Source organism: Benincasa hispida, chromosome 11 (genome assembly GCF_009727055.1).
Source record: "Benincasa hispida cultivar B227 chromosome 11, ASM972705v1, whole genome shotgun sequence".
NCBI classification, from domain to species: domain Eukaryota; kingdom Viridiplantae; phylum Streptophyta; class Magnoliopsida; order Cucurbitales; family Cucurbitaceae; genus Benincasa; species Benincasa hispida.
This window is the reverse complement of record NC_052359.1, coordinates 43,306,118-43,378,206: the sequence shown is the minus strand read 5'-3', so window position 1 is coordinate 43,378,206 and position 72,089 is coordinate 43,306,118. Positions and strand designations below refer to the sequence as shown.

Here is a 72,089-nt window from a genome sequence, read left to right as displayed (position 1 = left end):
ATTCACTTGGTTGTAAATCAAGCATTGTTGGGATTGTTTTTTTTTTTAATCATATATTTTATTAATTAAATCGATGTAATATGATTATATTAATTTAATAAATTTTTAGGGGTGTCAAATTCGGTCTATTTTGATGTTTAATTTAATTTATGCATGTGATATGTTATTAAATTTATATATATATATATATATATATATAAATATAAATATATAACATAATCTATGTCATATAGATTTAAGATCCCATCTTAGGTTAAACATGTTCATGCATCATATCAAAATATAATTGTTATATAATATGATAGCATGAAAATAAATTTCATTAGTTTAATATAAGAATTATATTATTTAATGAAATAGCATGATCATGCATTATTTTGAATATATGTGTTATATTTAATTTTACATGCATGATGTATATTATATTGTATGCATGTGTATAATATAAATGTTATATTATAGTTTGATTGATTAAAACACGTATATTATGTAGTTTTACTTTTCATTATTTTTAATATAAGTGTTATATTATGCTTGATAATGAAAATGAATTATGCATGTTATAGTTTTTTATTTTCTTAATATAATTGTTATTGTAACATCCCGAATTTCAGGAAAACTTAAGTTAATTATCTAAAATTATTGAGTTTAAATTTTCCTTTCATTTGGAAAATTGGGGTTAAATTGAAATAATTGAAAAACTTTTATTGGTTAAATTGAATTGAATTGATTACATATTCGAACTAATTATCTTGAAAATATTGAATTTTACTTCCCTTTGATTTTGGATTTTGGAGCTAACTTAAAAAAAATAATTAAGGAGATAATTAATTTCATGTAGTTTTGAATTAATTTAAATATTTGGAAGGATTTAATTTGTATCAAATTGATGGATCTTATGCCATTTAATTTTGGTTTTTTAAGCATAAATTAAGATAATTTGAAAAGTTAATTGATTTTGTAATTTTGAATTAATTTAAATTTTTGGAAGGATTTAATTTGTATCAAATTGATGGATCTTATGCCATTTAATTTTGGTTTTTGAAGCATAAATTAAGATAATTTGAAAAGTTGATTGATTTTGTAGTTTTGAATTAATTTAAATTTTTGGAAGGATTTAATTTGTATCAAATTGATGGATCTTATGCTATTTAATTTTGGTTTTTGAAGCATAAATTAAGATAATTTGAAAAGTTAATTGATTTATTAATTTAATAAAATCTTTAAAGATTTTGGAGATATTGTGATAAAATAATATTTATATTTTCAAAATTTGAAAAAATAAAAGAATTGATATTTTTCGAAATTAAATGAGAATGAAAAGAGGCAAAAAAATCGGAGAGAAAGCAATTCGGTTTTTCAACAATAACCTCCACAAAATTGTTGACCGGAGTTTAAACCGTTGGATCATGCTCAAATTTGGCCAGTCTGTTTGAGACATATAGAGTTTCATTTTGAACGGTTGGATCATTGTTTGAAGCTCTAGGTTTTTTCGTAATTGCTGCTAAATAAAATCTGTAAAACTAGAAATCCCTCTTTTCTCTCACTCTCGCAAACCCTCCTCATGCAAGACCCTCACTACCAGCTGCTAGCCTAAACAATTTATGCATTCCGACAACAACACCCGCTGCTTATCTATAGTTACCACCGCCGCTGATGCCATTGTCACCAAAATTGATATTTTGGATCAGTTTTAGAATTCTTGGAGGTTCTTGACCACCCATTAGCTTTTGGCCCAAATTGGTTGATATCTTTACGTTTCACTTTTAAATTGAAGTTTGGGAGCGTTTCTGGTCACTGTCCAATAAGGGAAACGAGTTTTTGAAAATTTACTATTCGAAGTTTGGAGATTAGTGATGTAACGACCCGACCTCCTAGGACTTAAATTAGGCCGTTACTAAAATACATGGATGTATGGAACTTAAAACGACATTCCTTTATGATGAAATGAATGCTAAATAGATAAGGGGAGTTCAAAAGTCATTTATTAAATGCAAATGTTAAAAACAATAATAGGGTACCTATAAATCATAAAGGTTAAAAAATACATATGAAAAACAATTCTTAATAATAAGTTTCAAACATCAAAACTAAACATTAAAAGAAACATGAAAAGAACTCTAAATCTCATGATGCGGAAGCATAAAAACTAGTCCCAGTGGCTCGATCACGAATTCCGCTTGTCCATCGCCGGTGCATCTCTAACCTTACTTGAAACAACAACAAGAGAAAGAATAAGTAACCTCACTACTGGGGTCAGGCTGGGCATCTATGTCCTCTAGATACCCACCTCTGGTGAAACATATAAACCGCTCTAGTCCTCATGGGGCACATATGCACATGAAACAAGAAGAAGACTGAGTCATATCCTACTGTAGTTAAGTATGCCCATTACCTCTGGTGAATCTCGAAGGAGACACAAACTGGTGAATCCCGAATGAGACACAAACTGGTGAATCCCGAAGGAGACACAAACCGATGAATCCCAAAGGAGACACAAACCGGTGAATCCCGAGGAGACACAAACGATAAATCCCAAAGGAGACACAAACCGATGAATCTCGAAGGAGACACAAACTAACCCAAAGGAGACACAAACTGGTGAATCCCGAAGGAAACACAAAATATTATGGGCATCTAACTAATCGTAAAAGACATTGCACAGTCTCAACATCATAATCATCACTGTACGAATCTATGACATACATATAAACCTCAACATCATGGCTCTTACAACAATACATATATACCTCAAACATCATGGTTCTACAACATACATGTTTACCTAACATCATCAGATCAAATACAACCATGGAAGCAACATACCATCTCATACTAGCATTCAAGTGTCTATGTGCATAAAAAATAATTCGGAATCTCGTAGCAGAACATACTTTAATCATGTTATACTATCGATCTTTCATGTTGTCATTCTGCATAAACCTTCATTAACATGCTAGCATACATTAATGTCTGGCCCGTGGGTAAGTTCCAGTAGTAAGATTACTTACCTTGATATTAGGTCGAACCAAAAAAGCAATTGAATCTTTATGAAATTCTTGAATCCTTAATCAAGCCTAAACATAAACCAAGCTTTAAAAATTAATAGTTAAGACCAAATTCCAAACACCCAAATATTACAAAATATTTCCAGATAACCTTACTAAGGTGTGGTCCAATTCGAATTCACCTTCCAAACCTCCAATTTTAAGTCCAAATAATTAGCAAACCAAACTCTTCTTCATTTGAATGAAATTTCTTGAATCAACCCCCTAATCATAATTTGAATTAGGCTTACATGATTAAAGCTTGAATCAAATACATACTTCACTACCAATGTCTCAAATAAATTATCCATATGTAGCTTCGTCAAAAATCACTTCCAAATGACTTTACCAAATTTCTCAACAACCAAAATTAATCTACAAGAGGGTCATCAAAAGCATAAAAAATTACCAACACTCACTAAAAAAACTCCAACTTCACTGAAAACACTCAATACCTTCACAAACTTGAATCCAAAGTTGGAACACAATGGGTATCAACCAATTGATGCCAAAAGTAAATGAGTATTTAAGAATCAACCGAAATTAAACCCAAACGGCAGAAATCTTACCCAAATCAATAGATCCAGTGACGGCAAAAGCAAACGACGCTTGAGCAGTGGTGGACGGAGGTCATGAAGAAGAAACTGATGCGGCGCTTTGGGTGGCGTCGGACGGGCTCAGAACGTGAGGAAGAAAAGGGGGGTGGGGTTGGACTTTTTATAAAAAAAAAAAACAATAATAATAATAAAACAAAAAGTAATAAATATAATTACATTTAATTCCTTTCCATTTCAAAAGAAAATTAATTCCTGCCATTAATTTCCAATTTGAATAATTTCACGGCAACAATTAAATTCCCGCACTTACACTTGAAGTCCAAAATTCCAAAAATTCCCTCCAACTAATAACAATTACTGAAATTCCAAATAATAAAGTTACTGAAATTACATTATTACTAAAAAAATGTGCAGGGTGTTACAAGTGGCGTGCTTTCTAGCAGGATTTACAATCGTTCGTTCCTTTCGTTGGTTTTAGTTTAAGTAAATTGTTGGAGTTGGTTATCGAGATAACTGTCCTTAACTTAATTTGAGGTAATTGAATCTATTACCGGAGTTTCCGTGTCAGGCACCCTAATTTAGGTTTATCAAGTTACTTATTGGGATCTAGAAGCTAGACTTGGAAGTTGTAATATTTTATTGTGTATGTATGTATTTTTTATTTTTTTTGGGAGTTTGAGCATGTCTGAGACTGTGTGTTATGTCATGATATGAGTTGTGGAACTACCCATGAAATATTTGTATATGATGCATGATTAGACTAGTAGGGGCGATATACCATCTCATCTTGGTGCATGTATATTTACAAGGGACCGATGAGTCCAATTTCATGGTTGATGGTGAGCCTTCGGGCCATTAGATATGCATGAATCGACAGGTTCATGTTCATTTTACTTTTTCCATGTTTGACGATGTGATTTCAGGCCACTAGACATGCGTGAACCGATAGGTACACGTTTATGTTTCTTTTTCCATGATTGACGGTGTATCTTCAAGCCACTAGACATGCGTGAATCGACAGGTACACGATTATGTTTCTTTTCCCATGATTGACGGTGTGCCTTCAGGCCACTAGACATGCGTGAACCGACAGGTACACAATTATGTTTCTTTTTCCATGATTGACGGTATACCACTAGGCCACTAGACATGCAAGTTAAGGCAAGTCAGGTTATCCCCTTAGTTAGCCATTCAGGAACAACTTCACCATGAAAGTTCCACTAACCACAAGCATTCACTGCATGTGAATGCACAGCTAGATCCCGGTAATGGGATCACTTACTCGATATTATTATACTCATACTCCATTTCTGTATGTTTTTCAGGGAATGATAGGAACAGGTTGGCGAGTGATAGACAGGACCCGTGATAGAGCCATATGGGGACAAGAGAAATTGCTTCCGCCCAGTCTATGTTTTTGTCATTTGAATGTTTTGAAACTAGAATTTAATGTGAGACAACAAATTTTAACGTTTTGAATGTTTTCTTTATGAATATTATTTTTAGGGAACCCCGAATAAAAGTTTTATTTATTTATTATTTTTTTTATTTTGGAAAAACTATCCTTATTGTTTTAATGAATTTTTTTGAACAAAATATCTGGGTTTTAAATGTGTATTTAGTCGTAAGGCCTTTGTCAGAGTACTCGAAAGGTCGGGTCGTTACAGTTATAAAACTTAGAAACTAAAATCTATAATAAAGAGTTGCATGCAAACATAGGGTTATGATTAATTATTTTTTGAAAAAGAGTTTTAATAAATAATTAAAATGGTATGTTAAATGTATTTCTAATAAGATTAAAAATAGGTTAATTTTCTTTTTTTTTTAATAGGATTAATTTGAGAAAATAAAAGATTAAATTTATAAAATATTGACTAAAAGATTTTTGACTAGGAAGATTCTGTCTAGGATTGGGATATTTAACTTGACGAAAACGGGACACTCCTACCTGGGAACTGACTTGGAAAGTCAATTAATCAACATTTTATAAGCATGTAACAAATAATTAATGTTTATTAAAGTGTTTAATGAATATTAATTATTTTTTTGTTAAAGTAACTAATATAAATGTTATATTGAGGCAAATAATCATCACTTAGATAAACAACCTAGCCTAAGTTTAACTAAGTAATGAACCATGACTTGTAAAATACTTAGTGGGAGCAAAAGTATATTTGATGAATTGCCCACACGAACATCCCTTTTTGTTTTCCTTTTATCGCTTCTTTCTAACAAGCTTTTCTCCACTCTTTTAGTTGCCTCTACTAGTTCTGAAAAATCTCTCCACTTCGCACTTACTATGACAGAGATTCAAATTTCATCCCATAGTCCATTCTCAGACCTTTTACACTGATCAGTTTCATTTTCAAACTGAAAAATTGCACACTTAAATTATTTCTTAAACTTTTCTCCATCCGGTTTTGAAACATCGTACCAACCTCAAAATCTACATCCATTTTTCACTACAGAGACTTTGAATAAAGCTCTTCATGGAAAGTTTCCTTAAGCTTTTCCCAACTTATCTATCCCTTTTGTTCATAATTGATTCCAAACATGCGTCATAAGTTCTCAGCTTCACCTTGAAACAAGGATGTGGTAAGTTTTACTTTTCTATCGATAGGACAGTTCGTCTTTCGAAGCATTCTCTTAACTTGGCTAACCAGATTCTTACATCCATAGAATCAATTGCTCTAGTGAAAACTGTTGCTATAAACGCTTTGAAGCATTCAATCTCAAAGCTTTTCTCTAGACTAACTTGTCCATCACTATTTCCTGTAGCGCCTTTTGATTTGAATGACCCTCCATTGATTTCCTTTAGGTCAATCTCAGTCTGGAATTACATAGTTTTGCCACCAAACTCTTCTTTTCACCCCAGGTTTACAAGTAGCACTTACAGTTCCTTCTGATGCTTGCCTTTGCTGTTCGCCACAATGATACATGTTTCACACAATGCAATGATGTATCACACACCTTAGTGAAAAGACCAATGCAACTATAACTCATGCTGGCTTTCTGATTTACTTATCTTAGAAATTTGTTTGGTGGAGAATGATGATTCTGCCTGGATAATTGATTCAGGTGCCATTGACCATGTTTTTTCTTCCTATATTAGTTCATGGAGGCAGCTAGACGAGGGCGAGATAACCATGAAGGTCAGAAATGGTGAAGTCGTCTCAACTGTTGTTGTTGGGAGCATTAGATTACTTTTTAAGGAATCTTTTTTAAAAAAAGGATAATGTTTATATAGTTCCTAATATTAAAAAGAATTTTATTTCAATTTCTTGCTTATTAGAACAATGTTATTCGATTACTTTCTCAGTGAATAAATCGTTTATTTTTAAGAATGGAATTGAAATTTGTTCAGCAACTTTAGAAAGTAATCTATATGTGTTGAGACCTTTAGTGTCTAAAATGCTCCTTAATACTGAATTGTTCAAAACAACAATGACTAAAAACAAAAGACAAAAGATTTCTCTAAAAGAAAATGCTTATCTTTGGCATCTAAGATTATGTTACATAAATCTCAATAGAATTGAGAAATTGGTTAAGAATAGACTTCTAAGTGAGTTAGAAAAAAATCTTCACCAGTATGTGAGTCATACCTTGAAGGCAAAATGACTAAAAGAGCTTTAACTGAAAAAGGTCACAGAGCCAAAAAGCCCTTGAAACTTATATATTTAGACATTCGTGGTCCTATGAATATTAAGGCAAGAGAAGACTATGAATATTTCATCTCTTTTATAAATGATTATTCAAGATTTGAGTATCTTTACCTAATGCAATATAAGTCTACAGCTCTTGAAAAGTTCAAAGAGTATAAGACTGAAGTTGAAAACTTGTTAGGTAAAACTATTAAAACACTTCGATCTGATCGTGGTGGAGAGTATATGAACTTGAGCTTCCAAGACTATATGATAGAACATAGAATTGTTGGAATTGGTGTCCTAATTCTCCTGAAGGTCTCGTAGTTTGTAAACACCTCTGTGAACATATTGTTAATTTATAAAACAAATGTTATTTTATAAGCTTTTAATCAAATCCAATAAACTAAGATTTGTGGTTATTTCATGTAACTTAAGCATATATGTGGAGACATATAAGTGGATCATGCCTTAAGTAATAACTGACATGGTCTGTAGTAGATGGATAAAGGAGGGATACCTTATCCTGTTGACAATATGGATACGACCCGCTTTGTAGATGTTACAAGTGTTGTAAAGTGTTACAAATGGTTTGATCCTGACCATTCACGTGGAGACAAGCGAGTGGAGGTATCTTATACAAAGAGTTTGTATAAGACCGAACCACGAGATGATTAGTCTCTTTATATAACGTCGTTGATAATTGAGACTTACATTTCACTAAAATGACCACAGGTGACATGACCTTAATCCTGAGTGAGTTGGGAACTCCTGCACATGAGGGTGGTTATTTGATTTTTATGGGTGAGAGTGGCTAGATTTCCAACTCAACAAACCTACCATATTGGGGATTCGTCTGATTGGGAAGTTGGGAACTCAGCTACATAAGACAAAATTCACTCATTTCCCAAAGTAGGGGTAAGTAAATAAATTGCTCCCTTAAGGGTTGATTTTGGATCTTAAACATTACGGTCACACTCTCTCCTGGCCCAAGAGGACTTGGTCATAGTAGGACTATGGCTTATTGTTCATTAGAGGAATCAGTGGTACTTAAGAAGTTAGATGTAACTACACGGGGAAAAACGGTGAATTGACCTAGTTGTACTTACGAGTGATTTGTGAAGGGTCATCGCACTGTTGATTGGTCATATGGACACAGAAATATATCTGTAGTGTTAAGAGTGTAGTTGTCGGTCTTTAGTGAAGTGACCAATAGTTAACGGATGGTGAATCTCATGATTAAAGAGGTTAATCAGTTATTCACGTACCATTGGAGCTTCAAGCTGCAAGTCTATGAGGTCCCCTTGGTAGCTCAATGGGTTCAAGTTGAGAATCAGATTTTGGGTTAATTTGAAATGTTCGAATTAACAAGAGGAAATTAAATTATATGTGATATAATTGATATGATATATGTGATACATTATTATTGGAGGAATTAATATAAATATGATTTATATTAAATACCATAACACAGAAAAAGAACTATGGTTTATATGTTTCATATGATGAAATATTAAAACTATAGGTTATAAATATAAATATGATAAGTTGGTTATTATATTTATTTATAAAATATTAATTATATGATAATTAATTATTATTTTTCTCTAATAACCGAATTGAGTGGGAGGTTATTGGAAGTTTTATGGTAACTGTGAGATAAAAGGAAAATGATTTTCCAAAATTTAGTTGATGATTCATTCGGAATAATCTCACAAAAGGCTATAAAGTAAAAGTGTTTTATTAAACGATAGCATAGAGAGCATATACGATCGAGTATTGAGTTTACTATATGATAGTTACTCATTTACTTGTTGCTCAACGATCGATCAGTAAAGTTTATACGATAGGCTACTTCTTTCTAAATGATCGAGTAGTAAAGTCTATACGATAGACTTCATACATCTCCCACTTACTCGATCGTTTATCTCCTGCTTTCCTCAATCTGAAATCACACAAAGCCCACAACTCCTGGATTCTCACATCAAAAATATCAAGGTAACTATTGTGGTGGTATTCTAGTTCCATTTGAGATCGAGTTGGACTCGATTGGGATCGAGGTTCATTCAGACATTCATTGAGATCAAGTTCTAATCGTTGCATTCGAGTTCGTGCTGTTGAATGATTTGCTGAACGATCAAGGGATACTTGAAGAAAAGTTCTTCAGAGGTTTGCATACTCTATCCTTTGTTCAGTATTTTAAAGAAGCACGCTGTAATTTTCTGTTTATGCATAATTGTTTCTGTTTAGACTGTAATTGTTTATGTTCTTTCTTAATGGGATTTGGAACGATCCACTTCCGATCTCTGGATATCTATGTTTTAGATTTCCTTAAAGAATCACATCCTAACTCTCAGCACCTGGTACACCTCAACAGAATGGTATATTAAAATTGAGAAATGGAACCTTGTTGGACATGGTTTGGTGTATGATGAGCTGCTAATTTACATGACTCTTTTTAGGTTATGCAGTAGAGACTGCAATATACATCTTAAACAACGTTTCATCAAAAAGTATTTCTGAAACACCTTTTGAGTTGTGGAAAGGTCGTAAAGGTAGTTTACGACATTTCAGGATTTGGGGATGCCCAGCACATGTGCTATTGACAAACCCAAAAAAACTGGAACCTTGCTCAAGGATATGCCTATTTGTAGGCTATCTCAAAGAGACCAGAGGTGGTCTCTTTTATGATCCTATGGATAACAAGGTTTTTATATCGAAAAATGCCACATTTTTAGAAGATCATATGAGAGATCACAAACCGCACATTAAATTGGTTTTGAGTGAAATTTCCAACGAAAAAGACAGTACGTCGATAAGAGTTGTTGATAATGTTAGTACATCAACAAGAGTTGTTGACATCCCAAGCACATTTAGTCAATATCCTTCTAAAGAGTTGAGAGAGACTCGTCGTAGTGGGAGGGTTATATCCTACCCTACACAATATATAAGTTTAACAGAAGCCCAAGTCATCATATCTGATGATGACATTCAGGATCCATTGTTCTTTAAATAAACAATGAATGATATTGACAAAGATGAATAGGTCAAACCATGGATCTTAAAATGAAGCTATGTACTCTAATTCAGTTTGTGATCTTATAGACCAACCGGATGGGGTAAAACCTATAGGTTGCAAGTGACTCTGCAAGAGGAAAAGAGGTGTAGATGGAAAGGTACAAATCTTAAAGACTAGGCTGGTGGCTAAGGGTTACACTCAAGTTGAGGGAGTTGACTATGAAGAAACCTTCTTTCCTATTGTCATGTTAAAGTCTATCAGGATCCTCTTGTCTACTGCCACATATTATGACTACGAAATATGACAAATGAACTTCAAGACTACTTTTCTGAATGACAATCTTGATGAGAGTATCTACATGAATCAACTAGAGAGATTCATAAAACAAGATCAGAACTAAAAGATTTGCAAGCTGAAACGGTCCATCCATGGATTGAAGCAAAAATCCAGATCTTGAAATATAAGAGTTGAAACTGTAGCCAAATCTTATGACTTTGATCAAAATGTTGATAAGCCTTGGGTTTATAAGAAAATCATCAAATATATTGTTGTTTTTCTTGTGTTATATGTAGATGACATCCTACTCATTGGGAAGGATGTAGGATTTCTCTCTGACATTAAAAACTAGTTATCTGCACAATTCCAAATGAAAGATTTAGGAGAAACACAATATGTTCTTGGAATTAGAATTGTTCGAAATCACAAGAATAGGATGTTAGTCTTGTCTCAAGCATCTTATATTGTCAGTACTCGATGCAAAATTCCCAAAAAGGTGACTTACTTTTCAGGTATGAAATTATATTGTCTAAGGAATAGTGTCCTAAGACTCATCAAGAGATTGAGGAAATAAGACGTATTCCCTATGCATCAGTTGTGGGTAGCCTTGTGTACGTCGTGTTGTGTACAAGGCCTGATATTTGCTATGTAGTTGGGATTGTCAGTAGGTATCAATCTAATTTAGGATTTGATTATTTGATGGTGGTTAAAACAATCCTCTTGTATCTTAGGAGACTGAGGGAATATATTGAAGGGGATCGAATCCCGCAGTGGAAACGTTGTGTTAGAACGCCTTGTATCCCATAATTCGATTTTTATAAACAAAATTGTTATACTAAATAGAATGTATAAACATGTAAATTAGCATGCATTAAGGAAAAGATTGAATGATTCTTACCTTTATAGATTCCATAATGTCACGAACAAGCCTCTCCAAGATTCCAACGAACAGATGTCCAAACGGTCTTGATCATGAACAACTCCTTGAGCAATTTTGAACACTATCATGAGAGTAGCCTCGTTATTCTTTGGGATTCTAATAGAGGGATGGGTGGTATCCAACTATTAGGAGAGGGAGAGGATAATAAGGTTTTGGAGAGTAGAGAGGCTAAGAGAAAATTCTGCACAATAACACTTAGGAGTTGTGTATTGCCAAAATTTCTTTGTAATGAGAATTGTGTATTCATTGCATTTCCAAAGAGCTATGGGAAGGTCTTTATATAGAGTAGGGTCAAGCTCCTTTCCCAATATATTTTCCTTTTCTATAATTAATTAAATAACATTTATTTAATCAATTAACCCATTTAATTAAATAACGCTTATTTAATCAATTAGTCCAATTAAATGACACTTATTTAATTTGCACAATTAAATAACACTTAATTAATTTTAATTTGCACAATAACTAAATAACTACTTATACATTAAACCTAATTTAATGTATAAATTTAATTATCATATACATGTATATGTGCAAAACCTTTCTATTACTTAATTTTCTGTGAATCTAATTTACTTGAATTAATTAGTTTTAAACTTATTCAAATATTGCTCTCCAATTTAATTATAGATCATATCCATAATTAATTATATAATAATCACATTAATATATAGTTTCCTCCAATTAATTTGAACAATTCAAATTATCCCTCTTAAGTATCCTCTAGTGAGCTAATAAGAGACCTGGTGGACCTGTAGATCAAAAACTCCAACGATATTTGATTAATTGGCTAAACTCATTGACTAAATTAATCAATATTTGTTAACTGTGGGTACACTCTACTAAAGACCCACAACTGCACTCCTCTCACTACAGATATATTTCTGTGTCCCTGGATATAGACCAATACCAGTAAGTTAGTCCTTCACGAGCGTTCGTAAATCCAATTGGGTCAAATTACTGTTTTACTCTTAGGTTACCTCCGACTCCTTAAGTACCAGTGCTCCTTTAATGAACAACCTATTTATGGTCCAACCAATAAATAGAAACCCCTATTGAGTCAATGAAAGGGTAAGGCTCTTTATTTAAGTCTTGAAGACACTACTTAAGGGAACACTCATTTACTTACCTTTAAGGCGGGAAGAAGTCAATTCCATCTATATTATTATGTTCCCAACTCTCTACTCGATCTTGTCCCCAAAATAGTAGGCATATTAGGTCGGTGATCTGGCCACCCTCACCCATACAAATTAAAGGACAATTCCTCGTGAGAGTTCATAATATACTTAGGATTAAGACTAAGTCACCTAGGTCATAATTTGACAGTTCTCGAAAGCCTACGTCGTTAATAAACTTCGAGTCTGGTCAAAAGAAAATTTGTAAATACCGAACTACTTCTATCACTACTAAAACGTAGAAATAGTGGTAAATCCGAGTCGATCTACAGAGAAACGCGATTGGTTTCGTTAAGTTAATTTTCTAACTAGAGCGATAAATTGGGGGTTTGGTGTGGAAGAGATAACATGTATGAAGTTAAAATAAAAGGGGTAAATGCAATATAGGAAAGGAGTCTATCTAATTTATAGAGTAAGAGATAGTTCCTATGCAATTTCTTTCATTAGGCACCAATTAATTACGCTGAATATATCAATCCCTCAACCTATTAGAAATTCTAATAGCCCAATTAGCCAATTTTGATTAAAAATCCAAACCAGCACTAATTCAGTTTAAAACTTTTCCTTCTTAGCGACATACAAGTTAAAACTGAACAACATTAAGAAAGGGTTCAATTGTTGAGACATACTACAAGCCGGAAAGCCATATCTTGCATGATTTATTTGAAAAGATTATACTAGGGCATACATGAGTTTGGCTAGAAAAAGTGTAGACCCTAAACATGCGATCCTAATACTTGCAACTAAATCAATCAATGATGCATAAGTTGGAATGATTTTGCAAACAAGAATTTCAACAAATTAATTTGTCAGAAGAATTTATCAAAACTCCATTAAGATTAAAACGAATCCAACCAAAGAATTCACAAGATTGCAGTTAAATTAATTAAAAAAAACTTCAAGAAATTAAACATAGGGCTCTTGCTCAAAGAAACTAGATAGGTGATTACCTCTCAATTTATAGACGAATCTGAGATACACATCCGTTCCATTGATTACAACCCAAAATAAAAAGCTAAACTAACCTAAAGATACCGAAAATTGAAGGGAATGGACAAAGGAACGAGTTTTACTTCGGCCTCCATCAATTAGTCCTCCCAAATTCGGCATATTTTGACCTAAATACGAAGAGACTATTTATAGAAATTGAGTCAGCGTCACAACGCTGAAAACAGTGTTGCAACGCTCACTTGCGCACATGTTAACCATGTCTGTCTGTTAAAGTTCGCAGCGTCCCGATGCTATAAAGCAGCATTGCAACGTTGCGCTTCTGTCTTCAAGCATCAGGGTCGATGCTGATCTTCTGGAGCATTGTGTCGTTCAATGTAGCATTGCGACGCTGCTCTGTTCCTCGAGCTACTACCTTTAAGCATTGCACGAGCAAAAGGTTAGGTAAATCAAGAGCGTTGTGACGCTTAATAGGGGCATTTTTGTCTTTTTAACTCCTTTGAAGACTGAATACTCAAATCTACTCCAAATTGCTTCAAATTAATTCTGATTAGCTTCAAATCTCCAATTCTACTTCATGGGTGTTTGATACCTACAAAATAGGAAAATAAATACGTAAAACCTAATAATAAGCCGAATTAAGCTAGGAATAATAACTCTTTTTGAAAGCTATCATCTTATTGAAATAGAAACCTAATTAGTCAACGGTGTTACATCTAGTGGTTACAAAGTGCTTACTATTTGCATGGTGTTTGGTGGAGGAATGTAGGTGGAGGGTTTGTGCAAAAAAATTTGAAGGAAGTGATTCATTCAAAGTGATGAAGTATCCAAGAGTCCTTATATGCGCTCTTGAAATGATAATGGGTAATCATTGATAAGCAAAAAATTGGGTTATTGAACACTTATTCAAGTCCAATTACAATCAAGTTGGTCAAATATACCCCCAAGGGATATAATTGAAGATGTTAAGCGAGATTATAGGGTGAATATAAGCTACGGGCAAGCTTATTGCACAAGAGAGTGGTATATTGGTCTTCGCACGAGGGTTGTCGGAAGGATCATATTCTCTTGTCAACGCATATAGCAAGGCACTGAAGCTTGCAAATTCGAGCACGATTTTTGAGGTTGAAGTAGAAGACGAACAATATTTTAAGTACGTCTTCATGGCATTCGGTCCATGTATTAAGGGATTCTTGAACTGCATCCACTCTATAATCATTGTTGACGAGACCTATTTACACAAGAAATACAAAGGTATGTTGTTAATAACAACGTGAATTGATGGCAATAACAACATATATTTTATCACATTCAGAATTGTAGATGGTGAGAATGATGCATCATAGACTTGGTTCATGACTCATTTGAAGGCTTTGATTGGAGACATTTTGAATTTAGTTATTATATTAGATCTGTTACATCTCTATTGGAAAGGTTGTCTCAAGTATATTCCCTGAGGCATTTCATGCCTTATATATATATCACATTTGGAATAATTTGATGGACAAATTTAAGAATAGGGCATAATTCCACACTTCGATATTGCGGTCAAAGTTTATAGGATGTTTGAGTTTTAGATATCTTAAGCTAAACTCTACCAATATCCCAAGGTGACAGTCTATCTTGAGGAAGTTGGATTACAACGGTGGAAAAGGATTTATCAAGTCTATTGTAGGTATGACACGATGATGACGAATATAGTAGAATGCCTCGATGGAGTGTTAAAATATGCATGAAAACTTTCAATCATGAAGCTATTGGAGTATATCCGTGAGTGGTTGCAGGGCTGGTTCTATATCCGACGTACACATGCAATGACATGCACAAACATTGTAACTGATTACGGAATGACTGTTCTTAAGGAGGCAGAATTGATGTCTAGAATACATTGTGTTTCTCCGGTGGTTATGCATGTTATTAACGTGGTCAATGAATATTTGGAGGGGGGTTGGTCGATCTTTGTTCATAAACATGTACTTGTATAGAGTTTAATTACATGGAGATCCCATGATCCCATGCTCCCATCCAATTGAGATTGTGCATAATTAAGTATGAGATCATCCATCATTAAGTATGAGATCCCTTAGTACAAGTGGGTGATCGCTTAGCAAATAGTAAATAAGCCCAGTGTTGGATATGCGATCTCATACTTAATTGTATATGATCTTATATTTAATGATGGGCGATCTCGTTCAGTGCTTGTGTTTAGTATAATTGTATTGTTTTATTATCATTTCAGTTCTTGTATTATTTGTATGAACTTAATTACAATGTAATTGTTTTTTATTGACAATTTTCATTCAATCTTAACTATAAAATTACCATAAATATTTATTTCACCACAATTGGGCAACATACTATTTTCTAAAAAATGACATATGTTCTAGTTTTAAGCTACTCCTATCCTTATTTGTTACAAGATATTCTATAAATTTAGCATAAAATATGCCACAGTAAAGAGATTTGCTCGCTTGAAGGGTCACCTTCATTGCTTCACTTCTCATGACTTGTATTTGAATGTTTGACGTTGTTTATCAAACCTAACAAAAATCAAGATGGACAGTATTAATTTGGCCACCAGTTGCAGACTATCATCCAAGATGTCGCTACCGACGTGGTTTGGCATGGAGTCGAATACATATATTGTGCATGAATACATATTAATGGCAGCCATGAGCCAATGTTGTTTGATAATAATTAGTCCAAAAATGAACTTCACCTCTGTCCATGGAGGTCTGTACTCTTCATGTTCTGCAAGCATCGAGGAAATACTGATGGTCTGCCTACAACCTAATATGTGCTCCTTGATTCATCCAGACTGCCACATTTTCGTCCTCCATTACCACTCCATCCAGTTGGCCTTTAATGAAATTGCTTCTGCCTCCACGATAGCATCCTGTGCAATAATAATAATAATAATGATGATGATGATGATGATGATGATGATGATGATGATAATAATAATAATAATAATAATTATATATTATATAAACCATGATACTAATGTCGAAAGCATAAAGAGTAAATCCATAATTGCCAAATTCATACTATGAAGCTCGAATCCACCAGTATAAACAAATCTTTGTAGAGATTAGGTTTCAAATGCAACTTACAGTGCACGTGCATCAGTAGAAGGTCCATGTCTAAGACATTTAATTAACGGACAATATCATTAGAAATATTAACTTAGGCAATTGTATATATAAATAAACGATAATTGATAAAAAAATAGGTGATTGTTTAGATTAACCTAAACGATAACAAATAAAAGGTAGGTGATCGTTTAGATTAACCTAAACGATAATAGATAAAAAGTATATGATCGCGTAGAACAATCTAAACACTAGCAGATAAAGAAGTAGGCGATTGTTTAGATTAATTTAAATGATGGCTAATAAAAATGTAAGCGATCATTGAGATGAACCTAAACGATCACTTATATTAAAGGGCATGGATATGAAATATATATAGATAATAAGAACACCCACATCTCCAATTACCCCACATATTCTTCTCAAGTGTTTTGAAGAACTCCTTAGTCTGGAAGGTGTACACGATCATTCGCTTTTCATCTTTTGTCTTTGAATTAGCTCTCCATTGCCTGTATGCATTCCATAGAGCATCGTGCACTAGGAACCAATGGATTAAGGTTTACAACCCTTGTGGGCGGTTTTAACTCGCGCATAACTGGTTGAAGTCCTCTAGGTAGGTCTGTTTTCTTTGAGGATAGTTTAATCTTAGTAAGTTCCTCCTTAGTTATTTTTGTACCCCGATTTGTGGTTTCTTGTTACTCGAAGAGGTTTTGGGACTTTTGACCTTGTCAGGAGAGAACTTCTTTAGCTTTTTCTGCTTGCGTCGTTTAGGGTGATGGTTTTTATTCTGTACGAAAACTCTGAATAAGTGACCATAATGACTTGATAAGAATGATTAAGTTTATGTAACAACTGCATCTATATTATTAATCATACCTAATTTTCATTATCACCCCCCGACTGGTGCATCCCCAACTGGTACGCTTACTTCAGTCTCAACAATAACCATCTTATCTACATGAACTTCTAATAATTGATTTACTACTGCACTACCGTCGAAGTGGCTTCTCAAAGTGAACGGTGGTTATTCTATAACCACTGCACTTATCTCCTCGATTGTTGGTGGTTGGATTTGAATCGCTTCACTCATCTTATGGGTTGATTTGGATCCACAAGTTGGTGCGATTAGGCTACTTCATCAATTATTGGATGTGCAATTTGGTTTGATTTATCGTTCGACTTCATCATCGTTTGGTTACCAACAGCTAGGAGAGCCTCCATCAACGATTCTTCAACAGTTGAGGGCTTCTTAATTGTCTATTTCTTAGTAGTTGGTGGCTTATTCATCGGTGGTTGAGAGTCCTCATGGTGTCATTCCTTGACGACTGGGTCAAGTACACCAATCTCATCATTATCGCCATCCACCAACCCATCTTGATGTTCATCGTGAGGTGTCTCTTCATCTTTATCACCCCTATAATGACGAGGGGTGCCTCCATGATTATTACCTTAATTGCAGGGAGTCCATACATTATTTTCCTGTGAATGATAAGGCAAGTAACAACATAATCAGAATGACCTAATAGATCCTTTAGTAAATTACTAAAAGATTGTTTACAACTACTAGACAATCGTTTAGGACATTACTAAACGATCATGTATAATAGACTAAGTGATTACTAAACGATCACATAGTATTTTATAGACGATCACTTACTAACTTATATATAATTGGTTACTAATTCCTAAACGATAATCTAATTAATATCATTTCGACGAAGACAAAGTACATACCTCACTTCGAAGTTGAACGGACAACTTTATCTCATTCAGTTATTGGTTGATGTGTTCATACTATTGACGGACCATCACCGTTAAGTTCACAAAATCATTGCGAACTTCTAATAATTCCTCTCTCAAACATCTATAAGACTTCACTCTCTTGTGTCTACATGAGGATTTGGCTGCTTATCTTCAAGCTTCCTCTTACTACCCTTATGACGGTTGGTTGGTTCCGTATTACGTATATCGGGCTCTATAACAAGTTTATCTATTTTGTGCTGATTTAACCGAATTGGTTCATGCTCGAGAAGATGTTGATCGATTAGATTTCCATGTCCCCTAGATGTCTAGTATTGCACAGATTCAACAGTCTCATCCAGGGCATGTTGATCAGTAAGGACAGTGTCATCACTGCCCTGTGTGGCATCATCATTAGTTCTTCCTAGGTGAACCAGCTGCATCAGATCAAGCCCTCTTAGTTGATCCTCCTTATACCCCATCTTATCTATTGTTGGTACAAGTCTCGACACAATAATAATTTGTATATAGATGATAGTGACAAGTCAATACATGTGATGTAGACAATCGTTTAATAAAACATAAACGACTGTTTAGTAAAATATAAATGATCCTCTAGTAAATTGATTGTATATTGTTTCTTAGTCATATAGTAAACGATGCTTACTTTTTTGGGTTGGAATACAGTTCTCTCCAACATCCTGAAGGATGGAGCTTGAGAAAAAGTCCACCTAAGGATTCGTGGTATTGCATTCTTGTTGGCTTTTGTCGTTATGAATTTACCTGATGTGGACAGTACTCGTAAGCCCATACCTATAATATGTTGAAACATTGTTATACATACATAACTTACAAATCCGTACAGATTGAAGTAGATTGTAAAAGTATGTACCTAGAATGCACGTGCAAATCCCTTTATATAATAATATGTGACATGATTTAGATTTGCTGCTTTCTTTAATTTGTGGGCCTTCTTCTTCTCTTGCAATACGTTCTTCAAACTTTCCAATGTACGCTTAAAGATGACAAACGACTAATCATAATGTCTAAATACTTCAATGTCATAATGTCAACTGGATTTTCTTATCTTTCCCCATTAACACCACCTCGAAGTACAGTGTAAATGCCATCGTAACGTCATCTTTGTCACTTGTAAATCCGAAATTTTCAAATGCGGACTAAAAGTCCTTGTAAAGTTTTTCAATGCCCTGTTTTGCCCTTCGGTCCAAACAGGAGGTTTCGTAGCCTCTCATCGCTGGTATCTATTTCTATTCTTTCCTCGATCGTAACCCATATATCAAATTAAAATCATCTTGGGTGAATGTTACTTTTTTCTCCATAATGTTGAAGCTTATGACGTATGGGTTCTCATCTCCGTCCTTTTTTAACAAAAAATGATGGAAACGTTTCCCATTGAATACAAGATCCACGTCCAGTAGTGGACCAAAACATGTCTTCCTAAACATGTCCATCTGTTCATTCGATAGCTTCTTCTTAATCAGGACATTCCTTTTGCCAATATGGACTAGGCAAGAGATGGTAGTAAGGAAATATTTATCACCAAGGATTGAATGATCCATCTTAGCAAAATCTATCAAATAGACACATTCAATAATAATCAGTAACAAACATATAGATAGTTAAGCGATCGTCCAATAAAAATTAAAGGATAGTTTAGTTTTAGGTATGCGGTCATTGAGATTTAGGTAAAAGATTATTTATAAACAAGTAAACGATCGCATAGAATATGTTAAACAGTCGTGTAGCATATGCTCAATGATTGTTTGGTACAAATTAAATGACTGTTTAGTACAAATATGACAATTACGAAACCCTAAATCCATGAATTGTTGATCATTTACTAAATGAACACTGCCCATAGACTTAGTGATAATTAAGCTTATTCTAAAACATCCTTCAACGTGTACTAAACGATCCCTAAACATGTACTAAACAATTCGTTCCCTTATGGCTCTAATCATTAAGAAAATAACATAAATCATAGTGCATTGAAGCATAAGAGAGCAACATACATTTCTAATTAAAAGAAAACGGTGGAAAATGTGTCGAAACGCTAAAAAAAAAAAAAACAGTCGGAGAAATTCTAGAATAGTTAAGGCACAACGACAGTGAGCAAGTAAAGAAGAATATGAACAATCTATAAAGAGAAGAAAGTAAATGAAACGTGCATTCTCGTTCTCGCTCGCCTAGGTGCTTCATTTAAATTCGGGAGCAAAAATGGTATTTCACGTGTGGAAAAGGTAAATTAGAAGGAAGTTTTTAGAAAAAGGTCAATCATAGAAAAGTTTTTGGTTTTTGGATCATTTTATGAAATTTTCCTACTTTCTAAATGGAAAAGGGGGAAATTGTAAAAATCACCTTTGAAATATAGTAGTAGTTGCAATTATACTCTCAAACTTTTAGTTGTAAAAATCAAGCCCTCAAACTTTCACAAGTGTTAAAAAATTGGACCCCTCAAACTTATAATAGTTCTTGTAAAAATTGGACTCCAAAATGGGAAAAAAATGATCTCCCAAACTTATACAGGTGTTACAAGTTCTACAATGATATAAATTTGAGGGTCCAATTTTAAAACTGACATAAATCTGAGCTCAAATTCTACAATTGAAATTTTGAGTGTATAATTGCAACTATTAGCATACTTTTTTTCCTATAGAAAATCATAAGCCACTTAGAAATGTCCATTTATCTTGTAGGCTCTTACGCCTGAATGCGGTGGAAAATCTTCGATGAGATAAAAATAAAGAAGTTATGGAGAGTGATTTTTCCCTATGTGATGTTATATGTATGTAAACACTTTCCATTTTCTTGTTTGGTCTTATTTTGTATATAAAAAAAAATGAAGGTGGTGACTAAGTGGGGTTCTAAATCATTTATCAGAAGAGAACTTTGTATTCAAAGAATCTGGTCTAAGATTGAAGTATTTAGGTTGACTTTTTAGTAAACACCCCTATTTAGGGACTCACCTAAGAGTTGCATGGATCAATATTTTGCATCAAAATTATTGAACTTTTTTTCTTCATTTCTCTCTTTCAAATTATTTTTTCCCATTAATTTCAAAACTTTTTATGCTCTACTTTTGAGTCTCAAACTTAGGTGAAAAATTCATGAATAAAAATGGAGTTAGAATTTAATTTGCTAGAAATCATTTCATTTAAAATTCATGACAGAAAGGACAATTGTGAAACCTGTATAAAGGGGCTTTCTTCTTCATACAACTCACAATAGCCTCACCCCAAATTTTGACAAACTTAAGCTTCTAACTTCAAAGTTGATAATATAAATACTATATCAGTTGAGCTATATTCATTTTGGCATAAACATTTCTCATTTATTAATAAAAATAATTTGTCACTATATTTTATGTATAACATTATCAAATATCGTGTAAAATCTAGGTTATTACTGTAATCTTTGATAATATGTAGCTGACCAATGAAAAAATAATGTTTAAGTAATAACCTACATGATCAATAGTATATGGATAAGGTTGAGTACCTTGTATTGGTATTGCTATTGAGACGACTTGCTTTGTAATTGATAAATATTTTATCCAAATTGTTCATGTGAAGATATGTGAGAGAGGATATTCTATACAATGAGTTTGTATAAGACTAAATTGCTAGATACTTAATCTCTCTTTATGAATCTGTTAATTGAGAAGATCAATATTTTATTAGATGATCATAGGCGACTTGATCTCAATTTTGGTTAAGTTATGAACCCTGTGAGGATCGTCATTTGATTTGCATAAGTGAGAACGACCTCAGTGTCTAATTCAATAAACCTATCATTTTGGAGACTAAATCTATAATTGCACGAAGTTCACTTATTTCCATAAAAGGAAAGCAAATTGAATAATTGATAGTTCTTCTTCTGATGAGTTATTTAGCCTTTCAAACTTAAGTTATCGAGTGAAACATATATGTTATGTTACATTCATAGCATTATAAGTGATTTTAGATAAAAATAACAAAAAAAAAAACCTAAATTGTGCTTTAGTTGTAAGATAGACTTCTTTTATAGTGTTTAGAGCCCATCTCATTGCTTTACCTTTGGTTCCACCCAAAAAGTCTCATAGAGTGGAGATAGTTATTCCACTTATATACTCACGATCATCTCTTTATCTAGCCTATATAGAACTTTGGTCATATTCTCAAGTGGGTTTTTTTCTATTCTTTTAAGCTTATGAGTTTTAGATTACTTATTCCGCTTTATTTCCAACTTGAACAGTTGGATAATATATATTGTTTGAATTTGGTCGATTGTTACGTCATAATAGAGAACCTTTGCTTAAGATAAGAAGCTGCTTTTTACAAAAGATTTTTCCGTAGTTTATGTTGATTTGGGTTAATAATGCATTGGTTGTGGGGCAGCCCCAACTTAAAAATCTTATCTGGCTAGAACTTCGGTCGCATTCTCAGTTGGTTTTTCTATTCTCATAAGCTTATGAAGGTCAAATTTGAACACGAGCGATATCTGATATTGTTGGATAATATATAGCGACTGAATTCGGTCGATTGTTTTGTCATAATGGAGAAGAAACTACATTTTAAGAAAGACTTTTCCGTAATATATGCCGATTTCGAGTAAATGCATTAGTGGTGGGGCAGCTCCAACTTAAAATCCAACTGTGAGCATTGAATTGCTCGATCAAAATATCAGCGACGACTGATAATTACATCCACCTACCGGCATTCAAGAGAGATGCAACCAGAAATGACAAAGGGACATGGGCACTGCCCGTTTTGTTCCGATAATTGGTTTAGTGAAAAAGGAACTGACCAAGTTGTGCGCGTGGTGGGAGAGAAAATATGGGGGCGATTTTGGCGGTTTCAGTCGTTCAAACACTGCTATTTTTGGCTTTCTTCTACTTGGCCGCTTCCTATACTGATTCCCGCGATTGTAAGTATCTACTTGACCTTTTGAAACGACTTCCTTATCCTGTTTGTGCTGTTTGTTTCTTTGCTTGCTTAATCTCTCGTCTTTTAAGCATGATGCCTTCCATTGAAGAGAAGACAAAGACAAGATTTCATTTACTTGAGTTCACTTGAGTTCTCGAATCAAATCATTTATTCTTGGTGGATAAAAAAAAAGGTTTAAAACGTATTTTATTTGCCCACGCTATCAAATTTTCTTCCGGGATTGCGTTAGTTTTGTAGGTTGACCGACTCTATTTTGTGTTATATGGTATTGAATCATCATTTAGTTCAATTACCTTACAATCTGATGTCAATTAAGCATAACCCAATGGATGAGTTCCAACTACTATCCCAAACCTCGGGTAGATGGCTCAATCTTCCCCTCCACATTTGTTGACCTTGTGAAAAAGGAAAAAACCATTGGATGGTGTTTGCCTTTTAAAGGGGGTTTGGGGCAATGAATTAGTTATCATAGTCCTAGGTTACTATAGTTTGCTTATAATAGTTTGTATTTGGAGCGTAAACTATTTTAGTTTGAGTTATAATAATATGTGTTTGAGGTGTAAACTATTTTAGTTTGAGAAAGAAATAGTAAACACTGTAGCAAATAATAAAAAAATGATGATGATAAAATAGTAAAAACTGTAATAAATAGTAAATATAGTAGCAAATAGAATTTTAAAATAGTGTTGACTGTAGCTAATTGGAAGTTTTGAAATAGTTTTTAGCAAGAGGTGGTTATTATATTTTGATGATAACTCTTGCCCCAAACACCCTCTTAATGACTATAGTCTTTCCTATTCCTAATTGGGGTGCATTATTGTAATACATTTTAGCCCCTTTTATTTCATTCATTACTAGAATCATTTATCTTCCTAGAAAAAAGTTTACATGGATTTGTTGGAAAAGAAATTAGAAGTTTAGAGATGAAATTTAAACTTTTCAAAGTTTAGGGACTAACATACATCTAGATTAACAATATTGATATAATTAAATTTACTGTAACCCATTAACATAAGATTTTAGATTGATTTAGTGATTTTACATGGTATTAGATTAGGAGAGTGTGTGTCTTAAACTTTTGTAATTCCATTCTATATCAATTAATATTGAACTCGTCGAGCGTTCTATAAATTATCTAGTCTATAGATAAAGGGAAGATTTAAAGTATTGATATAACTAGACTTACTGTAACCCATCAATTTAAGATGTTTTTGGTTTAACTTTTCAAGTATTTAATTTCGGAATAAGTCATGTTAGAAAAAATTTAAGTGTTTGGTGATAGGGGATAATAATATATCAATCTAAATCAATCAACCAAATTCAGACACTATAAATTATCCAACAATCCCCCATCAAATTCGAGTTCCAAATTATGCCGAATAAACGATTTGTTACTTGTTAACTTAAAAGAATAGATAAACCAACCAAAGCTTCAAGCAACAAAAACGATAATAAATCAATTTTAAGGGAAGAGAGTTGACACCCACTTTATTCTGGTTCACCTAGTATGGACTATGTCTAGTTCTCTGCTACTGATACAAGTTCCACTAAAATAGTCAGTACAAGAGTTTACAAAACTCAAGAATAATTTCTCAAATTCTCTCAAGAAAATTACTCATGAATCACTCTTACAAAGCCCACAAAACTCTCAAATGAAAGAAAAAAACTCACAGTGAATGACCCAAAAAATAACTCAAATTGACGATATTTTTTTTCTTCGGCTTTGAACACACAGGCCCACGGATGAAGCTCTTGGCAATAACAGAGAACTCATGGCTTACTTGTGTTTTTCCTTCATATTTCCTTTTGTATTTATAAAAATTTTCACCACCCAAATTCTCTTTCATGATAACCCACCTCCATGTTAGCCAATAAGAAACTTGCTTAAGGGTTAAGCATGAAAACAAATGGGCCTGGACTCTAATTTTCTTAACAATCTGCTATTTTGAGAGCAAATGAGCATCATGTCTCAATTGCAACTGTAGCAACTCCTCTATCTACTCATGGAGAAGTCCAATTAAAGTTGCACACAACTTCAGTTTATCAACGAAAATAAATTTGGTAAACATGTCTGTTGAATTCTTACTTCCTAGAATCTTTTCAAACATCAGGTGCACTGTCTTCCAAAACTGATCAAATAAAATGATACTTCACCTGTATGTGTTTCTTTCTCAAATGAAATACTAAATTCTTTGTTAAATGGATAACACTCTGACCATCACAATGCAATATCCCTTTCCTAATTTCAAGCCAAGGTCTTCGAAAAAGGATTGAAGCCATATCATCTCCTTACTTGCCTCAATGATTGCAACATACTCCGCTTTTGTAATAGAAAGAGCTACTATCTTCTGCATTCTAGAAATTTATCTAACAGCAGTATTACCTAAAGTAAAAACATATCCGATAGTACTTTTTCTACCATCTATATCACCTGCCATATTTGCACCAACATAGCCCTACAATTTAAAATCTGACTTCTTAAAGTGCAAAGCATAATCAGTTGTCCCTCTCAGATATCTGAAAATCTACTTTACAGCTTCCCAGTGCTGCTTCCCTAGATTACTCATGTACCTACCAACAACTCCCACTGCATGTGCAATGTTTGATCTTGTGCAAACCATGGCATAGATTAGGCTACCTATAGCTGAAGCATATGACACTCTAGCCATGTGATCTCTTTCCTGCGCAGTAGTGGGTGAGTGCTCCTTAGATAATTTAAAATGACAAGCCAAAGGAGTACTTACAGATTTTGCCTTTTCCATGTGAAATTGATTCAACACCTTTTTTTACATATTCTTTCTTGTGACAGTGTTAGTGTACCATCTTTTCTGTCAATCTTCATCTCAAGATTTGTTTGGTAGCTCCCAAATCTTTCATATCAAATTCTTTAGATAACTCAACTTTTATCTTTAGAATTTCCTGTTTGTCTGTACCTGTTATCAACATGTCATTAACATATAGCAGTAAAATAACGTAAGAGTTACCCTGAGATTTTATGTAGCAACAATGATCTGCTTGACATCTCTGAAATCCACTATTTCCTATAAAGCTATCAAACTTCTTGTACCACTTTCTGGGAGCTTGTTTGAGATCGTTGGAAATAGGGTTTTTAACTTAGGGGCATTTATGTAATTGTGTAAGACCCCTAGGGCTTCCTATTGTCTATTTATACATCGAGTCCCTGTGTATTTAGTGTATCAGTTTTAATAAGAAAAGACTTTATATCGTGGTTTTTCTCCCTGCACTAGGGTTTCCACGTAATCCTGTTGTTTTCTCTTCCCTGTTCTTCTTTTTAACAATGGGTCAATCACGAGCCAGGTGAAGCGAAAAACCTCGGTACATTTATGGTAAGAGAATCAACCTCATTATCTCCTCTGTTGGATGGGTCTTTCAAGTTTCGACATAGAAGAACGGCAATCCGGGCAGCAGGTAAAGGAATGTTTCTGGACGCCCCTAGCCGAATTTAATATTGTGCCAGTTCAGGTACAATCCTTGGTAAAATCGTCCTCAACCAAACGCGGTATACTATTCCGGAACAAGTCAGAAATCCGATTCGGAGCTGGCGACCGGCTGCGAGGAACCTTCGATTCAGATTGGAGCTATCATCGATGCAGGCAGGAGTCAGGCGGCGGTTACGGCAGATTCCGGCGTCTCGGACATGAGGAACAAGCTGGCCGCAAGGAGGTGTTGACACCATCGATCGGAATTATCCAAGGGCAGAGGAGCGTATCGCGGCGGGCGAGGAGTAAGAGCGGAGAGAGGATCAGATTAGGGTTAGTACCGGTCATGAGCAAACCGGACCGGATCGGGTTGAACACAGAGGCAGACTAGCCACCGGGTATTTTGATTTTAATTCGACCTGAAACGGATCCGAGACAGAATGTTGCGCGTTTTCAATAACCGACCCTGATCTCCTTCATTTTTTTAACCCGTGATCCGACCCACGATCCGACGAGACTCATCTGCTTCCGACTCGAAAGTCTTCTACCAAGTTTTTGCACCAGCCGATCCACTTTTAACCCATCCAGCCTCGACCGGTGATCCGGTTTTCCTTCAATAGCCGAACTAATGTTTTTTCACATCCAAACAACTCGAGACAAGGTCACATCGAGCAAACCAGTACCTGTTCCGATAAATTGTGGTTCAGCTCGTTACCCAGACGATGTAAGACAACGGTTGGCTTACCTGCAACAACAGATTTCTGATCTGGATACGATGTTCGGTGCAAATCCTCAACTGGTTTATTCAGAAAATCCGGTAAACTCATTACCTATAGTACCTAACGTTTCCTACTTATCTGGTTCGATGGGTAATTCTGCAGGATTTATCGTCGGAGAAAAATTAAATGGCCAGAACTATTTTTTTTTTGTCTCAATCGATCCGGATGGCCTTGGAAGGGCGCTAAAAGTTTGGATATTTGACAGGTGAAATTCCAAAGCCGGCCCCAGGTGATCCACAAGAACGAATTTGGAAAGGAGAAGATTCGTTGCTACATTCTGTCTTGGTGAACAGTATGGAGCCCCAGATAGGAAAACCGTTACTGTATGTTGCCACAGCCAAGGATATCTGGGAGGCGGTGCAAGATCTATATTCTAAACGACAGAATGCCTCTCGGCTATATACACTCCATAAACAGGTTCATGAATCCAAACAAGGGTCTATGGATGTTTCCTCTTATTTTAACAAACTGTTGATGCTGTGGCAGGAAATGGACTTGTGTAGAGAAATTATCTGGAATTGTCCACAAGATGGGGCCCAATATTTAAAGATTGAGGAAGCAGATCGTGTTTATGTGTTTCTGGCTGGATTAAATCCAAAGTTTGATGGGGTTCGTAGTCGGATCTTGGGCCAGTGTCCGATTCCTTCACTTCGAGAAGTCTGTTCTGAAATACGGCTGGAAGAAGATCGGTCGTGTGCCATGAATAATACCACCTCAACTATTGATGCAGCTGCTTTTGTTGCCAAGCCGTCCGGTACTGATGGTGATAAGAAACCTCCTCCCGTGTGTGAACATTGTAAAAAGCTTTGGCATACGAAGGATCAATGGTGGAAATTACACGGGAAGCCCCTAAATAGCAGACGATGACAGTCTCACGAAAAATCTAATACTAGTCGTGCCCTGGCAAGTGATTCAGTAGATGCCCAAACTCAGAAGAAATCTCCTGGTGACGGTAAACACAGTTCAAGTACCGTTGGGGTTAGTGCAATTGCACAGTCAGGTAATTTTCCTTCTTTTGGCCTAATTAGTGTGAATGGTAAGAAATCATGGATTGTAGATTCAGGGGCTACTGATCATCTTACGAGTTCCTCAGAGTTATTTATGTCATATAATCCGTGTGCTGGTAATGAGAGGATTCGAATTGCAGACGGGTCTTTTGCCCCTGTTGCAGGAAAGGGCAATATCTCTCCATTTCATGGTTTAATTCTACGTGATACCTTACATGTGCCTAAAATATCATATAATCTGTTATCTGTCAGTAAACTAACAAGAGATTTGAGGTGTAAGGCGATTTGTAGCATCAATTTGAAGGTAAGACACACAACCAAAAACCTTTAGATGAGAAAGGTTTACCTGTTTATCGCTCCAAACTTCTTCAGGCAACTTCAAGTCTAGAAATATGGTCGGACTCCTATTGATCAGATAGGTTGTCGTGTTGATTGCCTCTGGCCAGAACGTCTTAGGCAATCCCGCATGTAATCTCATGCTCTTAGCATGTTCATTCAATGTCCTATTTATTCTTTCAACCACACTATTCTGTTGTGGTGTCCCTGAAATGGTCTTTACCATCACAATTCCATTGTTTGCACAGTCTCTTTAAATTCTCCATCAACATATTCACCGCTGTTGTCTAACCTCAAGTTTTTAACTTTTAAACCTGTCTCATTCTCAACCATAGCCTTCAAAATTTTGAAAACATAAAAAGCTTCAGATTTGTGTTTGAGAAAATAAGTCCATACCTTTCTGCTTGAGTCATCAATGAAGGTCACATAAGATTTAGAACCACTAAGAGAAGATACTTCAGAAGGTCCCCACACATCTGTATGAACTAACTCCAACTTTGTTGGTTTTCATGTAATTCATGTCTTTGAGAAACCAACATGCTTCTGCTTCCCAAATACATCTCTTACACAACTTGTGTTCAACTACCTTTAATCCTTGTAATTTCCCTTCAGAGTGAAGAATTTTCGTACTTTTTTTTACTCATATGCCCCAGTCTGGTGTGCCACAAATCAGTCTGACTCGAATTATCAATAATGACCACCATATCCTTGTCACTATTGTTGACATAAAGAGTCCCTAACTTACTTCCTCGAGCAATTACTATAGCACCTTTAGTAGCCTTCATGTTTCCTTTACCAAAGAACATGTAGCATCCTTCATTGTCTAATTGCCTAGTGGAAATCAAAATGTTCATCATATTTCGAATGTGACGTAGCTTGCAAATTTTCCAAGTTTGAACCATTTTCTAATTTTATATTCACGTCATTGATCCCAATGATGTCCAAAGGCTCTCCATCAACAAGATACATCTTTCCATGATTTCTTGCAATATAATTTTTCAGAATGTTACGTTGACTAGTAGTATGAAATGACGCACCTGAATCCAGCATCCATGTATCATGAGTGCTCTCGACTGCCCAAGTCAGAGCATCCTGAATTTCATTTGTAGCAATATTTGCACCAGCTTCATTCTCCTTACTCCCCTTTAAATCTTTACAGTTCTTTTTCAAGTGTCCAGTCTTACCACAGTTCCAACACTTAAACTTGCTGTTTATGGACTTGCTCCTATTGTTTTTCAATTTGTCTCTGTTGCCATGACGTTTGTTGTTACTCCTTCCTCTATCCACATTCAATATTGAACTAGAAGTGGAAACAACATCTGAGTCTTTTCTGTGATCTCTTCTGCGAGCGCAGGATCACTAGCCTGTGAAAACTGCAATTTCTCTTTTCCACATGGATTAGAAAGTGCGGCTTTCATGGTTTTCCAACTATTAAACAATGATCTCAACAACAATATTGCATTTACTTCATCAGAAAATTATAATTCAACAGCAGCTAATTTATTTATCGACAAATCAAATTCATTTAAATGGGTAGTGATAGATGTACCTTTAGCTATTTTCAAATTAAAGAATTTGGTTGCGAGATACACTTTATTGTTTATTGAAGGCTTTTCATACATATTCGATAGAGCTATCATCATTCCTGTTGTGGCCGTCTCCTTGGCTACACTACTTTGCACATTTTTTGTCAAAGTCAAGCGAAAGGTCCCCAACACCTTTCTGTCCAACTTCCATTCAACTTCTCTCATGCCATCAGGTTTTCCTTCCAATGGCAAATCCAATTCCTTGGAATGCAATTAGTCTAAAATCTAACACTTCCAGAAAGAAAAATCTGATCCATTAAAAAAAATCAATATTTTTTTATATCTCTTTTTGACATCGTTCTACAATTCAATCAACTCTGATACCATTTGATAGGGACAATATAAATTATTCAACAATCCCAAATCAAATTTGAGTTCCAAATTATGCGGAGATGACACCCAGGGTTCCACTAAAATAGTCAGAGAGAATGGTAAAAGAGTTTACGACGCTCCAGAATGATTACTCTCACATTTTCTCGGAATAAAATTGCTCCCGAATCACTCTTAAAAAGCTCACAAAACTCTCAAATGAAAGAAAAAAGCTCACGGTGAACGGCCCAAAAAATACCTCAAATCGACGATATGTCTTTTTCTTTGGCCTTGAACACACAGGCCCACAGATGAAGCTTTCGGCAATAACAGAGAACTCACGGCTCACTTGTGTTTTTGCTCCATATTTCCTTTCGTATTTATAAATATTTTCACTGCCCAAAGTCTTTCATTCATGATAAACCATCTCCATGTTAGCCAACAAGAAACTTGCTTATGGGTTAAGCATGAAAACAAATGGGCTTTTCTTAACATTTGGCAACTAGTTGATATGTTAATGATATTGTGATTACTAGCAATGATGCAATTAGACATGCTCTCTCCTCTCTCCTCTCTCCTTTCCCATCCCCTTCTAGCTCCGGCCTATTCAACCCTCCGATCAGCCTCCGACTAGCCTCCTTTTGTCCTCTTGCCTTCCTACACACCCGATCTCCATGGCCAAGATAAACTCCCTCCCAACCTCCTTACCCAAGACCCTTAATTCCACTTCCCCAGCTCTGCCGAATAACTCTTCTTTGGAAGTTGTAAGCTGCAGGATAAACGAAGTCCATTTCTGTGCTCACCTACAAGAAGGAAATTTCATCATAGAAGATGTGGAAGACAAGAAGCATATATCTTTATCTGCATCACAGCTCCTGTGGTTTGTGGAGAATATTTCTGCCCTCTTGAAACTCCCAACATCCAGTTTCTTTGTCAAAGATGGTCAAGACACTTATGGAGTAACGAAGCTATAAAAAATTCGTGTTTCTTCAAGGTGGTTGATAAGGTGTGTTGTTTGGCCTATGACTGGAGGAAGACTCTTCATTCATGTTCCATCAGGTATCCTTAATTCAAGTTGGTTCTCTTTTGTTAACATGTTAAGCGGATCCCTGAAATTAAAAGAAGAAAGTGTTTCTTTGAAAGACCAACCGAAGCCTTCAGCAAGTTTTGCGGATATAGTAAGAGGAAGAAAATCCAAGGCTTATCCAACATCACCACCTCTGTCTCAAAATACTAGTCTTAAAAACAATTCAAAGCAGAGCCCCCTTCATGCTCTGGCTCTCAAAAAACAGAGCAAGGTAGAGTTTTGGACCAAAAAAAATCAAGAAGTACTCAGGGAAGATTTCAGCAATTTATGGGTAGTCTCAAGGCTGTTCGAATCCAATAAATGGCCGGAAGTTTCAAAGGAAATTAAGATTTGGTCCAATTCTATTGTTATCATTAACCCTTTATCAACAGAATCTGCTCTACTTAAATTGGAAAAGGGAAATCTGAAAGTCTTAATAGAACTACCGGCAAAGAGTAGGGCATTTACACCTGAAATTCGAAAGATGGAACAAATCTCTTCACAGCCGACCAAGATCAATAAAAGGATATGGAGGGTGGATATCCATTAAAAATCTACCTTTGGATTATTGGTGCAAGCAAACCTTTGAAGCAATAGGTGCCTATTTTGGAGGACTAGAAGCCATTGCAATTGAAACACTAAATCTACTCAATGTGGCTGAAGCAAAGATTAAAGTCAAGAAGAACATTTGTGGTTTTCTGCTAGCAACCATAGAAATATCAGAGGAAAACAGAGAAAATATTTTTCTACACTTTGGGGATGTAGAGTTCTTGGATCCTCTAAGTAAATCTGAGAGAGTTTTGAATGAAAATGACTTCCACAACCCGGTTGACTTAGCTCGTTTAAACCAGGTTAAGATCGATGAAGGCTTAAACCATTCAAGTGAGGGTGAAGATTGGTCATTTCTTGATACAGCAGTAAATCACTCGAATTTTGCAAGGAATCCCCTGTTTTCAAAAGTATTGATGAATCCTCCGGAAGCAAACAATGTCAGATCGCTGGAAAAGATAGGACAGGGGACTCGTTTGCCGGAAAAAGTTGGAGGCAGCTTGCCGGAAAAAATGGCTGGCCAATCAGAAGCTACTTTGTTCGAAGTCCCTAACCGGTTAGGTGTGAATATGTGGAGAAAGAAGGCAGATAATTCATTAAGAAGAGAGAAGGAAGAGAATTTAATGAGGAGTGAGGCAATAGAAATCCAAATCTTTCCCATGGGAAGTCCAACAGCCACTCCCTCGATTATTCCAACAGTCGCCCCTTTATTTATCACTAAAAACACCTCATTTATAAGTCCTAAAGTATTTATTCCGGCCAAAGGTCTAAGTTATTGACTGGCGGTTCAAATTCCTTGGAAGGACAAGAAATTAATTCGCCTGTCATAAACCTTTCATCTTCAGTTCTACCTGGCCCCACTATGATAAAACTACCAGCATTTTGTGAGAAAGACCAACCACCCTGTGTGAAAACAAATCCCAGCTCGACAGTAAACAAAAATTCATACGGAAAGCCGAGGAAGTTGAAGCATCACTCTCGATTAAAAGAAGATGTTTGCTCAGATGATACCGAAGAGACACCTGCACTAAAATCAGAAGAAGAAGAGCCTCCCCCTGATCAGTTTACCTCCCCGGAAGCTGATAAGTCCTTGAAGATTTTGGAAGGAGAATCAGAGGCTCTCTATAGCTGAATCTCTCACCTCCTCAAACCATTTCCCAAATACTTCGCAAGAAGAAGAAGCTCCACTGTTAAAACATGGTCTTTAATTGCAAATTCAGATTTGTTGGAAGATTGTTGCACCAGGGTGCAGATCTCTCTTGACAAGTCAGAAAGGTCAGTAAATCCTCTCCCTTTTCCTTCTTCAATCTCTCCTCAGTTGGGAAAAAACTTAGATCCTTCTTTCCTACATGTGCAAGGATCTCCTCTCTCTGATTCTAACAAAACTTTGACGAAGTCTCAATAGTTAGTGTCAGCAGTGAAGACCTTGACTTTGAGGATCATAATTTGAAAATCAAGGGCTTAGAAGACCAAGAAGATGCCATATTAAACCTGAATATGCTTTTCCAGAACGAGGAGTTACAAGATTCAGAAACTTTAGTTCCTCCAACCCTTGCCGAATTGCCTCAGGAGCTCAATTTTTTCTTAGAAATTTGTGACATTGTCCTGTTATAATCAGGATCGACTACTGCCCTTCTGATATTGTTCTGATACAAAATTAGTAAATGAAGATCATCTCATGGAATATTAGGGGCCTTGGAGATAGAACAAAAAGATTGGTTATAAAAAACTCCTGAGGAAAATAAATCCGGATGTTGTTCTACTCCAAGAATAAAAAAAGGACAGCTTCGACCTTCCTTTCATAAAAAGTATTTGGAGTTCTAAGGAGGTGGGCTGGGTATTTGTGAAATCACAAGGCAGATCAGGGGGCATTCTTTCTTTGTGGGATGAAAGCAAGATTGCAGTTTTGGAGGTCTTCAAGGTAGAATTCTCACTAACATTAAAGTGCAGCACCATTTATAAGAAAATATGCTGGATTTCCAATGTAACCAAACAGTCCTAGGGAAAGAAGAAATTTGTGGGTTGAATTAACCTCATTAGCAGAAAGATGTGATAGTGCTTGGTGTATTGGTGGGGATTTTAACTATATCTGAAGAAGACAAGAAAGATTTCCATCAAGAAGAGCAACTAGAGAAATCAGACAATTTAACAATTTCATTAGAAATACAAATCTACTTGAAATTCCTATGTCAAATGGAAGATTCTCTTGGTCACGAGAAGGAGAAACAGTCTCAAGGTCGCTCATTGACAGATTCTTCATCACAAGTAATTGGGACGATATTTTTGAAAACTCAAGAGTCTTAAGGCAAGCTAGACCAATTTCTGATTACTTTCCTCTTTTGTTTGAAGCTGGAGCTGTTGAATGGGGCCCCTCCCCTTTTAGATTTTTTAATAGTTGGCTACTTAATAAGGAGTGGTGCAAAATTATTGAACGATCTTTAAGTCTAGAAAATCAGCGAGGGGTTGGTTTTGTGTTCTCAATCAGATTAAGAAAACTGAAACAAGCCCTTAAAAGATGGTATGTTGAAAAACCAAACAGCAGAAAGCTCATGAAGAGGCACTATTAGAAGAAATTCAAAGAAGAGATATGATAATGGAGTCTCAAAAGGAACCCTCTCTTGAGGAAGATTTAAGAATCTCCCTAAAAGTAGACTTAATTTCCCTTTACCAAACAGAGGAAAGATATCTTATTCAAAAGAGCAAACTGAATTGGTTACAATTGGGAGATGAGAATACAACCTTTTTCCACCGTTTTCTTGCAGCCAAGAAAAGGAAAAACCTAATAACAGAGTTAGTCAATGATCAAGGGGAAGCTACAAAGACTTTCAGAGAAGTGGAAACCCTAATTATAGACTTTTATAGTAATCTCTACTAAAAAAGTCAAGGATCACGATATATACCTCAGATCAGAATATGGGGCTGGTTTCTAGATTTAATTTGGCAAAAATTAAAGAAGCAGTAAAGTTGTTGGGAAGAAACAAAGCTCCAGGACCGGATGGATTCACCATTGAATTTATCCTAAAATTTTGGGATTTACTAAAGGACAATCTAAAGAGTATATTTGATGAATTTTACCGCAATGGAAAGCTCAACTCTTGCATCAAAGAAAATTTTGTTTGCCTAATCCAAAAGAAATCAGAGGAAGTTTTAGTGAAAGATTTTAGACCTATTAGCCCATCTACTATAATCTATAAGATTATAGCTAAAGTACTTGCAGAAAGACTCAAGAAAGTAATGCCTAGCCTTATAAGTCCAACTCAAAGTGCTTTCATTGAAGGAAGACAAATCCTTGATCCGGTCTTAATAGCTAATGAGGCAGTAGAACACTACAGAAGTAAGAAAAAAAAGTGTTGGGTTTTAAAGCTTGACCTTGAAAAGGCTTTTTATAGAGTGGATTGGGGTTTTCTTGAAAAAACCCTTAAAGAAAGAAACTTCCACCCCAAGTGGACATCTTGGATTTTGGGTTGTATCTCTAATCCAATGTTCTCCATCTTCATTAATGGAAGACCAAGAGGAAGAATTAAAGCTACAAGGGGAATTAGACAAGGTGACCCCCTCTCCTCCTTCCTTTTCCTTTTGGTTAGCGACTTGCTTAGTGTTTTGGTTGCCAGAATCCAAGAAAAAGGTCTGTTTGAAGGCTTTGTGGTTGGGAAAAATAAAGTTCAACTCTCCATTCTTCAGTTTGCAGATGATACTCTACTATTTTGTAAGTACGATGATGACATGCTAGACAATCTTAAAAAATCTATTACTTTGTTTGAGTGGTGCTCGGCGCAGAAAGTTAATTGGGAAAAATCTGCCATTTGTGGGTTAAATATTGAAGATTCTAAGTTGAGGGCAGTAGCTTCAAGGCTGAATTGTCAATTAGCACACCTTCCTTTCTTATATTTGGGTCTCCCTCTTGGGGGCACCCAAAGAAATTGTTGTTTTGGCAGCCGGTCATTGATAAAGTACATAAAAAACTTGACAAATGGAGAAGATACAACTTATCAAGAGGTGGAAGAGCTACCTTGTGCAACTCAGTCCTTTACAACCTCCCAACCTACTACATGTCCTCTTTTTTTATGCCTAAAAAAGTGATTTCAGCCATTGAAAGGATCATCAGAAATTTTTTTTTGGGAAGGCTTTAAAGGGGTTAAGGTAAATCATTTAGCAAAGTGGGAGCTAGTCTCTAAAAAACAAGCAGATGGGGGACTCGGACTTGGAGGCTTAAAAGCTAAATGGGGTTGGAGGTTTCTAAAAGAGCAACCCTCCCTATGGAGTCAAGTTATTTTGAGTATCCATGGTAGTAGTCAATTCGGTTGGCACACTTCTGGCAAGGTCCATTGTAGTCTTCGAAGCCCCTGGATAAATATTTCAAGATCTTGGTTGAATATCGAGAATTTGGCAGATTTTAAGTTGAGAAATGGAACCAGAATTGCATTTTGGCAAGACCCTTGGCTGGATTCTTTTCATCTAAAAGACAGATTTCCTTCCCTTTTTGGCTTAACATCACTTCCCAACGGTTCAGTATCACACTTTTAGTATTATCACACCTCCTCATGGACTCTAAACTTTAGAAGAGCCCTAAAAGATGATGAGATTTTAGAGTTCCAACCCCTATTAGCATTGTTGGGTAAGCAAAAATTATCCAATAGGGAAGACACTCGCATTTGGTCCCTTGAAAAAAATGGCTCTTTCTCAGTTAAATCACTGGTTAATCACCTTTCTGAGACCACCCCAATTTCAGCCAGCCTTCATAAGAGCCTTTGGAAGTCCAACAGCCCTAGGAGAGTTAATATAACAGTTTGGATAATGCTGTTTGGAACCCTAAATTGTTCCTCGGTGCTGCAAAGAAAGCTGCCTTGCTATTCTATCTCCCCCAATTGGTGTGTCCTTTGTAAGTCTGCTGAAAAAGACCTTCAACACTTATTCTTTGACTGCTGTTTTGCCTTCAATTGCCGGAAAGATTTCTTTAATTGCTTCAAAACCTCTTGGGTCTTTGATATTTCTTTTAGAAGCAATGTACAACAACTACTTTCTGGTCCTATTCTGAAGAAATACTCCAATTTACTATGGATTAATGGGGTAAAAGCAGTGCTGGTTGAAATCTGGTTTGAAAGAAACCAAAGAGTGTTCAATGGGAAGGAAACTCCTTGGTTTGCTCGCTTTGAGGCGGCAAAACTCAACGCCTCTCTTTGATGCTCCCTTTCTAAATGCTTTGAAGCCTATTCTTTGCAAGACATAAGCTTAAATTGGCAAACTTTCTTTCATTTGGAAGACTAACTAAAGCTCCAGCGATAGTGACAGCAGCCTCTCTTTCATTATTATTCTTAACTGTCTTAATTTCCTTGATGTAATTTAGATCATTGTAGCTTAGTTCTTTGCAACTTCAGTTTGTGAAGCTTTTCCTTGTATTGTCTCATTAGAATGCTCTTTTATTAGCCTTTGACGGCTTTTCATCTATGATGGATATGATGAGGGTGCTATGGGGGTGTCAACCTAGTTGAGATGCCCGAGTGCACCTACTGATCCTTTGGTTTCTTGTTTGGTTCTTTGTATTCGCCTTTATTCACAAAGTACTCATCTCTTGTACTAAATTTTATTGATTAATAAAGGCTGTTTCCTTTAAAAAAAAACATTTGGAAACTCTTCGAAATAGCTTTTAAAACATTCTCAAAGTATATTTTTGACTATTTTTATCAAAAGAGTTTAAATAAAAATGAAACTTTTGAAAAACATTTTTTTCTCTAATTAATCCAAACATTCTCAAAGTGTATTTTAGACTATTTTTATCAAAAGAGTTTAAATAAAAATGAAACTTTTGAAAAACATTTTTTTCTCTAATTAATCCAAACAGACCCTTAAGCTTCCGGATTGATTCACGATTTCAGAGCAACATATTTGACTTTCAATTTGAACTTTTTCTTTTTTTAGTTTCTGTACCTTAGAATTTGTTAGAATGATCGTTTAGAACCTATGAGTGTAACAGTGAAGCAGATTTTGACTACAATTTAACTTTGACAATGTCAAGAGGGTGGATCCAACCCTTGTAAGCTTGATGCTCATGTTGTTGGTGCAGATTCAGTTCTTCAGTCCTTGAAAGAAGGATGGCAAAATACACCACCAAGCTGGGGAACATCAAATGACCCATGTGGAGCTCCCTGGGAAGGAGTGATTTGCAACAACTCAAGAGTAGTTGCATTGTAAATATCAACTATATATCATTAATAACAATTCTCTTCCCTTTAGTTTTACTCCTTATCACTCACTCACTATGTGCGTTAACCTCTTTAGGAAATTATCAAGTATGGGCCTAAAAGGTAAACTTGGTGGTGACATTGGAGGCCTTACTGAACTGAGATCATTGTGAGTTGCATCAATCTCTTTGTAGTTGAGTTTATAGGAGCATGTAACATTTTACAATATGAAATAACATGAATTCTGACCATACTTCCAAGAAAATTTTCTGTGTTCCAGTTTAGCAAGCAGTCTCATATTTGTTCATTAAGATCCTTCAGTTTCTAAATGTTGAAATTGCAGGGACCTTGCAGCCAATCGAGACCTCATTGGTTCGATCTCTTCAGCTCTAGGGAACTTGTTCAAATTAGAGACCTTGTAAAGAGCGCTAATAAGCAACCAAATTTGATGCCATCCTTTTATGCTTTTGTTTTTCTACAGCTAAGATAGTTTTTTTGCATTTTCAATTTTCAACTTCCAGGATCCTTTCTACGTGTGGATTTAGTGGCAATATTCCAGAAGAATTGGGCAATCTTACTGAGTTAACCTTCTTGTGAGAGAGAATTTATTGATAAGCAAACAAGGATATTCTTTAGTTCTTTTTTTTTTTTTCAAGTAAAATTCTTATCTATCTCAGGTCTTTATATTCTAACAATTTCACTGGTACCATACCGGCAACTCTGGGAAAACTCTCCAAACTATACTGGCTAGACCTGGCAGATAATCAGTTGACTGGTGCTCTCCCAGTTTCCACTTCTGGATCTTCGGGTTTAGATCTACTTTATAAGGCTAAACATTTGTGAGTATTATTTTCTCCACGCAATTGAATCAATTGTGAAAAAGAAAGAAGATATATCTACAAAATTAAATGTTTCTACACCCCAAGAACGTCAAAATTAAAGCTTGACTTTGTGAATTGCAGTCATTTCAGCAAAAATCAGTTATCAGGTACCATTCCACCTGAACTTTTTAGCTCTGAGATGGTATTATTACACATGTAAGTGGATATCAATCCAACAACTCTGTTCTATCATATTCTGTTTCATACCTTACTCAATTCTTTCATCAGATTATTTGATGGAAATAATTTTTCTGGGAGTATTCCACCAACATTGGGATTTGTTAAGACCCTCGAAGTTCTGTAAGTATAAGTTACTTTGCCTTCAATGTACTATATTATTTCTTATGCATTTTTCTTGCTATAACTTACTGAAGTTGCTCTTATGTGTAACAGTCGGCTTGATAGAAATTTTTTAACAGGAAATGTCCCATCAACTCTAAGCAATCTAATACATGTGAATGAATTGTGAGTACTCATCATGTAAAAATTACATGATGTTCCCTTACTGTTCTTTTTTGGGTGGTCAATTGACTTCCTTTTTGATCCCCACTACTGTGTGCTTCTTTCAGGCATTTAGCCAACAATAAGCTAACAGGTCCACTACCAAACTTAACTCAAATGAGTTCACTAAATTACGTGTAAGCATACGGCGAGGAGCTAACATTTCCATTTTGATCTTCATTGTACTAGTTCACTTAACTCGTGAAGTTTGTCTTTACAGGGATCTTAGTAACAACTCATTTACCCCATCAGTAGCTCCGGAATGGTTCGCAAATCAACAATCTCTCACCACTCTGTAAGTTCTATATCACCGTAATACGAAACTTAACATATGGACTCGAGAAATGCTAATGTGTGAGAAATATTTATCAAGTTTTTGAAATCTTTGACATCTAATGGTGAATGTATATGCTAATTAACTTGGTTTCAGTATTGTTGAATATGGATCGATACGGGGAAATCTGCCAGAAGGAGTCTTTAGCTTACCACATATACAACAAGTGTAAGCTTTGCTTTAAACATTAAGGTAGATTTCTGAATTGCAATAAATAGTTAATTTTTTTAAAAAAATTGTCACAGAATACTGAAGAATAATGCATTTAGTGGGACATTAAATATGGGTGACAGCATCAGCCAACGGTTGCAGCTAGTTGATTTGCAAAATAACAATATTTCTTCAGTTACCTCCTCGGGATATACTAACGGTTTGATGTGAGAAAATTCCTTCTCATTTTCTCGTTGTTAGATATCATGTTTTCCCTTGGACTTACCTGTATTCATTCATATACGTGTAGGCTGACAGGAAATCCTGTCTGTGACGCTAATGTCCTCTCAAATACGAACTATTGCCAGCTTCAACAGCAACAAGCAAAACCCTATACTACCAGCCTTGTCAACTGTGGCAGTAAGTCATGTCCTTCTGATGAGAAGCTGAACCCGCAGAGTTGTGAATGTGCCTATCCATATGAAGGGACTTTGTACTTTAGAGGACCCTCTTTCCGGGAGCTATCCAATCTAACTCTGTTTCACTTGTTGGAAATGAGCCTTTTGGAAAAATTCAATCGAATGCCTTTTATTGGAAACCCTTTCTTTAATGCTGATGATTATCTTCAGATGCAGCTTGCATTTTTTCCACCCAATGACAAGTACTTCAGCAGGGAAGACATTCAGAGGATTGGTCATGATTTGCACAGTCAAAATTACAAACCTCCCGACAAGTTTGGTCCATATTATTTCTTTGCGGCTCCTTATCCTTTTTCAGGTAATCTTAATAATCAATTTACATAAAATGGTTCCTTTAGTTGTTATGCTTTAACATTAGCTTTGATGAACTGATGCTAAAAAGCATATATAAATGCCTCAAGCCAACAATGAGGGATCAACTTCAACGAACACCGGATTGGTAATTGGAATAGCTGTTGGCTGTGCTTTTCTTGTTCTATGCCTCATTGGAATTGGAACATATGCAATTCAACAAAAGAGACGTGCAGAAAAGGCCAAGCCAAACGGTAAGTAATGTGTTAATCAATAATCATTATTGCTTTTATCACTGTGCTTTGGGGTTTGTATGGCTGACCAAATAGCACTAAGCTTATATTTAATCCAGCTTTCTGGGTGCCAAGTGGAAACGATAGCGGAAGTGCACCACAATTAAAGGGAGCCAGATGGTTTTCTTATGATGAACTCAAAAAATGCACAGATAATTTCTCCACCAGTAACGTGGTAGGATCCGGAGGATTTGGCATGGTAAATGTTCAAATGATTGGTTATTGCTTTCCTGAACGTCCATTCTTGTTGTTTTTCTTGTTCTTGTACAAATTGCTTCAGGGTTGTTTTTGCACTGTCATTGTCATCGGTACAGGTATATAGAGGAACACTGGTGGATGGAAAAATAGTTGCAATCAAAAGAGCTCAACAAGCATCAATGCAGGGTGGCCTTGAGTTCAAGACTGAAATTGAGCTGCTTTCCCGAGTTCATCACAAGAATCTTCTAGGCCTATTGGGATTTTGTTCCGAACAAGGAGAACAGATTCTTGTTTATGAATTCATGCCTAATGGGACACTTAGGCAGAGCCTAGCTGGTAAGTTCCCTCAAATCTTTTGGGGTGTCGTGAAATTGAAGTTGGAAATATTTTGTGTTTCTTTTGTTTCAAATTTTCTTCTTCTAATTCTTATTATTTTGAAGGCTCTCTAACAAATGAAAGAAAGATAAAAAGAGACTAGTTTTCAAGGATAAATGATAAAATGTCATAGGATTAGACTATTGTTTTGTTTTGATTAGTCGAGAGACAAGGCATCATAAACTAACATCGATATTTAAGGTATAAAAGAAAAACACTAGACTGTTAAGTATATGTTTCTCCCTTAACTGTGTCTTGAACTATTTAAATGAAGTTGAATTCAAAAAATAATCTCTCTCTTGTATGAGATGAGGGCTTTTTGGTTGGTGGGACCTTTGCTTTCTTTGGAATTTATGGTTGGAGCCTGGAGGGTAATAGGAGTATCAGAAATGCAATGTGTGAAGCTCAAATCAATATAATGCCTTGGTATGGGTCTTAGGATCCACTTCAAATTTAGTGATGTTCATTCATCCTTGATTAAATGATTGAGAGTGAGTTTATTTGTAGTAAGATTGGAGAGTCTTGCCTCTTATATAGTTTTATTTAGTTGGGCTTCTGTTGAGGTTTTATTTTTGTCCCCAGCTGAGTGTGCTGCTCTTGGCAAAGCCTGTTTCTCTAAAAAGAACTAAAAGAAGAAGAAAAGGAAAGAACATGGGAAACAATAATTCTTTTGGTTACAGTTTAGATGGTAGTCAATGCCATATTGAACATCTAATTGCAAATAACATGTGCAATATTAATTTTAGGAAAATCTGGTATTTATCTTGACTGGAAGAAAAGGCTTCGTATAGCACTAGGGTCGGCCAGAGGACTGACATACTTACATGAGCTTGCTAATCCTCCCATAATTCATAGAGATGTTAAGTCCACCAACATTCTACTAGATGAACGTTTAAATGCAAAGGTTGCTGATTTTGGCTTGTCCAAGCTTGTATCAGACAGTGTAAAGGGACATGTTTCTACTCAAGTCAAGGGCACATTGGTATGTAGTTTATGCGTCATCTTTTTGTTGTCTCAACATTTCAATCAGGCATTAGTGTATAGAGTTTATCATATTGTTGTCTTGTCATACTAATTCGTCGATGACATTTATGCACAGGGTTATTTGGATCCTGAATATTACATGAGTCAACAATTGACGGAGAAAAGTGACGTATATAGCTTTGGAGTAGTTATGTTGGAATTACTAACTGCTAAGCTGCCAATTGAAAAAGGGAAGTACATAGTTCGTGAGGTACGTATGTCGATGAATAAGAGTGATGAAGAATATTATGGTTTGAAGCATATAATGGATGCAACCATAATCGATAATACAACAAAGCTTATCGGGTTTGGAAAGTTCTTAGAGTTGGCAATGCAATGTGTTGAAGAAGTAGCTGCAGACCGTCCTACAATGGGTGAAGTGGTTAAGGCAATTGAGAACATGTTGCAGAATGATGGAACAGATACAACCTCAACATCAGCATCCTCATCTGCCACAGACTTTGGGACTTCCAAGACTGCTTCTAGACATCCTTATAATGGTGCTTTACAGAAAGAGAGTGTCAACAGGGATAGCCAATGAATGAATGTGATGAACCAAAGTAGAAATGGTTTCCTTGAAAGAAAAGGTTGTTCTTCCTCTCCCCTCATTTGTTTCAAGGAGTTGTAAACTTGGAGAAGTTATTACTACTATTTTGTGCAGTTCAACCTTTTTGTTGACATTAATGTGTATATGTATTTGGTCACGAATTCCTCGAATATTACATTATTTATAAGAAAAACTTTGGATGTCCTCTTAATTCAGATCCTGGGATGGGCGTGAGTGCTTAGTGTCACAATTGCACTCTCATAAAAGTCTTAAGTCGATTGTGCGGCACCTGTTCTCACCCTCAAACAAGTCAGCCGATCCAAGTTCGAATAGCCCATGGCACAAAGGGCGTTTCTCGCAACCTCTAGCCCCGTTCTTGAGAAAATGTTTTAGAAAATGGGTTTAGAGAAAAAAGTTTTTGCAAACATTTGAAAATATGATTGAGTAATGAAGATTATTGTACAACTAGAAAGAAATAAAAGAGTTAACAATGCTTTATAACATACTACTCTTGGATGTGAAGATAGGACAACTAGTCATACTCGCACATAATGCATTTTGAACAAAAAGACATCTGCCACCTTGCGTATGGAAACGGGCGAGCGGTCATACACTAAGAAAAGTACATAGAAAGTAAACTAACTAGCAAAATGAAATACATAGGATGAAAGCATGGTAAAAAGAGGTGGAGGCAGATATGTGGCCATGAGCAACATACCTTGGACAAGCATGACTATGGCATTCTTCCCAACTTAATTGGTTGAAATCCTCGTCAAACGACTTTGCTCAAATTCAACAATTTATTGAGCAGTTGCCTTGAGGTCTTCTATACGCTCCTAATTGACTTCTTTGTCTTGGAGGCTTTTTCACCTCCTTAGGAACTCTTCAAAACTTTGCCATGGTCTTCTAACTTTGTTGCTTCTTCCAGCAAGTCTCTCATCGACTTCTTCCTTTGTCATTCTTTTCGTCGTGGTAGGTGGACATGTCACAACACTACATCGCTCATTAGCATGGTCGGGGTGATAGGGCTTCAAATTACTTACGTGGATGATAGGATGAATCTCCATCCACGATAGTAATTGCACCCGATAAGAGGCTTTCCCAACCTTTTCGATGAATTCCACCAGTTCTTCATAGCTTCTCACGAGGCGATGTTTTCTTTGGCCTTGCAATCGAAACTGTTCTGGGCATAATCTTACCCAAATTTTATCCCTTGGTAGGAACTCTCGAAGTTTGGGTTTCCTTTTCCTCCATCTGTTGGTGTGGTTTGATTCATTCCCTACATAAGCATGAGCTACATCGAAAGACTGTATCTCTCTTCTCGTGAAGTTACGAGCAAGAATTCCATCCCTAACACCAAGTCAAAGTCGTACATTTTAATGATCACGAAATCGGCAGGGCCACTCTAATCCTCAATTTTACAAATGTTCACTTTACAATTCCTGTAATAGGAAAGTCTGGAGTTTACTGCTTTCATTTTTCCGGTGCCTCCTTCCCAATAGAGATTCAACCGTCTCGCTTCTGTTTCATACATAAAGTTATGGATGGCTTCAGACTCAACCATGGTATTCTTGGCCGATCAATGGTTGATCCAAGCATCTACATACATCAATTTGCCTTTCTGGGGTTTCTTTGTTAGAGAGCAGCTAAGAATCTTAGAGCTTTAACTCGTGGGGTTTAATCTTCCTCTTCTTACATATTCTCGTCCTCTATATAAACAACTTTGCCTTTCGATTATAAGGCTAATGAGGTTTGAAATACATTAAAGGCTACTCGTTTCGAGCATTCACTTGCCTTGTGTTGCCCCTTGCATATACAATAGGATAAGAGGTGGTAAAAATTCTGTTGATTTGGCCCCTGCCACGTATTTTCAATCTTCTGTTGAAGTGGTTTATCATCCCTACTAGTTTCCTGTTAGTTTAAGGAAACTCACAATGGAAGAAAATAGAATCATAAAGTATTCTAAGCCATCAATTTTGGCTTTGAATTAAGCATGTTCATGAGATATTAATAGGGTTTCATACATACCTTTGAAGATCTTCTTCAAACTTTAAATTCAACTGCAATCTCCTCTTCTTTTGGTCGTGGATCACCACTAGAGATTTCCTACTATCCTCTAGGATTCTTAGGTTGAGTTGTGGGACTCAAAACAAGTTGGAATAGAGAGAATCAAGGAGAAAAGTACTGGTTTTTTTTCAGCTGGTTTAAGAACTTCTCTTTAGTTCAAACCTTAGGTAATCCACTAGTTTGCATGCCCTTTTCAGTTGAAAAAATTGTGTGTTTTATGTAGGTACATTATGCAATCAGATTGCCTCAATAATACACAACTCCTATTTCAAATTTGAGGTGGAATTGGTTAACGGAAGATGACTAAGAAGCTTGCTTTTGAAGGTGGAAAAATCTCACTTTTTGGGTTTTTCCAATTTTTCAAATTACCTTTTTAATTTTGAAAACAATTTTCAGTTTGTAATTCTTTTAATAAAACTGAAATTTTATTAATTTTACAAATTAATTGAACAATTATTTTTCTAATAAAATTAATAAATAATTAAACAATTTAATTAATTCCAATTAATTTAATATAAAAAAAATTAAATTAATGTAATGCCAATTCCACCATCATAAATCTCTATTTATGAAATTAATATTTAAATCATATTTAAATATTTAATTCATTCTCCAATTTCGTTTAATTCCAAAATTAAACGTGTAATTATATCACATATAATTACTAATTCCCTTAATTCGAATTTGAACGTTTCAAATCAACTTATCATACTTTTCTAAGGCTTATTTCGTTTGTGAGCTAGTAGAAAGACCTAATGGACCTACAGATCATGGACTCCAATGATCCGAGATTAATTGGCTAAACTCTTTAAATTGAATTAACCCTCATTCTTTAACTATCAGGTCATTCCATTAAAGGCCAGTAGTTGCATTTCCCTCACTGTAGATATATTGTGTCCACTCGATATAATAATGATTAGTAAGTTAATTCTTCACCGGTTGTTCGTAATAACGGTTAGGTCAAATGATTGTTTTACTCTTGAGATCACCTCTTTAAGTCCCACTGATCCTCTAATGAACAAGTGTTGTGATCCGATTATCAAACCGAGTCCCTCTTGGGCCAATGAGAGGATGAGGCTCATTGTTCAAGACCTAGAGTCAACACTTAAGGAAACAACCTCTCTACTGTTGCTACAAGCGGGTAGGAGTGAATTCCTTCTTGCACCCTATGTCCCTAACTATTTACCCGGTCTTGCCCTTAAAATGGGAGGTTTATTGAACTTGCGCTGTTGAGCCAACCTTCACCTATGCAAATCTAATGAAATTCCGAATAAACAGGAGTTCATAGTTAGTTCAGGATTACGGTTAAGTTACCTAGGTCATCGTTATAAAATAGTTAGTCTTAAACAGTAAACAACGTTATAAAGTAAGAGTAACTTATTTCTTGATCTAATCTTATGCAAACTCATTGCACAGGATACCTCCACTCCTTATGACACTACATGAACGAATCAGGATCACTTCATTTGTAGCACTTTACAACTCTTTGTAACAACTACACAGTGGACCACATTCAATAGTGTTACTAGAATAAGGTATCCAACATTATTCGTATACTATAGATCATTTTGACTATTTACTCGAACTCGATCCATTCTTATGTCTCCACATAAAGTTCAAGTACTCATGTAATAGTCATGGATCTTTTAATTTATTGGATTTATCTTTACAAATGTAATTCAATTTTATCGAATAAATGTTGATAACACCTTATTAATAATAAAAAAATTGTTTAACTTTACAAACTACGAGTTTTAGGACATACAACCCAACAAACTCCCACTTGGACTAAAACTCCAGCGGATAAATGTATATTCAAATATATACACAATGTTGAGTTCAATGAGAGAATAAATACAATAAACTAAGGCATCAAATACCCATTATTTCTCCCACTTGCCCTATACTAAGTATCTCGTAGTCCTAGTCCCATTAGGTTACCCTTGAAAACTTTAACCGAGAGGACTTTCATAAATGGATCAGCCAAGTTGTCTTGTGAGGCTATCTGCGTGACAATCACGTCTCCTTTGTGTATAATCTTCCTGATAAAATGGTACTTTCGTTCGATGTGCTTTCCATGTTTATTGTTTCTAGGTTCCTTTGAAATTACAACCGCTCCACTGTTATCACAATATGGGTGATTGGCAGGTGCATATTTGGAACTACTTCCAAATAAGTCAGGAACTTTCTAAGCCATACTACTTATTTTGCTGCTTCACTTGTACCTACATACTCAGCTTTCATTGTGGAGTCAGCAATACAACTTTGCTTGATATTTCTTCATACTAATGCTCCTTCATTTAGAGTGAAAACTAACTCCAAAGTTGATTTTCTTGAATCAATATCGGTCTGGAAGCCAGAATCAGTGCATCCTATAAGGATCAGATCCTTAACTCCATGCACGAGCATATAGTTCCTCGTTCTCCGAAGATACTTGAGGATGTTCTTAACAACAGTCCAACGATCATATCCTAGATTGGACTGAAATCTACTGACAATTTCAACTGCATAGCATATGTCAGGACGAGTACACAACATTGCATACATTAAGCTCCCTACTACTGATGTATATAGAATTTGTTTCATAACCTCAACATTTTGAGGTGTCTCAAAACATTGTTTCTTAGACAGATGAATTCCATATCTGAAAGGTGACATTCCTTTTTTGAAATTTTACATTTTAAATTTAGACAACATCTTATCTATATAAGATATCTAAGATAATGCTAAAGTTTTGTTCTTGCGGTTCCGAATTATTTGGATCCCAAGAACATATGCTTTCCCAAATCTTTCATTTGGAATTGCGTAGTAAGCCATTTTTTGATGTCAGCCAGAAATTATACCCCATTTCCTATGAGTAGAATGTCATCAACACACAAAGCTAGAAAAGCGACAATTTTATTAACGATTTTCTTGTAAACACAAGGTTCGTCAACATTTTTTTCAAAGCCATAAGATTTGATTGCAATGTCAAATCTCATGTCCCAGGATCGAGATGCTTGTTTCAACCCATAAATGGATCTATTAAGCTTGCAAACCTTTTGTCCTTGACCCTGTTCTATAAACCCTTCTGGTTGAGACATATAGATACTCTCTTCAAGATAACTATTTAGGAAGACTTTCTTGAAATCCATTTACCAGATTTCATAATCATAAAATGCAGCTATAGACAAGAGTATTCTAATAGACTTTATCATGGAAACCGGAGAGAAGGTTTCTTCATAGTCTACCCCCTCTCTTTGGGTAAACCTTTTTTCCATAAGCCTAGTCTTGTAGGTCTGTACTTTACCAACTTGGTCTCGTTTTCTCTAGTAGATCTACTTGCAACCGATGGGTTTTACCCCTTCTAGTTGATCTACAAGATCCCAGATTGTATTGAAGTACATTGACTCTATTTCAAGGTCCATGGCTTTAATCCACTAGTCCTTATGCATATCTTTCGTTGCTTGTTTGAAAGTCAATGGATCCTCTAAGCCATCATCTAGTATGATGACTTGAGTTTTAGTTAAACCCATGTACCGGTCAGGCTGTTGCATAACCCTCCCATTATGTCGAGGCATTCTCAACTCTTGAGAAGGATGTGAAGTGCCAGTTTCATCAATAACTCTTGTTGAAGGACCTGTTCGATCAACAACTCTTATTGATTTATCTGTAGTTTCTCTGGTTATCTCACTTAATACTAGCTTACTGCGAGGTTGATGATCTTTAATGTCGTCTTCTTCCAAGAATGTTGCATTTTTCGACACAAATACTTTATCTTTTTGAGGATCATAAAAGAATTCACCTTTTGTCTCTTTGGGATAGCTTACAAATAGACATACCTTTCAACGACATTCCAGCTTCTTTGGATTTTGCACCAACACATGAGTTGGGTATCCCCAAATTCTAAAGTGACGTAAACTACCTTTGCGTCATTTTCATAACTCGTAAGGTGTTTTTGAAACACTTTTTTAGGGAACTATGTTCAATATATACACCACAGTCCTTACTGTGTGACCCCAAAAAGAACTTGGGAACTGAGCATAACTCATCATGGAACGAACCATGTCTAACAAGGTTCTATTTCTCCCTTCTGCAAAACTATTTTGTTGAGGTGTACCAAGTGCTATGAATTGTGACTGAATTTCATGTTCTATCAAATAGTCTTTGAATTTTAAGTTCATGTACTTACCACCTCAATTTGATTGAAGTGTTTTAATCTTTTTACCTAATTGGTTCTCAATCTCTGCCTTATGTTCCTTGAACTTTTCAAGTGTATCGAACTTATGATGCATTAGGTAAATGTAACCATACCTTGAATAATCAGAGATGAAGCTGATGAAATATTCATATCCTCCTCTAGCTTTAACATTCATTGGACCACAAAAGTCTGAATGCACTAACTCTAAGGGTTCTTTGGCTCTAAGACCTTTTCCAGAAAAATATCTTTTAGTCATTTTACCCTCAAGATAAGATTCACATGACGGTAATAAACTGTCTTCTAACTGATTTAGATGACCGTTCTTAACCAATCTCTCAATCTTGTTAAGATTTATGTGACAAAGTCTCAAGTGCCAAAGATAGGCATTTGGAGAAATTTTTTGTTTCTTATTTTAAGTCTTAACTGTTTAAACATCTCTATGTTCAAAATGACTTTTACCTTAGTCGGTTTTAACATGTACAACTTATTTTTTTAATTTTGAAAAACAAATTTTGATATCTTTCGAAGTAATGAATACTTCATTATTTTTAAAAGAAACTTTGTAATTTTGTTCCAGTAAACATGAGACAGATATTAAATTCCTTTTCATAGAAGGAATGTAATAAATATTTTCAAGTAAAATATATCTATATCCTATAAATAACTTAATATCTCCCACTGCTTTAGTTGAAACAACTCCCTAGTCTCTACTTTAAAGGTTGCTTCGCCTTCTGTTAATTGTCTCCAGGAATTTGTTTCTTTAGAGAAGATACAAATATGATTAGGGGCACTTGAATCTATTATCCAGGTCTTCATATCGTTTTCCACTAAGCATGTTTTGATGACAAGTAAATCATATTTACTATGTCATTCGATTTTCGTATTCTCATCTATATAGTTCAAAACTTTAGATGAAATGGGAGATAGAGGACATTCCTCTATTAAAACTTGTTTTGGGTCATCTTTTGCTAGTCCTGCATGTTGAATTGATATTACCGTTAACTAATGCAGAAGTGAGTATTCTAGAAAAATTCGACATGCTGGAATTTTAAACAAATTCTTATTAGTGAATTGCAACTAAATCCAAATCAAGTTTTAACAAAAAGTAATAATGTACCCATAATCATTATTTATTTGCAACGATACTATAGTGAGTCAGAATAAGTGCTATCGAGGGACAGTCAAATACTCTTTCACTAAAACAAGACATTCTTGACTAAATACTATCTCCATAATAACTCATATTTTGATAGTCATTTAGCTACCGTTTTCGGTTAAGAACTTACTAACACTTAGTAATTCTGTAAGTGTAACCCTCCATTTTCAAATCTCAAAGATTAGCGGTCCCAACGATTCTATGGAATTGGAGAGTCAAAGTTGGAAAATGACCTAAGAAATCCTATCCATTTTTGAAGTTTGAGTTGCTCTGAATCCTATGTTATAACCTTCCGAGGGGATAACCGTGGTTAGTGACTAGTTAGTGATGACTTAAAGACGATAAGCAGGCACAATATAGGAATCTTAGGGTCCAAACTAACGAAAGATACTGCAAGACACGTTGACACACATCCTTCACCCACCTACTATGAACTACTTCCCCTATTCACCTTGATATTAGCCCATGCAAACACTTTCCGAATGGAGGTCACTTCCAAGGTGACACGAAGCGTTGCACGGATCTCACGGTGTGAACTCTTAAGAACGTGAGAGCTAAGAACAACATATCCTATATGTTATTAATCTCCCACTGAAGTGTTCTAACATTTGTTTGGGTATATGTTTACTCACTAATTAAACAACCTAAGTCTAGGTATTTATCCAAGTAAAACATTTATATTTGGATTTAACCTACCAGGTCTAAGGGATAAACCAGTTTTAAAAACCTTACACTGCTTACGTGTGCTCATAAAACCGATTAGCAATGCTCAATTATTCAGCTGTAATCCCCAGGTAAGGGGTGTTCTGTAGAGCATCAACATAAATACCCCCAACCTTAGACATGATTATATATCGATTGAGTTTGTAACCCAAGTTTTATAAGATAACGGCCTATTTTAACTAAACAAGTGGTTAACCTACATGAGCATGCAACTTATATTTGTTATGGATTTTAAATGTCTAACCCAAATTTATAACAACTTATAAAACTTTAGACATGCATTGCATTCATAACAAACATCAGATATCTTATGATTTAATATAACACTTATATTAAAAACTATTGAAATCTTAAACATGCATACTATATATTATAACATCTTATAACATATTTCAATACATGTAACATGCTTCCTATGGTAGGATTTTAAATTTACACGGCATACTATATACATATACAAGATTCATTTAATTATAACATACATCACATGTATAAATAATTAAATACAAATTGATATGGTTTAGTTTTGGCATTCCCAAGCAAACAAAGGCCTAAATTATTACATAAATTAGCAAAAAATAGCTCCAAACACTTTTGGACCACTCGAACCGCCCCTAATCGGACCCAAATCTCTTGAACCGGACCTTCAATGCTCAAAATTGGGCTGAATCGGGCTTAATCAGGTCGAACCGAACCTTCTTGACCTGAACCGGCTAGACCGGTTCACTTGGATCGTCGGTTTAGGCTGGAATGAACAACATCGCAATTGTAACGCCACAGGATGTTCTTCATGATTTTAGGCTGAAACATGAACAATGTCGTGACGCTCTAAGCATAGTGTCATAACGCTGCGAGGCAGTGGCTGAAACTTCAGTTTTCTGCTGCTGACCTTCACTGCTTCTTTCTTCAATTACATTCTAATTTCAACTCTAATGACTCTAATAAAATTATAGAATCTTAAACACACATTAAAGCCCATCAATCAAGAGCCAATTACAAGAATTACAACAAAATTGAAGAGAATTTAATGCCAAAACTCAGAAAAACCATATCAATTCACCATTTTCATATAACTTATAAAAAATACCCATCAAGCCAAAATTAACTCGAATTGAATGCTTAAATGATGCTATAATACCAATTGTTAGTTTAAGAAAATACACAACGTAAGATGATGAAAAGTAAAAAGAGAAAGAAGAAGAAAAGCATACACAGGTATACGTGAAAAACCCTAATACAGGGAGAAAAAAACAACGATACAAAATTTTTTCACGATACAGAGTTTTTCTTATTATAATTTTTTATACTCAAGATACATAGAGCTACATGCTTAAATAGAAAAAAGGGAAACCCTAGGGCATAGTGAAATGACAAAACTACCCCTAGGGCTAACACCCTAATTTCAACACTCCCCCTCAAGTTGGGGCATAGATATCAATGAGGCCCAACTTGCTAATACATGAGTCAAAAAAATGTCTGCGAAGCCCTTTCGTGAGAACATCTTCAATTTGCTGACTGGAAGGAATATAGGAAACACATATGTTGCCACTGTCAAGTCGTTCCTTGATGAAATGCTTATCAATCTCCATATGTTTTGTTCTGTCATGTTGTACAGGGTTATTGACGATACTTATTGTGGCTTTGTTATCACAGTAGAGTTTCATAGGTTCATCATGACCTTGATCGAGTTCAATTAGGACCTTTTCCAGCCAAATTTCCTCACATATCCCCAGACTCGTGGCCCTATATTCAGCTTCGACACTACTTCTGGCAACAACCCCTTGTTTCTTACTCCTCGACGTCACAAGGTTACCCCACACAAAGGTATAAATCCCGATGTCGCCTTCCTGTCTACTACCGAGCCTGCCCAGTCGGCATCTGTGTATGACTTGATACATTGTTTGTCGGACTTCCTGAACATTAACCCTCTATCCGAAGAGGTTTTTAAATACCTTAGAATGCGCTTTACAGCTCTCATATGTTCTTCGTAAGAAGACTGCATGAACTGGCTAACTACACTAACTGCATATGCAATATCTAGTCTGGTATGGGAGAGATAGATTAACTTCCCAACAAGTTGCTAATATTTCTCCTTGTCAACTGAAGCACTGTTACTCAAGTTACTGAGTCTAGCATCAGCTTCCATAGGAGTGTTTACTGGTTTACAGCCCGTCATATCTGTCTCCTTAAGTAAATCCAAAGTGTATTTTCGCTGAGACACTGAAATACCTTCTTTTGATCTAGCACTTCCATTCCGAGAAGATATCTTAACCTCCTGAAATCTTTGATTTCAAATTCCTCAACCATTTTCCTCTTCAATCTGTCGATTTTTGGAGCATCATCATCTGAAATAACAATGTCATCTACATACACAATCAAAATTGCAATTTTTCCTGATACTGATTTTTTTGTAAAGAAGGTGTGATCTGAGTGTCCCTGCTTGTACTCCTGTGACTTCATAAAAGTAGTGAACTTGCCAAACCAGGCTCTCGAAGACTGTTTCAACCCATACAAGAACTTCCATAGTTTACATACCTGGTGATTGAATTATTTCTCGAATCCTGGAGGTGGACTCATGTACACTTCTTCTAATTCCCAATTAAGGAACGCATTCTTCATATCAAACTGGTGGAGAGACTAGTCTTTATTAACCGCAACAGAGAGAATAACATGAATTTTGTTTAATTTTGCTACTGAGGAAAAAGTCTTGGAATAATCTATTCTGAAGGTCTGAGTGAAGCCCTTACAACTAATCGAGCCTCGTATCTGTCAATTTTTCCACCAGGTTTATATTTAACGGTAAACACCCACTTGTACCCCATTGCTTTGTGTCCCTTAGGAAGAATGACTTGGTCCCACATGTTATTTTTCTCAAGTGCCCCCATCTCTTCCATGACAGCAACTCTCCATTCAGGAATCTCCATTGCTACATATATACTGCTTGGTATTGTAACTATGTCTAGGCTTGTAGTGAGGGCTTTAAATATAGAAGACAAGTTTCTATAAGACAAGTAATTCTGTAGAGGATACTTTGTGCATGATCTTGCCCCTTCCTTAAGGCAATAGGAAGATCAAGAGAGGCATCACGATCTTTCTTCTCTTATGGCTTCCCACTGAATTCGGCCTTCTGTTCCTATGTCTTATCTTCTAAGGGATCTCCTCCAATGTCAACAACATTCTCTGCTGGGACCGGTTCTTCACAGTTACCACCACTTGTATCAATTACACTCTCGGTACAGTCCTTAGTACTGTCACTATCTTTCTTTTTTTTACTTTCGTCACTTTCAACACAAGCATCATTGTCAGCATAAACGTTACCATTATCAGGTATAGAAGTACTCGTACCTGGAATTGACACCCGTTCTGACTCATGGACTGGATCCGGAGAAGTAACAGGCGGCGCTATTTCCTTTATGAGATTCCTCCTATAATATGTGATCCATGGGACTTGTTCGGTGGGAAAAATAGGTTCGTTGACACTTATATTAGGAATCGGTTCAGGTAAGTCTGATAGACTCGGAGCCCAATTAGTCTCTTCACTCATACTCTTCCTCTGAAGAGGACTAAAGGAAAAGATGGGATGATCTTCGAAGAGGTCACATCCATGGAGACAAAATACTTTTGGGAAGAGGGATGGTAACATTTGTACCCACATTGATGCAGTGGGTATCCTACAAAGACACACTTTTGGCCCGGGGGTAAATTTGGTTCGATTAGGGCCATGAGTATAAACAAACACAACGCACCTAAACACCCGAAGTGGAACATCAGGAATGAGTTGATTAGCAGGATAAGACTCTCTAAAACAGTCTACGGGGGTTTGGAATTTTAAGACCCGAGAAGGCATTCGGTTTATCAAATGAGTTGTTGTTAGAACCGCATCTCCCAACAAATAGGATGGAAGAGAAATTGACAACAAAAGAGACCGAGCAACTTTGATCAAATGACGATTTTTTCGCTTGGCTACCCCATTTTGTAAAGGAGTATACATACACGAACTCTAATGGACAATGCCTTTAGAGAGTAGGAATTCCCTGAGGGAGTTATTAAAAAATTCCTAACCATTGTCACTATGAAGGATAGCGATCTTTGCATTAAATTGGGTTTCTATAGAATTGTAAAACTGTTTGAAAATAGATGCAATTTCAGATTTGTCGGTAAGAAGAAAGACCCAAGTTAATCTAGTGTGGTCATCAATGAAGGTTACAAACCGTCATTTGGCGGTGGTGGTAGTAACAGGTGATGGACCCCACACATCGTTATGGAAGAGGGTGAATAGTTTGGAAGGCTTATAAGGCTTAGGCTTTAGTAAGACACATGGTTGTTTAGCTTGGACACACACATCACAATTTAAATTAGACAGATTAATATTGCAAAACAGATGAGGAAACAAATATTTCATATAATGAAAACTAAGATGTCCAAGACAATAGTGCCACAACATATAGTCAGTTTCAGAGGTAGAAAAACAAGAAGAAAGTAAACTAGTCCTATCACATATCCTAGAAGAAGTATCTTTAGTGAGGAAATAGAGCTCCCCAACATGTCGGGCAGTGTCAATCGTCGTCCTCGAGTTCAGGCCCTGAAAAAAAACAACATTAGGTGAGAAAGTAACTCAACATCTCAGATCCCTTGTAATTTTACTAACAGATAACATATTTTAAGATATTTTAGGCACATGCAACACATCTTGAAGAATAAACCCCTCAAAGGTTGACAATCGACCTTTCCTGACTACAGGGGTGAAAAACCCATTAGCAATTCTGATCCTCTCATTCCCAGCACTTGGATGATATGAAATAAACTAGTCGAAAGAACCAGTCAAGTGGTCTGTAGCCTCTGAATCTAGAATCCACGACTTGTTACCAGTAATACTAATAAGACCAAAGGATTGAAGTGTACCTAATTGGGCGATCACACTATACCCACTGTACTAGAGCTGGTCTGATTGGTTTCCTGGTTCTGAGGTTGAGAACCTCCAGTTGTTGATTCACTGGCCAGTGCTCGTCCAGGACCTGACTGACATCTTTTACCATTCAGCGGACGACCATGTAGCTTCCAGCATTGATGTTTAGTGTGTCGGGGCTTCTTACAGTGTTCACATACCGGTGTTGGCTTACTATTTTGATTATCATTAGTAGAACTCAATGCTTTAAAAGCAGTTGAATTAGTTAACGAGACCAGTGGATTATTCATAGCACTCGACCTGTCCTCCTCAAGGTGGACTTTAGAACAAACTTCCATCAGAGATGGTATCGGATGAGTTCCCAGTATCTGACTCCTTATCGCATCAAACTTAGAATTCAATCCCGCTAGAAAATCATAAACTCGATCGGTTTCCTCAGACTGGTAATGTAAACCTCCCCCACATGGGCAATTCCAGACCATCTCTCGACATAGATCCATTTCTTGCCAGATAAGAGGTAGCTTGTTGAAATATGTTGTAATGTCCATTGTTCCCTACTTGCACTCGTGAACTTGTTTCTATAAGATGTAAAGCCTAGAAGCATTCTACCGTTTGGAGTACAGTTTCTGTACGGCCTCCCAAATATCCCGAGCAGAGGCTACATACAGTAAAGGTTCGTCAATTTGAGGCTTCATGCTCCTTACTAAAATAGATCGCAGTAGGGAGTCTTCTCTCTTTCATATATGTTCTTGAGGGTCACCCAGTCTCAGTTTTCGTATCTCTTCTGTCAAATATTTGAAATTAAGCTGATCCTTGAGGGCCATTTTTATGAATTGGGACCACGAAAAATAATTATGACCATTTAATTTTTTCCCTACAATAAAATTAGCAGTATTTCCTATTGCATCAGAAAATAAATTTGTTGTAGATAAAACAGGGAAAGAGGTTACCGAGCTTTCTGAGTAAACTAGAAGGCTAGAGGGAATTTTCTACGCCCATTAGAGGTAGTCCTGAGCACCTCTCCGAGAATAGCCATCTGTTGTTGTACTGACTTATTCTGCTGTTTGATCTGGAGTTGAAGTTGAGCAAACTGTTCCTGAATATAATCAAATTTATGTTCCGGATATGAGAATGATCCACCCATTTCCAATCTGTCACCATTGGTAGATCTAAGGTTGAATCCATCTTTCGGCTGGTAGGAGGAAGCTGCTGGAAGCGAACTCTTTTCAAGCGCGGCTAGGAAGATAAGATGGCTCGAGTCTGGAGCTGCTCGATTGGATGGGATTGTAGGCTGGAGCTGACTACTCTACCACTGCACTCGGCTGGAATCAACCTAGAAAGCGCCAGAGCCGAAGCCGAGCGGCAGTTGGGGTCGAAAGTGTTGCTGTACTTGGCTGGAATCAACCCAAAAAGCACCACTTGGTTGAGTTTCGTCGATCGAGAGGCCGTCGCTCATGGGTTGATCGACGCGAACGAGTTGGTCAGCGCAAACGGGATTGTAGGGTTGATGGCTGTTGCTTGCGGACTGGCCGTCGCGAACTCATCTGGTTTCCGATTTATCCTGTCTAGTAGTCGACCCAATCAACCGGCTGGGTTGGTTGACTTTTTACCCAGTTGGATACCTGCCCTCCGAGTTGGGTTGCTCCAATCGACTAATGAAGGTGTGGTAACATGGTCTGAAAGTATCATTGTATGGCTGTTTATACAACGACTATAATATTTGTGGCATCAGATGGCACTTATGATTCCCCTGTTTGATTTTCCTTAATGGTGGCCAGCATTTCATCTCCTTGCTCTAATACCATGATGAAAAGTAAAAAGAGAAGGAAGAAGAAAAACACACACAGGTATACGTGGAAAACCCTAATACAGTGAGAAAAAACCACGATACAAAGTTTTTCTTATTATAATTTTTTTATACTCAAGATACACAAAGACTACATACTTAAATAGAAAAATGGAAATCCCTAGGGTATAGTGAAAAGATAAACTGCCCCTAGGGCTAACACCCTAATTTCAACAGAAGAAAATAGGATCATAAAGCATTTTAATTCATCAATTTTGGCTTTGAATTAAGCATGTTCATGAGATATTAAGAGGGTTTCATACATGCCTTTGAAGATCTTCTTCAAACTTGAAATTCAGCTGCAATCTCCTCGTTTTTTGATCGTGGACCACCACTAGAGTTTTCCTACTATCCTCTAGGATCTTTAGATTGAGTTGTGGGTCTTAAAACAAGTTGGAATAGAGAGAATCAAGAAGAAAAGTACTAGTTTTTTCAACTGGTTTAAGAACTTTTCTTCAGCTTCAAACCTTAGGTAATCCACTAGTTTGCATGCCCTTTTCAGCTAAAAGAATTGTGTGTTTTATGTAGGTACATCATGCAATCAGATTGCCTCAACAACACAACTCCTACTTTAAATTTGAGGTGGAATTGATTAATGGAAGATGACTAAGGAGTTTGCTTTTGAAAGTGGAAAAATCCCACTTTTTGGGTTTTTTCAATTTTTCAAATTTCTTTTTTAATTTTACAAACAATTTTCAGTTTGTAATTCTTTTAATAAAACTGAAATTTTATTAATTTTACAAATTAATTGAATAATTATTTTTCTAATAAAATTAATAAATAATTAAACAATTTAATTCATTCTAATTATTTTAATATCAGATATTAAATTAATTTAATGTCAATTCTACTATCTTGAATCTCTATTCATAAAATTAATATTTAATTGATTCTCCGATTTCATTTAATTCTAAAATTAAACGTGTAATTATATCACATATAATTACTAATTCCCTTAATTCGAATTTGAATGTTTCAAATCAACTTATCATATTTTTCTAAGGCTTATTCCATTTGTGAGTTAATAGAGGGACCTAATGGACCTTCATGGGCTCCAATGATTCGAGATTAATTGGCTAGACTCTTTAAACCAAATTAACCCTCATTCGTTAACTACTGGGTCATTCCACTAAAACCTAGTAGTTACACTCCCCTCACTGTAAATATATTGTATCCACTCGATATAACCATGATTAGTAAATTAACTCTTCACAGGTTGTTCGTAATAACAATTGAGTCAAATGACTGTTTTACCCCCGAGATCACCTTTTGTTCCTTAAGTCCCACTGATCATCTGATGAATAATTTGATTGTGATATGATCATCAAACCGAGTCCCTTTCGGGCCAATGAGAGGGTGGGACCCTTTTTACAGACCCGAAGTCAGCATTTAAGGGAATAAACTCTCTACTATCCCTAAAAGTGGGTAGGAGTGAATTTCTTTTTGCAACCTATGTCCCTAGCTGTTTACTTGGTCTTACTCTTGAAATGTGAGGCTTATTGAGCCAGTGTTGTTGAGTTAACCTTCACCTATGCAAATCTAAGGATAATCCCGAGTAAATAGGAGTTTATAGTTAGCTTAGGATTAAGGTTAAGTTACCTAGGTCATTGTTATGAAATAGTAAGTCTTAAATAGTAATCAAAGCTATAAAGTAAGAGTGAATTATTTTTTGGTCCGATTTTATGAAAACCCATTGTATAGAACGCCCCCACTCCTCATGACACCACATGAACGAATTAGAATAACTCTGTTTGTAGCACTTTATAACTCCTTGTAATAACTACAAAGTGGGCTACATCAATAGTGTTACCAGAATAAGGTATCCAATCTTATTGATATACTATAGATCATTTTGACTATTTACTCGAACCCGATCCACTCTTATGTCTCCACATAAAGTTCAAGTACTCATGTAATAGTCATGAATCTTTTAGTTTATTGGATTTATCTTTACAAATGTAATTCTATTTTATGGAATAAATGTTGAATAACACCTTTATTAGTACTAGAAAATGTTTAACTTTACAAACAGCGAGTTTTAGGACATACAACCCAAAACCTGTCTCTCCCACTATTTCTCGGAGGGCTTGAACAGTTGCTTTTACTTTCTCTAGTTGAGGATTTCAAGTGTTGCCTCATCTCTTGAGATTCATTAGTTAAGTCAAACAGTCCTTCGGTCGCTGCATATGCGGTTAAGAGCTCTTGTACTCTTTGTTCATATAGTTTTGTTTTCGCCCACGATTTCAGACCTTCAACAAAACAGAAAACTTTGTCTTTTTCGGACGTATCCCATATGACCAAGATCAACCCGAAAAATTGTTTCACATAGTCCCTAATAGTGCTAGTATGTTTCAATTCTCGTAGCTTACGTCTTGCCAAAATTTCAACATTTTTGGGGAAGAATTGAGAACACAATTCCTGCTTCAGTCTCTCTCATGTGTCAGTGGCTTTGATGTATATGAAACGAGACTTCCACCATAACTTGGCATTCTCTGCTAGATGCATCGTCATCAAAGTTATCTTAGACTATTTAGTAGCTGTGTTCCTAGTTCTGAAATACTGCTCCATTTGAAAGATAAAATTTTCTAGCACTTTCACGTCATGAGCCCCACAGAAGGGCTTAGGCTCGAACACTTTTACCCTGTTGACTTGGATTGCCCTGCCAATTGGGGCTTGGTTTCCCGCCACTTTTATGGTGAGGTTAACTCTTGCACTGATGTCTGCAGTCTCTGCCCAGATAACATCAAGAGTGGCTCAAAAGCCTTCAAATAACTCAGTCACCATCTGAATAATCGCTTTCTGCGAGTTTTCTAGTTCTTTGACACGCTCTTCCATAGGGACAACAAAGCCCGGAAAGTCATCCTAATGTTTGATATGTTAGTGAAGACTAGTGAATACTAGTATCAAAACTTTGACTAGTGATTTTGCAAGAAGCTCCACTTTGTTCGTGAATTTTGGTTCTTTGTGACAAATTTTTCCAGTTGATAATTAAGTTCAGTTTAGATGAACTTTTAGAAAAAAAAATATTTTTCAAAAAGTCATTTTCATTTAAACACTTTTGATAAAAACTATTTAAAAAAAAAAACCACTTAGACATTACAGGTTTATTGATTCGTTGTATACTAAAAGTGTTTTTATTAATATCAAATTACTATAAGAGATGATTAAAAAATACTATGAATTAAGAATTTAAAATAATGGTTGTTGAAGTTGGTGAAGGTTGTCGTCGATGGTGGTAGCCGGAGGTGTGGTCGCCAGAGGTGGCCAGTGAGGGTGGTGGGAGGTGGCCACCCAAGTTGGTTGGTGGCAATAGTAGCGACAAGTGGTTGCTGGAGGTAGTTGTTGGAGTTAGCCACAAGCAACGATGATTGCTGGAGTTCACCACCAGCGATGGTTGTCGGAGTTAGTCGACGGTAGCAGCGGTGGCCGAAGTTGGTCGACAAAAGGGAGTGGTAGCCACCATAACATAGTGAAAGTGAGGTAGATGACTTTTGGGGCGCTTTGATAACTTTAAGATTTATACAAATTAGGGAGAGATTAACCATTAAATACTTAAAAATCATTTTTTTTTAAAGTTGGTTTCAAATGTTTATATTAAACCAACCTATTTTATAAACTCTGAATAATTGCCAAACAGTTGAATTTTTTCCAGAATAACTTAATTTTTTAAAATTAAGCACTTGAAAATGTATTCTAAGTACACCCTAAAGATGTGATGTCGATACTGTGGGACAAATTTGTTGCCATAATTAAAGATTGAGAAAAACTTAGGTGTAGAGGGACTGCACCCATCTTTTATGCAACTCGGCTGTTATCCAATTAGAATATGCCACGTTTCTTATTCTTTTTTAAAAATATGAATATTTTTATTTGTGTGATAAAAAGAGGAAACACGATGATTAGACAATCATTCCTCACACAGATTTCATCAGAAAGCTATTTGACTAAGAAGAGTTTAAATTTGTTTTTGAAAGGTATCACTAAGTTGATGTTGCTAGTGTCCGACAGTTTTATATACAATCCAATTCCCCCAACAAATCCACATATGACATTTATAGAGACAAATAGTATTTTTAGAAAAAAAAATTCTAAGGACCATATGAAATTATATATAAAAAAGTAGTATTTCTTACAAAATTAACATTTCTAAGTTTTTCTAAGTTTTCCTTCAAATCCTCCCAAATATTTAAAAGATATAATCTTACACCTCCCTAAGACAAATTTTGGCTCCATGCTAAAATGTACCTTTTAACTTGTGGTTTGCTATGTACAAATTTTACTATTTTATCTCACTGTTCTCTTTCAAACATCAAATTGAGTTCAAGCACACAATTGGAAAGGAAAAAGAAATTAAACAATAATGTCATCAAAGAAGCAAATCTATAAACAACCAACTATGCTTAGTGATATTCCCCAATCTAGCTAGAATGATGTATAAAAATCCTAGGTTTCATAAGAACTAGTTGATTGTATTTTTTTTCCTAAAAAAGTTATTACATCGCAAATGTGAGAATAAAGATTTAAACTCACTACCCACAAAGAGACACATATTTCTACACCACTTTAAATTGGTTTAAGAATAGTTCATCGAATACAAAACAATTAATGAAGTATACTTAATATATAAAGTCATTATATCTTTAAGCCTTGCGAGTTTGCAATTTTGTGTAGATAATCATCTGGAGCTCTCTTACGCATTCTGTCATTGTTGGCCTTTCACTACTCTCTGTTCGAACGCAACGTGAAGCCAAATTTGCAAATATAGCTATGGATTCCATTGTATATGAACTTCGACTCATTTCTGGATCTATCACCTTGTGTAACTTTTTTCGATCATTCAATATATGTCTTACCTTTAAGAAATACACATTAATCACTCACTACATTTTTACATTTGTTGCCATAATGTGAAATTTCTAAACTAACTTTAATGGAAATGAAAAATTAGGTGAAAACTAATTAAATTATAATTCTTTTAAATTAAATAATAAACATTAACACCAATAACTAGGAATGAGCATATATTTAATGAAAAATCAAGATTAAATTGTAAACATTGAAACCTAGTAAACAAATAGAAATAAAACTCAATACTCAAGGGAAAAATTCAATATTTTGAAACGTAAGAACCAACTAGAAATTAAACTCAAAACTTAAGAATAAAAATGTAAGATTTTGAAACTTATGGACCGAAAACCTAAAACTTAGAGATTAAAAATACATTTCTCCCGTATAAAATCTATTTTTGAAGAGATTATTGAGAAATTAAATATCCAAAAATGAATTTTAAGTATTTTCCGAAAATCTTCAAAGTAGGTATATAAATTTGTGATCAAATATAATCACTTGTGAATACATATAGTGCAATAAACAAAAGTTTTATTTCTTTTTTTTTAAAAAAAAAAAAAAAAGAAAAAATTTGATTTTAAATACTTTGATTAGAAATATAATGTGTAAAACCATATTTATTGAAAATAATATTGAGAAAGTGGTTAAAATTAGAAGGTATTTGAAAATGGTTGTATCGTAGGTTTTACCTGTAGGACAAGGTTTTGATCATTTGGGCCTTGGTTCAAGTCCACTGCTCGGCGGCCTGTCAGCAGCTCAAGAAGAACCACTCCAAATGCATATACATCGCTTTGCAAGCTCAGTTTTCCTGTCTGTTTTCAAACCGATCACTTCAAAATTAGTTTCTTTCTATTTTTCTCAATTATGTAAAGTTTAAAAGATTTCAAATTCTATCCATCATCTCATAATTTGTTCCAAAATAACCACGTTGTTAACAACTTCACTTTCCTTAAAATCCTTAGAGTTTTTTTTTTTTTTTCTTTAAGGATGTTAAAAAAATTTGATGACTTGTTTTAAATCGATCAATCCAACTCAGCTTGTGCGATTTGCATTGAGTTATCAACTCATTTGAATAATGAGTTGGATTGGATTCAACTAAATGAAAATTTGATGAGTTGGGTTGGTTATAGGTTTACCTAATATAACCAAAACCAACTCGAACTTATTATTATCTTTAATATATATATCTTTTGTTACTTATAATACAATTATTTATATATTTATTGATTTTAGTTTTATTTAATTTAATTAGTTTTTTTAATAAACTTTTAAAAAATAGTTTCTTTAACACTTTGAAAACCAAAATTTTTTATTATATAAATTGAAATTGATTTGTTAATCTTAATTCAATATATGGAAATAATTATAGTAGATTTTTATGTATTTACATTTAATTTCTTTTTAAAACAAAATTATAAATAAATGATCTGATTAACCCAACCCAACCTAACCGAAATATTTCATGATTGAGTTAGGTTGGGTTCATTTTTTAATAAGAATTATTTGGGTTAAATAAATTTACAGCCCAAACAATTGAGCCGAGTTAAAGAAAGTCTTTCAACTCAACCCAACCATAAACAACCCTAATTTTTTTAATAGATGACCGAGAATTTGGACTTAAAATAAAATCTACCATACTTTTTAAAACTATTTTTTTTTTTTTGACATTTTGTTTATGTCATATTAGTGCGAAATTATCAAGACTAATCATTGTGCACGTAAAGTTGGAATCTCGCTCTCACTTTTGCTCTTTGTTCTTAGTTGTTGCTCTTTTCTCTCACTGTTTATATTAAAAGAAAGTGAATAACAAAAGCTGCCAGAGTGAGAGTGAATGAGCCAGGAGCAAGAGTACTGAGAGAAAAAAGTGAGATTCAAGAGTTGAGAGCCTAATACATATGAACAATAAGGTCATCATAATTTTTGTCATTGATGATACAATCAAAAAGTTAAAAAGCTGACGTTTTAAAAAATGGGGTAAATTCCATTTTGTGCCCCGTGGTACAATTATCTCAAAATCTTTATTAAGTTTTTGTTTGAAAACTATTAGGTTCTTGAAAATGCTTATTTTCTCACCTTTTTTTATCAAAACAATTTTCTTATACGTTCTTTAACATGACTTCCATTTTTTTCTAACCATATACTTGAATTCATAATCTTAATCTTAGTTAAATGTCATGACAATAACTATATACATATATTATATTTCTTTTTTTAAATTTTCAAAAGCTTGGTTTTGGTTTTTTAGTTTTTGTTTTCAAATGCTTGGCTTTGGTTTTTTAAAAAACACTCCTAAAAAAAAGTATCTATACATATGTAATCAAATTCTTTTCAAACAAATTAGAAAAATTGTGAGTTTAAGGTAGTGTTAAGTTTAGAGTTAGAAAACTTTTGTTTCATTTGTAGAGTTGTGAGATGCAGTTTTTCCATAAATGTGTAAATTTTAATAGTATTTACCATTAAAATTGAGTTGTTTAACACGAACTTATGAAGTTAATAGGTTAAACACCCGTTAAATCATCGCTTTTACAACCATTTAAAACCAACTAAAAAGATAAATAACATTAAACGTGTGTTTAAACTGAAGACATACCGAAGTATACTCAGGGTCAAAGTATCCAAACGTGCCCAGAACTCTTGCAGTCACATGTGATTCTTGTCCTTCTGGCATAAACTTTGCAAGCCCAAAGTCCGATATCTATCAAACAAACAATAAGAGATATCAACGATGTAACCCTAATTAATTATAAGGACAAATATCAATTTACTTTAAACTAATAGTCGTATTCATTTGAACCTTGAATTTTTATAAATGTGTCAATTTAAACATTGAAATTTCATTAGTGTTAATTTAAATCCTCCATTATGTTATATTTGGATACACTTATGAAAGTTTGGGTGTTTAAATTGATATACTTATTAAAGTTCAAGGTTTAAATTGATATATTTATGAAAATTCAAGGTTTAAATTTATACAATTATGGGGTTTAAATTAATACTACTCTAAAAGTTTAGGGTTCAAATTGATACAACTATTAGTTTTAGAGTTAAATTGATACAAGCCACAAAGTTCAAGGGTATAAATTGATATTTGCTCTAATTATAACTATATATAAAATTATTATAAGTAAAACCAATAAGTAGTAGGAGTGCAACAAAAAATCGAAAAACCATACCAAACCAAATTGATCCACTGGTTTGGTTTGGTTTTCTAGTATAAAATTAGACATCTTGATTTGTATTTAGAGAAAACAAAAAATAGTTGGTTTTAATAAGTTTTTTGTTGAAAAAATCAGTCAAAACAGAACCAAATCAAAGGTATATATATACCCTTATAAATAAATTCTAACCCCTAGTTTCCTTTTAGAAAAATGACAAATTATTATGGTGCATATATGTTTATTATTTAGAAAAAGGTCAAGAAAAAAAACAAAAATGTCCAAATTCAATCTAAAAAAAAGAAATAGGCCAAATTTTAACTTGGAAAGACAAAAATGACCAAATAAAAAAAGCAAAAATGAAAATGAAAAAAATTGGAATAAAAAAAGAAATGACAGAAAATTAGAATCAAAACCGATAAAAACCGAACCAATAAAAATCAATAATCCATTGCTTTTGTTCTAGAACATTGGTTTGGTTCCTTTATTTACAAAACCAATCGATTTGGTCTGTTTATTGGTTGGCTTCAGAACCGACAAAATCGAATCCACTTTCATTCCTAATTAATAGATTATTATATAAAATTGAGAGAAAATGACTCTACATATATTTGAAAACTTTAGATCTCTTTCTCAGATACGGTGTTAAGATATTGGTTTTTGATTACCTTTGCATCCAAGTTGGAGTCAAGAAGAATGTTTGTGGATTTGAAATCCCTATGAACAATTGGCATCCCAGTAGCTGAACTCGAATGGAGATAAGCAAGTCCCTTTGCTGCTCCAAGTGCCACTTTCAACCTCCTTTCCCAATCCATCTTTGCTTCTCCAATTCCTACACAAAACCCAAACTCAAAATTTTACTTTATTTACCCAAAAAAAATTCAACCACTATTATATTGGGAAACAAAAAAGCTACCATTTAAATGATCTTGCAAGTTTCCTTTATGCATATATTCATAAACTAGAAACCGATGCTTCCCATCTGCACAATAACCAATCAAGGAAACAAGATTTGGATGGTCCAATCTGCTTAGAATGTCAACTTCCACTCGGAACTCACGCTCTCCTTCTGCTTCCTTAAATGCTGGCATCTCCATTTTCTTTATTGCTACAACCTTCACGAAATCCCATGTTTCAATCATTAATTTCGTGCCAATTTGATTCTAGATCAGTTGTATATATAACATTCTTTGAAGGTTTTAAAATGGTTAATAATTTGATGTTTGGAGTTTTGAGTTGTATAATAATGATTTCCCTTTTAGTTTTTAGTTTTTTAAATTTATACGTGGATTTAATTTCATTCAATTTTTTCTATTTAGGTGAAAAACATAAATTCTGAAATTTTTTATGAGCTTTCAAAACCGAACTTGTATGATTTTTGAAAACACGTGGGTAGAAAGTAGATAACAAAATATAAAACTTGTGAGTAGAAGTAGGACTTATAAGCTTAATTTACTAAATTCCATAAACCAAATGGTAACTATCAAGTGTGATCTTAGCTTTTATATACTAAAAATTTAAATTGTGGTTTATATATAACCATTTTTTTTAAAAAAAAAAAAAAAAATTATGACTGTTTTCACAATTTCTTCAAAATGATGTCAATATGAACATTCTTAAATCACCAATTGACCCAAAAACTTAAGGTAGTGGGTGAAGGTAACTTTAATATAATATATCATCTACCTAACAAGTGGAAATCAATTTTAATTGGAGAGGAAATAACATTACAGGGACTTGAACACAGGACATCCTGAACCAATACCATCTTAAATCACTAATTGACTGAAAAGCTTAAGCTAATGGGTGAAGGTAAATTTAATATAATGTCTAACAAACATAGCTCAAACGTGAATTTGTACCCTTAACCTCGAAGTCTGAGGTTCAATCTCACCACCCAAACAAAAAATCTTTAAAATAATCCTCATTTATTTTTGAAGATACCACTTGAATTCTTAATTAGTCAAATTTCAAAAAACACAACTAAGTTTTTAAAGACTACATTTTTTTTTCTTCAAATTTTCAAAACTTAGCATAAATTTTAACGAAATTGTTAGAAGTAGATAACAAAAGAAAGAAACTCATAGGTTGAAGTAGTGTTACCATAAATTTACTTTTTCACATTATCAAACGAGAGGTTAAGTAACAAAAATGAGAAAGAAGATATATAGATTAAAAAAAAAAAAAAAAAACCTCTCCCGATCGCAAGGTGCCTCGATAAACTCGACCGAAACCACCTTTTCCGAGCAAGTTAGCATCGCTAAAGGAACACGTGGCATCTTCCATTTCCCGAAGCGTGAAGACAGCAGATCCATGGTGTCTTTTGGAGGGTCTTTGAAGGGTTTGATCCTCAAGTTGCCACAACTCAACTGGTCTATAGATCCCTGATGAACACAACTTGGTAAGCCAAGAAAAGAATCGAGAAAAGGAAAGTTGAAGATGGTACATTATTAACATACAAGGATCATCTGCAGTTTGATGATCTAAATTATGAGAAGACTTTTTTCTTCTACGCCTCTTGTTCCATGCAGAAACCAAGCTAAATGCCATCATTTTAGATCATGTCCAATTCAAGATCTCTCTTCTTTTACACTTCCTCTTTTCATAGGGGATTGATAAAATGGACTTGTTTTTAGGCTTGAAGTGACAGAATTAATATTATTATATCATTTGATTGATACTGAAAATGCAATATACAACAAACAAGGAAGCTGAGAAGAAAGCAAAAAGGGAAGGGTTTTTTCTTTTGTTTTTGATATAGTTCGTTGGTTGGGTAGAGAAATTAAGAGAGAGATTATTGTGCTTCAAGGAAAAGAAAAGAGAAAGGCAAAAGGGTTGGTTATTGAAAAGGAAATGCAAGCTAAAATTTCTCAGCCTGCTTTTTTTTTTTTTTTTTTTCTTCTACTGTGTCTTTATTTTGTAGTTTTAAGAGAGTTGGCGGTTGGGAGGTCGGTATCCGTTTTTGTTGAACCTATACATCAAATCTCTTTTTTCCACCTTGGATTATTACTTCTTTTTTTTTTGTGTGTGTATGTTTTTCATTATCTTTTTGTTGATATGCTTGTATAGTTTTCCAAAAATTGCATCTAAAACATATTATTAATATTGATTATTACTTCTTTTACGCACAAGGTTATATGTAGTTAATGTATATATTTTTGACCAAAAGATGTTGAGATTTCGTAAAATATTAAAAGTGTAATTATGTTACATCAGCAATGTTTAAAAGAATGATAGGCTTCCAACACTATAAGAGGAGTTTATGCCTTTATTTTTAGTTTAAAGTCATTCTAATTTAAAACACTTTAAACTTTGTTATACTAACTCAGTTGTGTGTGAGATAATGTTTAGAGAGAGTGTTTTCTTGTAATTGGAGTCGGGGAGAGATTTTTGTATGACTGTAATAATTTTTCACATAATGAAAATTTTTTCTGGTCTATAGTTTTTTCTCCGGTTTGAAGTTTTTCCGCGTTAATTCTTTAATTTCCTTATTATTTTTCTATTTATTTCTACGACAGTAGTGGAAGGAAGGTTTTTTCCCATACATTAACCCTACGTGTAGTTGTGTACCATGAAAGAGAGAGTGGTTGTGCTTTAGGTTTCAAAAGGTGTAATTATTATTGGTGATTTATTATTAAAAAGAAAAAAAGAATGAGGGGAGGGCAAAACCAACCATTTTAATAAACATTCAAAGCAAAATGTGTAGCATGTGGTAAAAAGATATTCGCAACAAATTTTTTAATGAATATATTTTTGAACGAGTTTATATGGAAAATATTTAACATGATATTTAAAAGTAATGAAAGAGATTAAAATAAAAAAGAATTGATGAATGGTTTAAATTAAAATGCAAAGAATATGATTGAAACAAAAGTTATAAGTTAAAATAGAATTTAAAAATGTGATTTAGATAGTTTAAAAGTATAAAGATGTGACAAATATTCTAAAAATATGAAATCCATTATTTTTTTAAAGAGAAATTCTTATAAATAGAAAAATTCAAAAAATATTTATAGTTTATAGCAAAAAGTTCTAAAGGTGTCGTGTACTTTTGAAACTTTTTGTTATAAAATGTAGATATTTTTAAATATTTTTTTTAATATTTAAAAAGACCCCGTTATTTTTAAAAAATTATGAACTCATTACTAATCAAATGAGTTAACATAATTTAAGGAAGACACTCTTTTTAACAATTATGTAACTTGACGAGTTTAATTTTTAGGATGATGTATGTTTGGGATTTAATTTGTCATATCCTTGTAAGCGAAAAACATAGGATGGCAATTGCACAACTACAATTTTTTTCAATCCGTTTACGCAAATTGGCCATTTTTATTATAGATTTCGATATAAATATATATATACTGCACAAAATATGTATGAAATTATGGGCCGAAGATATGTTCACAACTCTAAAATTATGTGAGTATATTATATAAGAGGTTTTTTTTTTATTATTTCTAAGTAAAAGAAAAAAAAAAGTACATTTCTCGAAATTTTTGCAATCAAATCACGCTTGTAACATAACATGAAATCAACAAACCGTGTAAAGATAATTGACTCAAATTATGACAATAGTTATATTAATAGAATATAATTACGAGCCAACCAAAACTTAGCTCAACTAACATCTGTATATAATGAGAACAAGAGATGTGGTTCAAATTCTTATCCCAATTTGTACTTAAAAAAATGAATATAATTGTGAAATGCATGTGTAGACTTGTTATTTTTTCTCTGATGTAAAATCTTATTTTTCTTTTTTCCTAAATATGGTTACTGTTGTAAATTTGAGGAGCACAATGACACATAATGAGAATAGGGATATGGAGAAAATATAATATAATAATAATATATAATAAAATAAATATAATATAATATATAAATATATGAAATAAATAAATAACAAAAAGTAAATAAAATAACAAAGAATGGATTTCTCCATTTTCTCCAATCTTTTTGGATTGATCACCAATATGTATGTCTTTCAAAACCCACCAAATGTCACTATTTATAGGCAATTTGACAAGTAGGAGGTGGATTACATGAATACTAATAGTGTGTAATCTTGAGACACGTGAACTATATATGGGGTAATGAATAAGTAACACAATACCAATTGACATAATAATGGGCATCTACATTACATCTAATTTAACATATTTATAATACTCCCCCTTAGATGTCCATTATATATGAAATATGCCTCCTTAAAACCTTACTAAGAAAAAACCCACTGGGAAAAAAATTATAGTGAAGAAAAAAGAGTACGTATTTCATATAATCTAATACTCTTAAAAAGTATATTTACTACCTCATGGAAACATCATTTGAGATCTCTGAGTCGCCACATTCCAATGTTGTGCACCAGTTTTTCAAAAGTTGCGGTTGGTAATGCCTTTGTAAATAAGTTTGTTAGGTTATCTTTCAAACAAATTTGTTGTACACTGATGTCGACATTTTCTTCAATATCATGAGTATAGAAAAGCTTCGGTGAAAAATGA

At 34.8% G+C, this 72,089-nt stretch overlaps 3 protein-coding genes across 7 annotated transcripts; 1 reads left to right on the top strand and 2 right to left on the bottom strand.

Moving 5' to 3' along the window:
- Positions 1–23,203: 23,203 nt before the first annotated feature.
- On the top strand, positions 23,204–43,919 carry LOC120091485 (probable leucine-rich repeat receptor-like protein kinase At5g49770). 5 transcript variants are annotated; one of them, XM_039049541.1, is made up of 19 exons: positions 23,204–23,361; positions 38,515–38,638; positions 38,730–38,801; positions 38,976–39,050; positions 39,154–39,225; positions 39,310–39,471; positions 39,595–39,669; positions 39,742–39,813; positions 39,907–39,978; positions 40,083–40,151; positions 40,235–40,309; positions 40,445–40,516; positions 40,594–40,725; positions 40,809–41,275; positions 41,379–41,522; positions 41,621–41,760; positions 41,876–42,095; positions 42,881–43,116; positions 43,234–43,919. In XM_039049541.1, exons 1-19 carry the CDS (start codon positions 23,271–23,273, stop codon positions 43,696–43,698), a joined length of 2,835 nt encoding a protein of 944 aa, XP_038905469.1. In that variant the 5' UTR covers positions 23,204–23,270; the 3' UTR covers positions 43,699–43,919. The 5 variants fall into 5 exon arrangements, with proteins under 5 accessions (XP_038905469.1, XP_038905471.1, XP_038905472.1 ...); XM_039049543.1 differs by lacking the exon at positions 23,204–23,361 and adding an exon at positions 28,648–31,897; XM_039049544.1 differs by lacking the exon at positions 23,204–23,361 and adding an exon at positions 31,910–33,728.
- Positions 43,920–56,744: 12,825 nt separating this feature from the next.
- On the bottom strand, positions 56,745–57,284 carry LOC120090704. The gene has a single exon (XM_039048422.1). It carries the CDS (start codon positions 57,282–57,284, stop codon positions 56,745–56,747), a length of 540 nt encoding a protein of 179 aa, XP_038904350.1.
- A 5,746-nt stretch (positions 57,285–63,030) lies between these two features.
- LOC120091613 (probable serine/threonine-protein kinase PBL28) lies at positions 63,031–69,344 on the bottom strand. Its single transcript, XM_039049715.1, has 7 exons — positions 69,045–69,344; positions 68,779–68,969; positions 67,502–67,700; positions 67,254–67,417; positions 66,021–66,125; positions 64,120–64,242; positions 63,031–63,435 (listed from the first exon to the last, which is right to left on the bottom strand). The coding sequence occupies exons 1-7, from the start codon at positions 69,136–69,138 to the stop codon at positions 63,223–63,225; spliced, it is 1,089 nt and encodes a 362-aa protein (XP_038905643.1). The 5' UTR covers positions 69,139–69,344; the 3' UTR covers positions 63,031–63,222.
- Between the last annotated feature and the right edge of the window lie 2,745 nt (positions 69,345–72,089).

Excerpts from the sequence above, each read along its gene's own strand:
- LOC120091485 (XM_039049540.1), top strand. The coding sequence starts at position 35,367 with ATGGGGCTGGTTTCTAGATTTAATTTGGCAAAAATTAAAGAAGCAGTA. Across the intron at positions 40,152-40,234 it reads ATGAGTTCACTAAATTACGT|GGATCTTAGTAACAACTCAT; the intron begins GTAAGCATACGG and ends TTGTCTTTACAG. Across the intron at positions 40,726-40,808 it reads GGATATACTAACGGTTTGAT|GCTGACAGGAAATCCTGTCT; the intron begins GTGAGAAAATTC and ends ATATACGTGTAG.
- LOC120090704 (XM_039048422.1), bottom strand. The coding sequence starts at position 57,284 with ATGGACATTACAACATATTTCAACAAGCTACCTCTTATCTGGCAAGAA.
- LOC120091613 (XM_039049715.1), bottom strand. The coding sequence starts at position 69,138 with ATGATGGCATTTAGCTTGGTTTCTGCATGGAACAAGAGGCGTAGAAGA. Across the intron at positions 67,701-68,778 it reads GCACCTTGCGATCGGGAGAG|GTTGTAGCAATAAAGAAAAT; the intron begins GTTTTTTTTTTT and ends GATTTCGTGAAG. Across the intron at positions 64,243-66,020 it reads TTGACCCTGAGTATACTTCG|ACAGGAAAACTGAGCTTGCA; the intron begins GTATGTCTTCAG and ends GTTTGAAAACAG.